Genomic DNA, 72,089 nt, shown 5'->3' with positions numbered 1-72,089 from the left:
CAGCGAAACAACAAACCCAAAATAGAACCAACACATACGCCTGTGTGACCTCTATCCGTAAACCCAATCCTGTTATTCAATGAAACTCCCTCATTGCGTAACCACTACAAATCCTTATTTGAAACAACCCAACGGTTTGTAAGAGAAAGAGGATGCTGGCTGTAATGTTGTGCCACAGCTTAGCTCTTCCTCTATTGTGCCCTCTGCATAGTTCACCCCCTTAGTACAGCCTTGATTGAGTTATCCAAGGCATCATTCCCATCAAGAGCCACTTAAGCCATGCTCTCATTAACAGGATTGGACAAAGTATGTTTAGCCATATTTAGTAAGGGATGAACTACAGCTGCTATTGGCTGATGTCGTTAACCTTTCCCCCAATTAGAATCTTAGCAGTGGTGAATGTGAAACTATGGCTGTCTCAATGAATTTGAGCTAAATCCTCTCATGATCCACCTCTGCACTAGATGCCTTGATTATTCCTAATGACCATAGCATTTTCTTCTCTCTGGCCTGATGTTCTCTCTGGCATTTTTGTTCATGTATTCTTGCCCCAATATACAGAGTGTTAATCAGTGATAACTCTACTTCAATGGACCCAGATTGTCAATAAATGGGTGTGAGCGTAATCTGTGTGTAATCTCGCTCTCTTTCTCTCTCTTTTTAGGTGATGGATAGGGGTGGTGGTGTCCCCTTAAGAAAGATTGAGACACTATTCAGCTACATGTACTCCACAGCTCCCAGACCCGACTTCGGTGACAATCAGCGGGCCCCACTGGTGCGTGATACATACACATCTACTTATATAAACTCTCAGAACCTAAAAACGCACAGAAGCCATACTTGTTTTTTGTTGCAGTATTTCTGTACCTTGAGACCGAAGATCCTATTTTTTTTAACCGTGCTAATAGTTCCAACTATATCAATGTATTTTCATTAGCCGTAACATTTCCCCTGTTGTGTGTCCCTCCAGGCTGGTTTTGGCTATGGGCTTCCCATTTCACGCCTCTATGCGCGTTACTTCCAGGGAGACCTGCAGTTATACTCAATGGAGGGTCATGGTACCGACGCTGTCATTCACATGAAGGTAAGATGCAACGACCTACTACCTCCGTATACAGCTCAGATACTAATAACCTGTCAAGTTGTCACATTCCTAGACATGCTAATCGCTAACTCTATCTTCTATCCCCCCTCTCTCCCTCAGGCATTGTCCACAGATTCAGTGGAGAGGCTTCCTGTGTTCAACAAGACAGCTCTGAAACACTACAAAGTCAACTTGGAGGCAGATGACTGGTGTGTTCCCAGTAAAGAACCGCTGGACCTGGCCATATACAGAGTCGCCAAGTGAACTCTGACCTTTCAATTACCTTAAGCCCTAAGGAGAGAGAAAAAGGGCCAAATCTCAATGGGACCTAATGTTGACGTGGTGGTGGGGGGAAAGACGTCGCTGCCAATCCTGGAGGAGATCTAGAAGAGAAGAAGCTTCTGATTGCACAGCTTTAAAACCCCTAGTGGTTTCCTGTTTCAGGAAGTGGGTAAACCCACTCACTTCCTGTCCCCACTAATGTTGTGTTCCTAGGAAGGGGGGGTTCAGGGAGAGGGGACCGAACCAGTTGCCTTAGAAAGGCCATCTTCCAAAGTGCAAGTGATTGTCGATCTCAAATTAAACTGCTCCCCAAATACGAGTAGTCTGATCTGTATGCTCCATCCCACACCAAGGCCCTTAGCGGGAGCCTCCTGCCTCACTTACAAATGCCTGGATTTGGGGTTGACAGTGGAGGGGAGCATGAAAGTGAAGGAGGGGTGGCGGAGAAGGAGAAAAACCAAGGCGGAAGTGGGAGATCTTGTCATTCCGGTAGAACATGGGATCGACCATTTCAGAGTTGAGAAGGTTTAGGTGAAGTACGTGGTCATGACGGTATTCACTGTGAAGAATAGCCACTTCATTTGAGTGTCGTTTCAGTGGAGGTCGCATCATTTCAAATCCTTATCAGAGTATGGAGAACACACAAAAAGGGGGTGTTACTTATCAGTTATCAGTGTTGTAAAGCACGGTGACAGCCAGCGACTGGTTAGCCTTGTTGGCACCTCCCTTTGTTAGTCAGATCAGCCATGTCCGGTTATAACCTGTTATGAAGGTTGAAGTTGTAGCAACATAACTACTCGACTGTATCACATAGTATGTGAAACGTGTGTTGTTTCATGAGTGCCTATTGCCAAGTGGTCCACATTTCAAACATCAAACATTCTAATGTCCTTGATAAGTGCCTATGAATGCAGACAGAACAGATTGTGCACAAATATTGGTCATTGTTTTCCTGGTATAAAAATCCTTTATTGTATATGGACCTACTTTTGTTTGGATTGGTCAGTGAGAAAATGTATACGCAACATTGTTTCCATTAGCTTGAACAAAATGTCCAAAACGCGAGCAAGTGCAGACAATTCCTTGCCTGTGTGAATAGCTTGAGGTAGAAGGAAAATGTGGAGATGTATTTCCTAAGATGGACGACTGCACTATAGAAGTTTGTTAATGGTACCACCGTAGTGACAGTTTGTCCTGCTTTGCAATAGCATGAACACTATTGGTCCAGGTGTCTGCGCATCCCTAATTGTAGTTGACCCAGTCCACTGAGTATCTTCTAATCAAGCCAGAACACCAGTTTGGTTTGCATAATACTTGAATTGAACAAAATGTACAATTCAAATGTCTTATTTTTAGGAATAAAGTGATTATGTAAAATAAAAGATGTCAAATAATGAAGTTATTTTTCTTTGTTGTCTTGATTAAATAACAAACACATGAATGAACAACAACTGTGGCAATAGTTTGATGCTGTACTTCACAGCTAAGGTCAAAGGTCAGTCATATCTGCTAAATAAGCAGCCTTTAGGCCAGCGTAAGCATTTATGACTGAGTTAAGGTCAACGCTGTGACTTGCTGTGCTGATCCAGAGTCAGTCTCAGCATTTCAGCTCTACTGCCTGATCTTCCTCGAACAGTTAAACATATGCATGCTATCAGAGAACAAGGGGCCGGTATGGAGAGAGCCTGCTGCAGGAAGCAATCAATCTTAACCCGTCAGGCGGCGCCCTTGGAACCAATCAGAGAGGAGAGCACAGCCCAGCTTTATGTAACTGTCTCTTCAAGAGAGAACAACAAGTGTAGGAGCCAGGAGCCAACCATTCATGGAGATATAGACCTGAGTTATGCCAAGTACTGTTTCTCTGAGGCGGCCACTGCCTTCAAAGGCACCTTTGTGGGACTCACTACAAATCTACAGAATTTGAATTTTGGGCCTTCAGTTGTTGCTGATACCTTATACAGTTATGTATATAGTATGTACAGTACAACATGAAATCGCCGTATCATATTTTTTTTATATCTTCCGTTGCTTCATGCGAGATTTATATTTCAACACCGGGTAACTTGGGATGGTTTCATAATGCGTTTCTTCTGCAGGTGTTTATTCCATCACTGTCAAACCGATTTCCCCTTCTTGGAAAGAGTACATTCCTGGAAAGTGTGTATGGGTGTGCCTTTGTCCGTGTGTGCGAGTCTGCGCACTGAATCCAACTGCTGTGCTCCTCTCATTTTAGAACATTTTGTACAGCAGCCGTTTGTGGACGTGGTTGGTCAGGCCTATATGTTATTTTGAGGCGGCGGTGAACACAATGCCTGTGCCAGTCATGACGCTCGATCAGAGAAGTGATTCAAAATATGATGAACCTCTGCAGTCTTCTTTGGAAACCTTTTTCTACGAGTGTGGGGGACTATCGTGTCCCACAGATGGTCGTCAGAGTAAGATCGATGAGTTGACGTTCAATTCGGACTACAATCCCTTTTCTATGCTTTTATAGCACAATGGTTCTCAATTTTCGAATGACAACGATACAAGAAATCCAAACTAAAAAGATGGGTCAAAACAACTTATTATAGCAACTGTAACAAACTTAGTTAAAAAAAACAAAAAAACAGTTGTACATAGGAACCTATACTCATGCATAGTATAACTAGGCTAATGTGTTCTAACCTAGCTAAAAACAAGCATATACAACCAAATTATCTTCCACATTACCCAGTTGTCATACTTGAGTAAAAGTAAAGATACCTTAATGGAAAATTACTCAAGTAAAAGTGAAAGTCACCCAGTAAAATACTATTTGAGTGACAATAGAAAAGTATTTAGTTTTAAATATACTTAAGTATCAAAGGTAAATGTAATTTCCAAAATATTCGTGAATAGGACAGTTTTCCTGTCCTGCTAAGCATTCAAAATGTAACAAGTACTTTTGGGTGTCAGTGAAAATGCATTGAAGTAAAAGTTGTCAAAAATATTAATAGTAAAGTACAGATACCCCCCAAAAAACTACCTCAGTAGTACTTTAAATATTTTTCCTTAAGTACTTTACACCACTGTTTACGACCTGCTATAGGAAAATGAGGTAGCAGACTAGAGAGAGGTGGGGTGCATAGGGGACTTCCTGGAGACTTTGCCCACCATGCAGGGTGTTTGTGGGGACTTTGGCAGCATTAGGTCTTTATGACTGCAAACATCCACCCGTGTCCATGTCTGGTACACTGACACACCTCAGTGAGATAAGAGCTGAGTGGGCAGACTGGAAACGAGGGAAGAACGAACAGACGGGTAGAGGTAGAGGAACTCTGACGCACAGACAGACAGGTTACATAAAGCCCTGGTGAATCTAGTGTGGGCAGACTGGTTGGGGTGAAGGTTGGGTATGCGAAGCACCCGAGTCTTTGCCAATGGCTCATAGCACCGCTGTGTTAATGTCATTTCCCCCGGCTCCTGTTCATCAGTACTGTATGCCTGTCTTGACAATGACTGAGTGGTGGGTGTCCCAAAGTAGTAAACCATATCTGGACAGTAAAGTCACCACACTTAAATGATTGAGTTTTATAAGGCTATTTCAATGGGTTGACCAAGTTTCCATAACATCTTGACTAACTTCTGATCACAAAACGCCTAAATGACATGTATGTCCTTTCAGCTGTATGCCATGTAAAATCTCAATGATGGCTTTATATAAATATACAATCCATACGGCAATAGGACTCGTGAGGACATAGCCACGGGAAGTAGAGGTGCTAAGGGTAATGCACCCCCTGATTAAAAAAAATACATATATACAGTGCATTCGGAAAGTATTCAGACCCCTTGACTTTTTCCACCCGGCCAAACTGAGCAATCGGGGGAGAAGGGCCTTGGTCAGGGAGGTGACCAAGGACATTCCAGAAGGACAACCATCTCTGCAGGACTCCACCAATCAGGCCTTTATGGTACATTGGTCAAACAGAACCACTCCTAAGTAAAAGGCACATGACAGCACGCTTGGAGTTTGCCAAAAGGCACCTAAAGGACACTCAGACCATGAGAAACGAGATTCACTGATCTGATGAAACCAAGATTAAACACTTTAGCCTGAATGCCAAGTGTCACGTCTGGAGGAAACCTGGCACCAACCCTATGGTGAAGCATGGTGGTGGCAGCATCATGCTGTGGGGATGTTTTTCAGCGGCAGGGACTGGGAGACTAGTCAGGATTGAGGGAAAGATAAACAGAGCAAAGTACAGAGAGATACTTGATGAAAACCTGCTCCAGAGTGCTCAGGACCTCAGACTGTGGCGAAGGTTCATCTGCCAACAGGACAATGACCCTAAGCACACAGCCAAGACAACGCAGGAGTGGCTTCGGGACAAGTCTCTGAATGTCCTTGAGTGGCCCTGCCGAAGAACTCTGGAGAGCTGAAAGTAGCTGTACAGCAATGCTCCCCATCCAAACTGACAGAGCTTGAAAGGGAGAAACTCCCCAAATACAGAAGTGCCAAGCTTGTAGCGTCATACCCAATAAGATTTGAGGCTGTAATCGCTGCCAAAGGTGCTTCAACAAAGTACAGAGTAAAAGGTCTGAATACTTATCTAGATGTGATATTTCAGGTTTTATGTTTCATAAATTAACAAGAATGTCTTAAAACCTGTTTTTGTTTTGTCATTATGGGGTATTGTGTGTAGATTGATGAGGGGGGAAAAAAACAATTTTATCCATTTTAGAATAAGGCTGTAGTGTAACAAAATGTGGAAAAAGTGAAGAGGTCTGAAAACCTTCCGAATGCACTGTATATAGGCCTAATCATTTATTCATGTATTGTTTTTCTCCACAAAATGTGTGAACTAGGCCTTTATTACTCCTGTATTAGCAGAGAAAAATGCTCCTCAGCACCCGTTACGGTTAGGGTTAGTCATTAGGGTTAGCAGTGTGGTTAAGGTGAGGTTTAAAATAAGATTTGAGGACTTTGTGGCTGTGCCAACTAGCACCACTCTGAAAAGCTGCCTCCAAAACAAGATTCATGACAAAAAGCGCGAACATGCATCTGGGGCGTCGTGCAGCCTAGTGTCAGCTGCTGATGACTCGGCAAAGGCTATTTGCTGAGAACGCACACAAAAAGGGAAGGGAAGAGAGCTGCCTGTTCTCTGACTCCAGACAGTGTGTGTGTGTGTGTGTGTGTGTGTGTGTGCGCGCGTTCATGCGTGTCAGTGACCTCTTTTCCTCAACACTAAAGCACACCATGGCTTGCATCACAAACTGCCTCTCGTTGTTCATATACACTTGCGTTCTCTCTGCTTGAGTATCTCGGTTTTTAAAGATCAGTATCAGCGTTTTCTGATTGTGTCCCTGACTTCACGGAGCCTGACTATGTACCCAGGTGGTAACCAAGTCTGTATGTGTAAGAGACGTGCCATTTAATACACCGGGTGTGGTGGACATGATTGGGGCTAGCATCACTGTTTTAGTTCAAACCAAAGTTCAACAAGACTTCTATCTATAGTAGCCTATCACATCGAAAATTGCAAAAAAACACAACTTTCTGTGAGTAGTGACCTGGATGTGACATAACCTGTTTTGGAGACTGGTTTTTGTTCGGAATTTCGGATGACATGCCCAAAGTAAACTACCTGTTACTCAGGCCCAGAAGCTAGGATATGCATATATTTGATAGCATTGGATAGAAAACACTTTGTTCCAAAACTATTAAAATAATGTCTGTGTATAGCAGAACTGATATGGCAGGCGAAAACCCGAGGAAAATCTATCCGTAAATTGCAAAAAACACAACTTCCTGTGAGTAATTACCTGAATGGGACATAGCTAAAACACATACCGTACACATAAGATTAGATGAGTTTATTAGTCATGTGCACAGGGTCGCAGATGTAATCGCAGAGTACAGTAAAAATCCTTATGCTCCAAGCTCCAACAGTGCAGGTTAAAAAGGAGGAAAATAATACAATTATATATACAAATGTACAATTGTAGCAGTGTAGAATGTCCATAGGGGAAGCAGGGTGAATGAAAAGTGAGAAGTGAATAAAAATAATAATTAAAAAATACCAAATATATTTACAGCTGTAACAATAATAAATGGCCATTGGGGTGTGGGGCAATGTAAATGTGGGTGGGGGGGTGGAATATCCATATGGGGAGCAGCAAGTGGGGGGAGGGCAGTCTGACAATTTTTGCCGTGATGTAGCCAGGTATGGAAACTCAGTATGCTCCTGTAGAACACTGTGAGGGTCCTTGGGAACAGGCCACATTTCTTCAGCCTCCTGAGGTTGAAGAGTCGTTGCCGTGCCTTCTTCACCAAGGTGTCCGGCCCACTTGATGAGGATACGCCCAACCGGGTTCATTCTGAAGTCCACAATCAGCTCATTTGTTTTGCTGACGTTGAGGGAGAGCTTGCTTACCTGGCACCACGCAGTCAGAGTCCCTACCTCCTCTCTGTAGGCCGTCTCGTCGGTAATCAGGCCTACTACTCTCGGCCTACTATGCCAATTTATGCTGCAATGATACATCTACCTCTCACTTTTCAGGATGATCGGGCTTCTGATCTCTATCAAAAGATAACAGCTATGTCAGAGATGGGAGGAGGAATCCTTTTTTGTCTGTAAAGAGATAGTGTAGCTTCATTGGAAGGTGCAGTCCTCCGACCCACTAACAGTAACAGAGCCCATATTGATTAAGGGATTGATTGGATGAATCTTTGCACTAGACTAGAACAACATTGAATTATTATCCAATGGTATTCATTGCAAGCTCAGTGGAAGAAAGGAGGGCTGCTTTGGTGACATCTGTTGAGTGTAATGGCATGTCTCACATGCCTATTATTTAGCTTTAAAGTGACGATTTTAGTTAAAAGACTGTCCGTACCAAATGAGGCTAACACTTCCCTTTGGGACATGTGCCAAAAAGGACAGCTGTAACAGTTTAATTACACAGGCTGTCACAGTTTTACATGTCAATTAAAGGAAAAGCATCTACTGAAGTATCTATTCCTGCCAGCTTGATGTTAAAGTCACTATCGTAGTATTTAGGGTGGATTCAAAAGATACAGTGCCATAAATATCACTTCCTTGATGGGTTGACAGGAAAGGGCAAAGGGATTCCAGGAATACAGCGTTAGGTCCCGTACTTGCCTCTCGACATAAGACAATCTCTGGAAACTACCAGGTCTGTGCTGTCAATTAGGGGACATTCTATGCAGTATCTTTCCATTGCTACTGGGAGGACACGGTGCAGTGAAAATAGATGTTCCCTGATTATTTCCACCACTCTACATAAGGCTTGTCGGGCAAGTGTTTACTGCAACGCTGGACCAACTTGTCAAGGGAATTTTTCGGAAGGCCCCACTAGGTGTGCCAACGGTGTACCCAGAGCATGTGTCCCTTTCATCCAGTTGGCTGGGACACTGATGACCTCAAAGACGCACGTCACTTTGTCACTATGCCGACAGCTACACTGAAACAGAATACCGGGACCGGATCACTCCACGTGGTGTCATGTGCAGGTTGGGTTGGGTGCTAAAAGTAGCATCTGAGCCTTGTAGCCTATCGTGGTTAGCCAGGCAAAGAAAACCCACCAGATTTAGATTCAGATCAACTTTATTATCCCACCAGGGGGAAATTCATGTGGTCATGTGCTTATACCAACAGGGATAGGAAAAACTATGTACTAACAAGCCTACTCTTCATATGACATCATTGCATAATTGTTCCTTTGCCAACCCGTTGCAGGGAGAGACAAGGGCAGGTTGTTAGTAGGTGGGAACACTTAGTCCTGTTGACTTGATTTGGGGTGCTAATAAAAATTCAGATTAAATTAAAATCAATCTTCACCATTCGTGGGAATGCAGTATGAACAGCACCCATAATTAAATCCAATACCTTCAACACATATACGCTTCATACTTATTTATCACTAAGTAAGTTTTGAAATGTTTCTAGTGATTTACACGTAATTGACAGCAAAAGTAAATCGGAGCATGAGTATTGCAAGAGTTGATTATCAAAAGTGTTTATTACTTGTTGTTGTTACTCAAAGTTAATCAACTCATCCCTGGTCATGCAAAGAGTAAATCCTGTTTAGTCTTACCTTTTAAAGTAAGAGGGAAAGAGTCAACTTTCATAATACTGTATTATAGAGGTTCCCATTGACCCTCAGTCACCAACTGGGTGAAAGAACTAGATATTCTATTCATCTGCAATGCAGGGACCCTGGCAATTATGAGGGGGTGGCACACTCATGTGGCTGTGATCTATAATTGCAGAAACATTTTCTGATTGGCACGTAACATTACTATCCAGGGGCCATGGCTAAGGCATTATATTAAGAAACAGTAAGTGAGGGGATGGAAATATTGTGGGGACATTATGGGAATATTAGAGGGGTGTTATGGAGACGATATGGGGATGTTATGGTGATATTGGGGGACCTTGTATGGATATTAGGGCGATGTTATACTGATATTAAGGGGAGGTCATTCCCAAGCTTAAAAGCCACATGAATGTTCCACCATGCATTTATGAGAGTGTTGACTTATTACATTTGAGAGACACGTTGTTGAGTCCATGCCTAAGATATTAGAAAGACACACGATAAAATGGAATGCAATAAAATGACCTTTAGTTAAAGAGTCGAGTGAATTAGATGGTCTTGTTGGAGAACTGTTTGCATGTGTTCTGCAGGCCTTAGTTGGTGGCGGAAAGCATCCTCACAAAGCGGGTGAATTTGTGTGGTTTCGTCTGTGGTTGAGGTAGATGGGAAATCCTCCTCTAGCGGAGACGTGGCAGATGGCGAAACGACGCGGGGTGCTGAAGACAGAACAGTGAGATTGACATGAACGCGATTTTGTGTCGATCAAAGTTTTTCACTTCTACTTTTCCATTTACTGTATTGAGTATCCACGTTGAGGCATTGGATATACACAGTGACGTGCGGTCAGGGTAGACAGTGCACACCCTTGTAATAATCTAATACAATAAAATGACATTGTCAATGATTCTGGTGGTTTTTATGCTCAAAATCAAAAAAAGTGTGCTAAAACTGCATCAAAGACCTCAGGAAAGGCGCCAGGGTATGCATGCCCATCCATTCAAATCATTGACCTGCGCAACCGTTTATGAATCCAGTCACAATCTATGGACAAGGTCAGTATAAGCTTTGCCTAACATAATTCGTTGCATTGAGACAATTTCATATTTTGCGCATGCGTATTGCCTAAACATATTGTGTGGATAAGCCTGGGTTAACTCTGCACATTTGGACGTGTCGACAAATACTGAGCCGAAATATAAACGCAACATGTAAAGTGTTGGTCCCATGTTTCATGAGCTGAAACAAAATATCAAAGACATGTTCCATACGCACAAAAAGATTATTTCTCTCAAACTTTGTGCACAAATGAGTTTACATCCCTTTTAGTGAGCATTTCTCCTTTGCGATAATAATCCGTCCACCCGACAGGTGTGGCATATCAAGAAGCTGATTAAACAGCATGGTTATTACACAGGTGTACCTTGTGCTGTGGACAATAAAAGGTCACTAAAATGTGTAGTTTTGACACACATCACACTGCCACAGATGCCTCATGTTTTGAGGGAGCATGCAATTGACATGCTGAATGCAGGAATGTCCACCAGAGCTGTTGCCACATAATTTAATGTTCATTTAGCTACCATAAGCCGCTTCCAATGTTGTTTTAGAGAATTTGCAGTACGTCAAACCAGCATCACAACCACGGCCCACGTGTAACCATGCCAGCCCAGGAACTCCACATCTGGCTTCTTCACGTTCGGGATTGTCTGATTGGCTGGGCATGGTTCCCCAGTGGATTGTCCTGGTTCCCAAGTGGATAGGCTTATGCCGTCCCAGCCCCACCCATGGCTGTGCCCCTGCCCAGTCATGTGGAATCCATAGATTAGGGCCTAGTGTATTTATTTCAATTGATTGATTTCCTTATATAAACTAACTCAGTCACATCTTTGAAATTGTTGCAGGTTGTGTTTATATTTTTGTTCAGTATAATTTGGCGCTCACATCCCTGGAACTGAATTGAACTAGCTAGCTAGAAAAAACAACCTGACAAATGGACTGCACCTCAAACAATATTCCAAGAAAACTTGGTATAATTCAGAGAGGGAGACCAACACCTGCCCTTCCTGACCTTCATCAGAAGAAGGAACAGAAAATCATCTGATCGGGACAACGACACGCTGCTGATGGCCTCCGGATATGATACCTGACTGTCAGATCCTTTTGACCAGCTTTCTGCTGATGGTCTATGGGAAGATTTTCAGAGAAAATTATGTACTCTTTTGTGTTCTCCAGAATAAAATAAATGGACATGGGGTTCCTCTGTTTACGTATCAGCAAAACAATAATGGCATGAGACGAGACTGACACTTTCTATGATCAGTTTGAGGAGAAATGCACCACACTCGGACTGTCAGACAGAGTAACCCGAGGGAGACAGCCAATGAGAGGAATGTTTTTCAACATTTTGGACAATCTCAGTGATCAAATGAAAGCCAGGCTTGATTATTTTGCCATCCTTGCCCCTCATGTCAATCGAGACAGACTTTTCAAACTCAAAAGGAATAAAGAAGACCTGTACAACATTGTCACCGAGAGGTTCACCCTGAAGGACAGATGAATGGACTTCATTTACAAGTAAAGGTTGGCCTAAATGCATTTTTCTTTGCAATTTTCAGCTTATGCTACTGTTGAATGAACAAGAGAATATACATCATCTCTTTGGAGCATTTGAATTATCAAGCTCGAATTTTGTTTTGATGAGGCACTTTTATGACGTTTTGAACTGCATTTTCCAGTCATTTCAATTCTTGATATGGACATTTCAACCTAATTTATTATTTACACTGAGTATACCAAACATTAGGAACACCTTCCCCCCATTTGCCTTCATAACAGTCTCAATTCGTTGGGGCATGGACTCTACAAGGTGTGAAAGGCACTCGACAGGGATGCTGGCTCATGTTGACTCCAATGCTTCCCACAGTTGTGTCAAGTTGGCTGTATGTTCTCTGAGTGGTGGACCATTCTTGATACACAAAGGAAACTGTTGAGCATGAAAAACCCAGCAGCGTTGTGGTTCCGACACAAACCGTTGTGCATGGCACCTACTACCATATCCCGTTCAAAGGCACTTCAATCTTTTGTCTTGCCCATTCACCCTCTGAACGGCACACATAACACAATCTGTGTCTTTTTTATTTTTTATATTTCACCTTTATTTAACCAGGTAGGCCAGTTCCGAACAAGTTCTCATTTACAACTGCGACCTGGCCAAGATAAAAAAAAAAAACTGTGTGACACAAACAACAACACAGAGTTACACATAGGATAAATAAAAGTACAGTCAATAACTCAATAGAAAAAATCTATATACAGTGTGTGCAAATGGAATAAGGAGGTAAGGCAGTAAATAGGCCATAGTAGCAAAGTAACTACAATTTAGCAAATTAACACTGAAGTGATAGATGTGCAGATGATGATGTGCAAGTAGAAATACTGGTGGGCAAAAGAGCAAAAAAAAACAAAAAAACAATATGGGGATGAGGTAGGTAGTTGGTAGGTAGGTAGTTGTGCACAAGCATTTCACTACACTCGCATTAACATCTGCTAACCATGTGTATGTGACAAATACAATTAGATTTGATTTGGGCTATTTACAGATGGGCTATGTACAGACAGCTGCAGCGATCAGTAAGCTGCTCAGATAGCTGATGCTTAAAGTTAGTGAGGGAGATATAAGTCTCCAGTGTCAGCGATTTTTGCAATTCGTTCCAGTCATTGGCAGCAGAGAACTGGAAGGAAAGGCGGCCAAAGTGGGTGTTGGCTTTGGGGATGACCAGTGAGATATACCTGCTGGAGCGCGTGCTACGGGTGGATGTTATGGTGACCAATGAGCTGAGATAAGGCGGCGCTTTACCTAGCAAAGACACACAGTGGGGAGAACAAGTATTTGATACACTGCCGATTTTGCAGGTTTTCTTACTTACAAAGAATATAGAGGTCTGTCATTTTTATCATAGGTACACTTCAACTGTGAGAGACGGAATCTAGATTTTTAAGTAATTAATTTGTATTTTATTGCATGACATACAGTGCCTTGCGAAAGTATTCGGCCCCCTTGAACTTTGCGACCTTTTGCCACATTTCAGGCTTCAAACATAAAGATATAAAACTGTATTTTTTTGTGAAGAATCAACAACAAGTGGGACACAATCATGAAGTGGAATGACATTTATTGGATATTTCAAACTTTTTTAACAAATCAAAAACTGAAAAATTGGGTGTGTAAAATTATTCAGCCCCTTTACTTTCAGTGCAGCAAACTCTCTCCAGAAGTTCAGTGAGGATCTCTGAATGATCCAATGTTGACCTAAATGACTAATGATGATAAATACAATCCACCTGTGTGTAATCAAGTCTCCGTATAAATGCACCTGCACTGTGATAGTCTCAGAGGTCCGTTAAAAGCCCAGAGAGCATCATGAAGAACAAGGAACACACCAGGCAGGTCCGAGATACTGTTGTGAAGAAGTTTAAAGCCGGATTTGGATACAAACAGATTTCCCAAGCTTTAAACATCCCAAGGAGCACTGTGCAAGCGATAATATTGAAATGGAAGGAGTATCAGACCACTGCAAATCTACCAAGACCTGGCCGTCCATGATCACTCTGGATGAACTGCAGAGATCTACAGCTGAGGTGGGAGACTCTGTCCATAGGACAACAATCAGTCGTATATTGCACAAATCTGGCCTTTATGGAAGAGTGGCAAGAAGAAAGCCATTTCTTAAAGATATCCATAAAAAGTATTGTTTAAAGTTTGCCACAAGCCACCTGGGAGACACACCAAACATGTGGAAGAAGGTGCTCTGGTCAGATGAAACCAAAATTGAACTTTTTGGCAACAATGCAAAACGTTATGTTTGGTGTAAAAGCAACACAGCTCATCACCTGAACACACCATCCCCACTGTCAAACATGGTGGTGGCAGCATCATGGTTTGGGCCTGCTTTTCTTCAGCAGGGACAGGGAAGATGGTTAAAATTGATGGGAAGATGGATGGAGCCAAATACAGGACCATTCTGGAAGAAAACCTGATGGAGTCTGCAAAAGACCTGAGACTGGGACGGAGATTTGTCTTCCAACAAGACAATGATCCAAAACATAAAGCAAAATCTACAATGGAATTTGGAACTCAGTAATTCGTTTAAGTGCACAATTCAATATGTATTGCTGAAGCGTTACATACAGCGCGCTGGAAATGTAAAGGTAATGTCCTATTGAGTGAAAATCTGCAGCATTTACCGTGAATGCAGACTCCACTAACGGGGAACATTGCCTTTAAATTTCAATCACAAGTTTCTAAACACAGTTTTTATGCAAGTAAAGTCATATCATATCTGTTTTTAAATCACAACAGCTGTGATGGAAACAGGAAGTTTCGGTGTAATTTTTGACATGCCAACAGATAATTTGTTCGTTCAACATGGTAGGATATTTTGTGTCGGTAAAATAAATTATGCAGTTAACCGCGGTGGAAACGACTTTATGCGCAAATATTGATATACAGTGCATTCGGAAAGTATTCAGACCCCTAGACTTTTTACTAATTTTGTTACCTTACAGCCTTATTCTAAAATGTATTTTTTCCCCTTCGTCAATCTACACACAATATCCCATAATGACTAAGCAAAAGCAGGTTTTTAGATTTTTGTTGTTGTTGAAATATGTAAATAAGGTATTTGTTGTATTTTTTATTATCTAAAGACGTGTTTTCGCTTTGTCATTATGGGGTAGTGTGTAGATTGATGCGGGGAAACAATAATTGTATCCATTTTAGAATAAGGCTGTAACTTAACAAAATGTGGAAAAGGAGAAGAGGTCTGAATACTTTCCGAATGCACTGTAAAAAACTAATAAAATTGTATTGGTCACATACAGTTAGCAGATATTGCGACTGTGGCGAAATGCTTGTGCTTCTTGTTCTGACAGTGCAGCAATATCTAACATGTAATCTAACAATTCCACAACAACCACCTAAAACACAGTATATACATGTGAGATAAGTAATGCAAGATATGTAAACGTTATTAAAGTGGCATTATTAAAGTGACTAGTGATCAATTTATTAAAGTGGCCAATAATTTCAAGTCTGTATGTAGGCAGTAAGGGCCTGGTCTTTGTTCTTAAATCTGTGCTTGAAATTCAATACTTGACTGAGGGACCTTACAGATGTTGTATGTATGGGGGAAAGAGGAAGGTGTAGACATTCAAAAATCATGTCAACCACTATTATTTCACACGGACTGAGTCTATATAACGCATTATGTGATTTGTATTACAATTAAATCTATTTCAATCCAACGTTGTAAATAACAAACATGAGCTGGCACACACCCAGAAAAATATATTTTATGTAGAGGTGCTGACTAACGGCGAATAAACTATAAGCTATGAAATAAAGAGAGTCGCACAGTCCATATATAAAATCCCAGTCATTCACTGGGAAAAACGTTGTAACACAACAAAATGTGAAAGGCACTGTATCTGAATGACTCCAGTTGTGTTGGCAGGGCAGAGGTGTAGGAGCTTGATGCTATCTCTGCAACTGCTTGGAGACGACGGAAAGGAATTGGGGATCTGGAACCCAAGATGACTGCCCTATATCGGCTGACCCCAAGGTGTGTTAAGAAGGCATCTGGCAACCTGGTCCCTAGCAAACAATCTACAGAGTTTGTCTCTGAGAGGGGCTGTGAGATGGTGTGCCAAGAGTCACCGGCAGGTAATTCTGTAGCACCATTTGTACAGCCGAAATTTGTATTTTGGTGATGTCTTAGGTCAGTTCCATTGAGTGTCTTGTTTTAATCATATGGATTTAGTTTGATGTTTCTACGATAATCCATGGAAAAGCTATAGCATAGAGATTTAAATGCAATTTATGTGATCAATTATTTCTATAAAATGAATACTTCACTGTTTATGCAAATCAAAGGTTGTGGAAGTAGGCCAGATGTTTTTAGAACGTGCACTTGTTTTGATGTTTATAACGAGGTTTCCATCCAACCACTTCATGCGGATGAATTACCCTGATGACTGAAAAAAGTCACGACCCGGCTGATGGAAATAGGATATGCCGGTACAATTTGATAAATGCAGACTTGACAATTTGTTCTTTCGATAGGGTGGGATTTTTTTTGTGTCGTAAAATTAATTATGCGAACAAAAATTGCGGTGGAAACGCCTTTATGCGCACATATTGATATTAATAGCCATCATATCGAACTAAACTTGGATTCACGAGATGATATGTTGTGTGATCTTCCCACTACTACCCGGGAAACCATGCAGTTTAGGCTACAGTACATATGAAATACATTTGGATGAACTTCAGTTAAAAGGTTATGATAGTTTTAAAATACAAAATATAAACAATTTAATTGGTGGAATTAACCACGTCACTGGGAAACTCAAGGGCCCTAGCGATCGCACATTAACCCCAGTCAAAAAAAAAGATATATATCCTAAATAGGCTAACGGTGAATGTCTGAAATAAAACGTACTTTATCTTGGCGAATCACCGTCACAACTGGAGTTGGAGTGAACCTAGAACGGACCCTCTTTTTATGAAGCTGAGTGGTGTCTATGGCAACCACTTTGGCGAGAGTAACCACACCTTTTGAGTACCGTCCTTCCGTCGTCTACACTAGTTAAATCCCTCTGCCTGAATCCTGTCTGTCAGTTATAGTTTTAGGCGTGTTGGAGGTGTAGAACCAGTTTAGTTACTTAGCTAGTTATAAAACGACCTGTATTAGCCAGCAAACATGGCTAAAGTCAACAGTGGTACCTCCAGTTGCAGAGTCATGGTAATGGCTGGTAAATACTTGACGACCCCCTCACCGGGGCTTGTCCCGAGCACATGTCACCGGCGAATGTTAAAACTTCAGCGACGCTTGGCGAGTTCAAAGGCGGCCGGCCAGGGAGGCAAAACCCCGGCGTTGGCCCAGCAAGAGTTCCCTAACTCTTTCTCAGCCTCTGACCGCTACGTTCTGTCAAACCGCACGTTAATTTATCGGGATGTGAAAGCGTTTCTCAATGAAATTGGCGGAGACCCTCGAGAAGCTCGGTACTGGTTGACCCAATTTCAGAGAGCCAGTTTGGCACAAGCGCCAGCATTTGCAGTGCTCGAGGTAAGTGGCTAACAAGCTAGGCTAATGCCAGTGTAACTTGCAAAAAAATTATAGGGGAACAATGAATGAAAATAACTGTCAAACGGAATAGCGTGATTGAAGCGAACTAATAATTGTGTACAGCTGTCAGAATTTAACTAGTTACTGCCTGGCATCTGTCCAACAAGTTTAACTAAAAAGCTCATGATAACCTATCTAATTATGCTATAACTAGCTAACTGTAACTAGTAGCTCATACATAGGCAAATATCTCCTCCGTTTAACGTTCTGCGCAATGCTCATGTGCCACACACAAACCTTAGAAACAATAGTCGCTAGCAAAAATCGCTGGCGCTGCATAGCTTTATGGGCAGGAGGAGTGTACCTCTTCACATTGTGAGGTGACTGTAGCTCAAGAGCAGGATAGGTTCACCAGTTAGCCACTTTTAGAGCAGGCGTGGCCAACCCTCCTCCTGAAGAGTTACAGGGTGTACTGGCTGCAGGCTTTTGTTCTAGCCCTGCTTGGAACACCTTATTCTAATCAGCCACTCAGCAGGACCTTGATTACTGAATCAGGTGTGTTAGTGTATCTGGAATAAGACGTCACATCAGGGCCGTTACTGGACACTGCCGATAATAATCAAATTGCCTCCTCTACTAGAATAGTCCCAGTAAGCAAAATTATGTTTAAAATATGTATTTTCCAGATGTTGAAATTGGGATTATTTTCAGTTCTGAATGAAAGTTTTTCAGATATGTAATTTATATCAGCTACCCAACTTTATCAGGAGGAGTTATTCTGAGCCTATTTGCAATGTGTTTACACAGCGGGAAATGCAGAATAATTTTATTTTTCACTATGATCAGCTCGTAAAAAAATGTAAGGCTACAAACTTGAAGCCACTGATCATGACAATTTAGCCCGCTGGATGCAACTCCTGAACAGCAGTTGTGAGTAGCCGGGAGTTTTTCCTAACCACGTACTTCCACATCTGCATTGCTTGCTGTTTGGGGTTTTAGGCTGGGTTTCTGTATAGCACTTTGTGACGTCTGCTGATGTAAAAAGGGCTTTATAAAATCATTTGATTGTTGATTCCATAGTGTCCATTTTACTTTGACCTGTCCTGTTTTTAGGATATGTTTAACATGTCAGAGCATTGTTTTATTTGATTGGGTGCCATTTAGGTTAGGCTATTTGACCGGAGAAACCTGCATGATGTATAAAGTTTCCATCTCATTACATTGTCATACATTTTTATCTCCAGCCTGTAGGCTACAGAAAAGGCCACATACTCTTTCTACCACAGGCTATATCTGTTACATGATTTGTGTTAATTTTTTTGGGGGGGGACAGAATGTTGGTGGTGCGCCACAGCAATGCGTCTCTCCAACAGCACCCTGTAGAGGTGCGCTGGGAATGGACAGGATAAATATGTTGCATCCCTGCCTTTGACAAAGCGGACACTGCTTATCACAGGGTGGCATCAGCTCTCACCTAAAAAGCTAACATGCCACTTGAGAGAGATTGTCATTGTTTTTAGGCAGAATTATGTGATGTTTTATGTGTTGCTGGTCAGTTTAGCTCAGAAAATGCTGCCCTAGTCAATCTGCCGCGTTATCCTGCCTAATGAGCAGTCCGGCTCTGCTACACGCCCAGTAGCTCTCATCATGGAAGGTTTTAGGATAGTGCGAGAGCCTGATTATTATTATTATTATTATTATTATAAAAAATATTTTATAAAAGACAAGCAAACGCTTGGTTAGCCTTCTGTGGGAAGATGGCAGACAAAGAAGAAATGAAGAAAGTGGAGCATATTCTGAGTAAATATGGAGTGGGGGTATTGCACAAGCCTTCTGGAAGATCTGGTGAAGGAGAAGATGGTGGATTGGAGGAAATTGGATTATGTTTTGAGGGAATATGGAATTGAGGATCGCACAGAAGTTTTGCTATGGAAGGAAAGTGAAGGTGAAGAGAGTGAGGCTGAATTAATTGTGGTGGCAGGTGCAGTGATGACCACCGAGAAGGAGCTCAGTGTGGTGAGGAAAGGAGCTCAGTGTAGAGGGAAGCAGTGTGTAGAGGGAAGCAGTGTGGTGAGGAAAGGAGCTCAGTGTAGAGGGAAGCAGTGTGGTGAGGAAAGGAGCTCAGTGTAGAGGGAAGCAGTGTGGTGAGGAAAGGAGCTGAGTGTAGAGGGAAGCAGTGTGGTGAGGGAAAGGAGCTCAGTGTAGAGGGAAGCAGTGTGGTGAGGAAAGGAGCTCAGTGTAGAGGGAAGCAGTGTGGTGAGGAAAGGAGCTCAGTGTAGAGGGAAGCAGTGTGGTGAGGAAAGGAGCTCAGTGTAGAGGGAAGCAGTGTGGTGAAGAAAGGAGCTCAGTGTAGAGGGAAGCAGTGTGATGAGGAAAGGAGCTGAGTGTAGAGGGAAGCAGTGTGGTGAAGAAAGGAGCTCAGTGTAGAGGGAAGCAGTGTGATGAGGAAAGGAGCTCAGTGTAGAGGGAAGCAGTGTGGTGAGGGAGGTTGGCGTCAAGTGCAAAAAGAGGGATACATCCCATAGTAGCTCAGAGATGGAACCTGACGAGAGGAAGGCTGTAGTACCTGCAGTGAGGACTGCAGAATTTGTGCGAGGATGCAAAGGATGATTCTGGCCCAGTGGGAGTGAGATTCGTGGAGAGCATGGATCCTTGCATTTTGGCTGATCCATATGTGGTGTCAGGTTGGGTGGAGAAGAGGTTGGGGACTGTTGAGTTAATGAGATTAAGTGATTGGACTAGTGGTGATTTTGTGTTTCTTCAGGGAGCGGGTGCTCCGGGTCACGCGATTAGGAACAAGAAATGTGACTTGCTTTGCCTTCCAGAGCAGGGTGCCGTTGAAAGGAGTGATAACGGGGAGGCATTAAGTGTTAAGGGGGATCTTTGCCAGATAAGGTCAAGTTAGGGAGGGATTCTGTTCTGAAAATACTACAGTGTTTTAGGTGTCAAGTTTATGGGCATGTTACAGCAGTGTGTAGGAGGGAGATTCCTTGATGTGAGAAGTGTGCAGCAGGAATGTGAAGTATCGTTGGAGAATGTGGTTAGTTGTCGGGGTGCCCATAGGGTTGGAGATGGGAGGTGTGAGGTTGAGGTTGCCATGGTCATAGTAGTACAGAAAGTGTCGTATGCAGACGTAGTAGAGGAAGATGGTTACAGGGTGAGGGATACTGAGAGGATTCCTGTGAGTAACCAGAGACCAATAGAGAGGAATGGGAATAATGTGTTTCAGTAAGGTGGGTTTCTTAGCATTCATAGCCACGGTTGTCAACTGTACTGCGGAAATGGATTGTAATTCACAGAAAATAAAGATTGAGGCAGCAGAGAAGTACTTGGGATTGCAAAGATTTACCTTTTCCCATATTTTTTTTATTATCGTATCAAGAATGTAATGTAGATAGGCTGTGACTGGCCTCACACACCAGTACAGAAGGTGGCGGTGTATGCGCCTAAAAGTTGGATGCGATCCGCCACACCAAATCCGAAAGAAGAAGAAACTCTCATCATGGTTAGCCCTTTTATGAGTTTTGATAAATTATTGATATCTAGCACTTGTTCACTGACATTTGAAATCTATCTTCATGTCAGGTGGACAAATCTGTATTCGAGAGCCGAGAGATGCTGCAGAGTCTGGCGTTTGGGCTCTCGTTCCTGCAGCGGATGGACATGAAGCCAGTCGTGGTGATGGGACTGTCACGGCCTGAGGATGACGACGCTCCAGACGGGTTTACTTCCAACTCCAGGGCTGATATCGTTCAGCGGTGCCAGACCCTAACAGAGGTCCTACAGCACCACTCAGCCAGTGTCATACCTTTCTTCAGTGCAGAGGCCTTGCTGCTGGTGCAGGATCCACCCCAAGGAAGCAGGTCTCCCCTACCACACTTACCCTATCCTCCTTTGCAGTACGATATTACTTGTTTATTTTGACTTCTTTTTAAGAGGAATAACGGCCCTATGTGTTGTCAGTGCAGGGTCCTCCATTGCAGTGGACAAAGGTCTGCTCCAGTGGAGCCTGGACTGCGGGGCCATCCCCCTAGTGTGCCCTGTGGGGCGGGACACCATGGGCCGCTCGGTGGCCCTGGACTCGGTGAATGTCACGGCCTCCATCTCCAAGGTCCTGCAGCCACTCAAAGTCATGTTCCTCAACAGCTGGGGAGGCCTCTGCAATCAGAGTCACAAGGTGGGTTGATTTGGGGTTATTTTTTTTTTGGGGGGGTAGGTGGCAGATTGCTGGAGGTTAAGTATTTTCTCAATGCACGTGCGTTCATGGTACTTGATGACCTACAGCATGTAGTTAAGGAGCTTGTCGCTGTCTCTTTTGCTCTTTGAAGGTAGGCCCATCAGACTTTTCACAGCAGATAAGTCCGTACATTTCCTGTACATTAGAAGCAGTAGGCTATTACGCTGTTTCAGGTGCTGCTCCAGAATCTCCCATAAGTGTTGAATTGGGTTGAGATGTGGTGACTGAGATGGCCATGGCATATGGTTTACATCGTTTTCATGCTCATCAAACCATTCAGTGACCTCGTGCCCTGTGGATGGGGGCATTGTCATCTTGGAAGAGGCCACTCCCATCAGGATAGAAGTGCTTCACCATAGGTTGAAGGTGATCAGACAGAAGGGCTGTGTATTTATTGGTGTTTACCTTTCCCTCCAAGGGCATGAGAGGACCTAAACCATGTCAGGAAAATGCACCCCACTCTATAACCGAGCTGCCTTTATTTTGTTCACCTTGATGTGTTTCTGTCCCACTCTCCTGTCCAAATACCAGGTGCTGGATCTAGTGTCTCTGCCCGGTGATCTTCCCAGTCTGTCGGGGGCGCCGTGGCTGAGCTTGGCCGAGCGTCGGAGGGTGGGCACCATCGCCCAGCTCCTGAACCAGCTTCCCTGCGAGTCCTCTGCAGTTATCACCTCTGCCAGCACAATGCTCACAGAGCTGTTCAGCCACAAGGGTGAGGGAGATCTGTATGTGTGTGACCCCCCCCCACTGACTAACCCCTATGTCTAACCGATGCTCTCTTCACTCACACTCTGCACCTGTCACTGCTGCTGTTGATGGCACGTGGGGCTCACCTCTCATGTTGCTGAGTGGAGTTTGGGGCCCCTTAAGGCAGGTGTTCCGCAACTTCAGTCCTCTGGAGTCAGTCCCTGCTCTCTCCCTTTCTGCTGCTTCCCTTTTATCTCCCAGGGGCTTTTATGTATCAAGCATCTCAGAATAGGAGTGCTGATCTAGGATCAGGTCCTTCCTGTCCATATAATCGTATTCATTATGCTCCGAGACACTTCATACATACGGCCGCCGGTGTCCCAGTTCTTAATCACTCGCTGAATAGAAGTAAAGAACAGACCCCAGCAGACACTCTGGCCCTCGAGGTGTAGTAGACCTCAGGAGGTTGGTGGCACCTTAATTGGGGAGGACGGAAACGCGGTAATGGCTGGAGCGGAATGAGAGGAATAGTTAAAAAAATACATAGTTTGATGCCATTCCAATCGCTCCGTTCCGGCCATTTATGAGCCGTCCTCCCCTCAGCAGCCTCCACTGTAGTAGACTGTATGTCCATGCATGCAGCTCATGTTGTGCACGGCATCTATGTGTATCTGTGACACCTGAAATCCAACCAAGGGTCATGTTAAGGTCCTAGGATGTGTATTTTGAGAAGTGACCTTAGCACAGCAGAGGTTTTAAAGATGCACTCGTTGACCTGGGTGTCTCCATTTCTTTATCATACAGCACAGATATGTACAGTGCCTTGCGAAAGTATTCGGCCCCCTTGAACTTTGTGACCTTTTGCCACATTTCAGGCTTCAAACATAAAGATATAAAACTGTATTTTTTTGTGAAGAATCAACAACAAGTGGGACACAATCATGAAGTGGAACGACATTTATTGGATATTTCAAACTTTTTTAACAAATCAAAAACTGAAAAATTGGGCGTGCAAAATTATTCAGCCCCTTTACTTTCAGTGCAGCAAACTCTCCAGAAGTTCAGTGAGGATCTCTGAATGATCCAATGTTGACCTAAATGACTAATGATGATAAATACAATCCACCTGTGTGTAATCAAGTCTCCGTATAAATGCACCTGCACTGTGATAGTCTCAGAGGTCCGTTAAAAGCGCAGAGAGCATCATGAAGAACAAGGAACACACCAGGCAGGTCCGAGATACTGTTGTGAAGAAGTTTAAAGCCGGATTTGGATACAAAAAGATTTCCCAAGCTTTAAACATCCCAAGGAGCACTGCGCAAGCGATAATATTGAAATGGAAGGAGTATCAGACCACTGCAAATCTACCAAGACCTGGCCGTCCCTCTAAACTTTCAGCTCATACAAGGAGAAGACTGATCAGAGATGCAGCCAAGAGGCCCATGATCACTCTGGATGAACTGCAGAGATCTACAGCTGAGGTGGGAGACTCTGTCCATAGGACAACAATCAGTCGTATATTGCACAAATCTGGCCTTTTATGGAAGAGTGGCAAGAAGAAAGCCATTTCTTAAAGATATCCATAAAAAGTGTTGTTTAAAGTTTGCCACAAGCCACCTGGGAGACACAGCAAACATGTGGAAGAAGGTGCTCTGGTCAGATGAAACCAAAATTGAACTTTTTGGCAACAATGCAAAACGTTATGTTTGGTGTAAAAGCAACACAGCTTATCACCTTGAACACACCATCCCCACTGTCAAACATGGTGGTGGCAGCATCATGGTTTGGGCCTGCTTTTCTTCAGCGGGGACAGGGAAGATGGTTAAAATTGATGGGAAGATGGATGGAGCCAAATACAGGACCATTCTGGAAGAGAACCTGATGGAGTCTGCAAAAGACCTGAGACTGGGACGGAGATTTGTCTTCCAACAAGACAATGATCCAAAACATAAAGCAAAATCTACAATGGAATGGTTCAAAAATAAACATATCCAGGTGTTAGAATGGCCAAGTCAAAGTCCAGACCTGAATCCAATCGAGAATCTGTGGAAAGAACTGAAAACTGCTGTTCACAAATGCTCTCCATCCAACCTCACTGAGCTCGAGCTGTTTTACAAGGAGGAATGGGAAAACATTTCAGTCTCTCGATGTGCAGAACTGATAGAGACATACCTCAAGCGACTTACAGCTGTAATCGCAGCAAAAGGTGGCGCTACAAAGTATTAACTTAAGGGGGCTGAATAATTTTGCACGCCCAATTTTTCAGTTTTTGATTTGTTAAAAAAGTTTGAAATATCCAATAAATGTCGTTCCACTTCATGATTGTGTCCCACTTGTTGTTGATTCTTCACAAAAAAATACAGTTTTATATCTTTATGTTTGAAGCCTGAAATGTGGCAAAAGGTCGCAAAGTTCAAGGGGGCCGAATACTTTCGCAAGGCACTGTAAATGTGAGTCACTGCATGCAAAGTCTACACGACAGGTGTATCCTTCACTGACCTAACTGGTTAGATTTATCCCATTCCGTACACTCAAAGTACTGACACAAGGAAGTGGCAGACTCCTCAACAGTCCTTGGGTAATTCACTTTTCAAGCTAGTTCACCTTGTCCTCAACATTGTATCGTGGCATGTGTGCTTCCTGATTTGACATGCTTTGTGTACACAATTGTTTATTTTCACCCCTGCTTTTTTCATAGGTTCTGGTACACTGTTCAAGAATGGAGACCCCATTCACAAGTGAGTTTTTCAGTCTCTTGTTGTGGAAATTCAGTACTGCGAGAGACTTGGTCATTTCTTCAAACGATCATCTTTATTTAATATCGATTTAATTATTGCAATGAGGCTGGTCGACCAAGTAACCTAACCTTTACACAAATGCAGAGTACTATATATAGCTGACACTAGCAATGCTCAGCCATGGTTGGTTCAATCCCCTCTCATGCAGACCAAGGAGCATCATAAGCCACTCTGGGTTCATCCTGTCGTTATCTGCACTTGGGTTGTTGTCTTAACCCCTCCCTGGCTTAGTTTCCCAGATGCAAGGATGATTTAGAGACAATGAGGAATTGTTCTAAACTCCTCCTGGATATCTCGGTTACACCCACCACATCTTGTCTATGTAATGCAGTCTTTAACTAATTTGTCAGCTCAAGCCGTCTCTAGTGACCATACGTCCAGATTAGCTGCAGGGAACTAGTGGAGCACATGAAAACACAGACACTAACAGGACAGTGTTACTATTAGTTAAATATGAATTGTTAACCATTCATATCAAATAAACCAGCTAAATATGTAAGTTCTCTATCATACTCTCTTCTCTGTTAGCTTGCAATTATGCTTTCAAACTTGGATGTGTTCACTGTGGGCGGAGCCTCCTATCTTGAGTCGTGCATGTTTAACCTGACTATTATGGAAACTCTTCCATTGACGTCAGTGCAAGATTTTTGTGTGAAATTTAGGAACAGTTAGGCTACTTGCTCATGCCATTTACTTCTGACATTATATCGCTTAGTTTCCTCACTAAGCCTTTCGTATCGGCACCATAACAATAATTTCACCTGTCACAGTGATAGCTCTGGAACCATAAGTCTAGGGAGACAAGTGTCTGTTCACACACCACAGGTGGTATTTTCCACTTCTAATCGCACACAGACTGTGCACAGAGTACTCCCTCATGACAAGCCCGTGCAGATGGCCGTTGTGCTATCTGATGTGAAACAAGGACATTGGAATAAATACTATCCTACAACCACAACTCCTTAACTAGATGTAGAGTTAGCAAGTTAAGGTTTGCGCAGGAAGAAAAATATCAACTACAGATTTATAGTGTTTGATAAGATCAATTCTGACTTCAGTCTTTTGTGCACTGCATGTGTGCAATTAGGCATGGGGAAAGGTGACTTTTCCCCCGTCAGCCAATGAATTCATTCTGACTTTGAGATGGATGATGCCTGTCATCCCAAGGGTCTTGTCCTAGATAGTTGAGCTTGTCAGGTGTCTGTTAAAAGTGATGCAAAGTTAATCACAACTACAATTACTGTGTGCAACTACCATCTCTCTCTCTCTATCATTTTGTTTGGCCAGGTACAGCACTCTGGATGACATAGACCTAGACCGCCTACTGGCCCTGATAAACAAGTCTTTCGAAAAGAACCTGAGGGAGGACTACATTGAGTCACTCAAAGGCCGCCTCCACTCCATCTACCTCTCTGAAGGGTAGGCCCCCCACACACACACACACACACACACACACACACACACACGTCTTCATGTGTGGCATCCTTTTTTCCTTTGCCTTTTCCTGATCTGTGGCTACATATCGATTCTCTACCCTTCTCCAGATGTGTAAACTTGTACAATCTGCTCTCATAGATGAACAAAAAAAATGTTATGAGGAATATGGCAGTGGAAGGAAACTTCCTCCAGCCATGCTTACACCAACCCAATGATTTTCAATGCATGAGGAGGAGTGAACGAGTCCACGCTACTGGAGAAGGGTAGGGAAAGAACGGGAACCTTGCCCGTGTCTCAAAGAAACCATAACATGGAATGTTCTATCACCTGCAGGTACAGTGCAGCAGCCATCATCACCAGGGAGCCTCTGAGCAGCGATACGCCCTATCTGGACAAGTTTGTGGTGAGCAGCAGCAAGCAGGGTGAGGGCACCAGCCAGATCCTGTGGGAGTGTATCAGGCAGGACCTGGGCAAGCTCTTCTGGAGGTCCCGCGCCACCAACCGCATCAACCCCTGGTGAGGAGAACATGACACTGCACAATGGACACAAGAAACATGACTTATGGCTGTTTTGGCCCCACATAATGGCTGAAGTATCAGAGTCAAGTTGAGAGTATCTAGAAGATTTTCTCTCCAATTCTGCGGGGCAATTTGTCAAAAATTTCACTACCAAAAAATTCATTTATTTATTTTTTAACTGTGAATTAAAAATGTAAGTCAAGCTCTGTCTTTCTAATGTAGATGTTTTGGATACTAGTTGTCCCTGCCTGAACCAACACCTAGACTCACTGCTGTGTACAGGGTTGTCTCTTTTTTTTTAAATGTATTTTTCCTTCCTTTTCTCCACCTATCCTCAGGTACTTCAAGCATTGCGACGGAAGCTTTGTCAACGGCAGCTGGATTGTATTTTGGTTCGGTCTCTCAGACATCAGGGAGTCGTACCAGCTAGTAGAGTATGCCAAACGCGTTCCAGACTCCTTCCACGATCCGATAATGGGGGGAGCCCCCCAGCAGCCACCCCCAGGATCCTGAATGAACTCTCCCAACATTCCTCTTCCAAGCCTAAATAAATGGTTGCAGAACACCATGCTAAAATAAGCAGTTCCTCCCATTGAGAAAAACTGTTTTGTGGTAAATTTGATGTGGTATTGCTTGGTGGCTTGGTGCAGTAGGTCATTGTTTTGAGTGCCAGAGAGCATCTTGGGTTAGACTGCGGTGGTTATATTTGGATCTGGCAGAATTGCAGTAAGCTTGCCTTCAGCACTCTGGCTGCTGAAGGTTTGTTTGGTGGAAAAGGTTGTACATTTAGTCTGGATTCACCCCCCCTCATGTAGTTGATTTCACTACTGTGCTTGGGCCAAATCCCAAATTGAGGTACATGCTCAAAACTCACACTCTGTGCACCTTGCATTGATGTCATTGGGGGATATGTGAGTGTTGAAGGCAGATCTCAAGTTATGATTTGGCCCTTAGAAAGCCCTGAAGCAAAATCTAATTTAAGAAATACATGATGAGAGATTAATGTCTTCTGGAGTTTATAGAGTGGCTTCCCTTTTTCGTCTTGGAGCTTTTTAAAAACATTTTTTTTTTACATTTCAGAAATATGTTTCAAATACAAACATTTCAAGATCGTGCTATAAGAGACTTGTGCCAATGTTTACATTTCAAAGGGTATTTCTTCAGTGTATATCCAGAATCCGGTCACTTTCATGCTGGATTAACCACAGTGGTCAATGCCAGTATCATTTTTTTTTTTACACTTTTGTCTTAACTCTACAACAAATGTGAAGTTTACATTTTTGTGACATTTTTTTTACTTGAATCTCAAGAATTTCAAATAGACTCAATGCTGGTTTTGGAGTTACGGTAGTCCATTCAAGGACCAAGGTAATCTAAAAAATGCAGCTAGCCTTTTACATGGCTGACCTCCACTGTTAAATGCACAAAAGATTGCCAATCAAATTAACTGACTTAAAATGGGCATGATTTTAGTCATCTGGGGGACAAAAAACAGTAATTGACTTCATACATTCTGGAGGTTTACAACATGCATATTTTGAACAATAGTTGAAATGTATAAAAATGATCAGCCATTAGTTCAACATGTAATTTTACATGGAATTAAAGTTTACATTTTGAAACACACAGACCTACTGTGGATTTTGTCTGGAATTCCAATGAATGCCTTAAATTAACTGCAACAATCCAAGGGATGCAAACTAGTCACCTTTCGGGGGGGGGTTGGTTGAAGAGGCAACCAATTTACTAGTTAAAACCAATTTACTAGTTAAAACCAATTTTACTCGTTAAAACATCAGCGCACGCTCTGGAAAGGCTTTACAGCAGCGCGTCCCCTGAACAGTGTTGCCATCTTAGTGACTTGGTCGCTGTATTTAGTGAGTATTCAGACCCCTCTAGCGACACAACATGAAACGTTACATAATACAGAACATTAGTAGACAAGGACAGAACTACATCACTTAGTTTTTTTTAAGGCACACACAGCCTACATATCAATAGGTACTCACAAACTACCTAGGTCAAATAGGAGAGAGGCATTGTGCCGTGAGGTGTTGCTTTATCTGTTTTTTGAAACCAGGTTTGCTGTTGATTTGAGCAGTATGAGTTGGCTCTACATAATACTATACGCTTTCTTGAATATTTTCTGGATTTGAGGACTGTGAAAAAGAACCCGGAGGAATGTCTGGTGGGGTACGTGTGTGTCAGAGCTGTGTGTAAGTTGACTGTGCAAACAATTTGGGATTTTCAACACAATGTTACTTATAAGAAGTGATGCCAAGAGAGACTGGCATGCATAGTATTTATCTCAGCCACCTGAATACAATGAAGAGAACGACGTGCCGCTCTGTTCTGGGCCAGCTGCAGCTTAACTTGGTCTTTCCTTGCAGTACTCGACCACACAACTGGACAATAATTAAGATTAGACAAATCTAGAGCCCGCAGGACTTGCTTTTTGGAGTGTGGTGTCTAAAAAGCAGAGCATCTCTTTATTATGGACAGACCTCTCCCCATCTTTACAACCAATTAATCTATGTGTTTTGACCATGACAGTTTACAGTCTCTAGGGTAACGCCTAGTAATTTAGTCTCCTCAACTTCTTCAACAGCCACACCATTCATTACCAGATTCAGCCGAGGTCTATAACTTAGGGAATGATTTGTACCAAATACAATGCACTTAGTTTTAGAGATGTTCGGGACCAGTTTATTACTGGCCATCCATTCCAAAACAGATTGCAACTCTTTGTTAAGGGTTTCAGTGACTTCATTAGCTGTGGTTGCTGATGCGTGTCTGGTTGAATCATCAGCATACATGGACACACATGCTTTGTTTAATGCCAGTGGCAGGTCATTGGTACGCCATACTTTACATGTTTGACATTAGAGAAGCTTCCATTAAAGAAAGAGAGATCTGAATCCACGATATGGTAGAGTTTGAAAAGCCATTACACAAATACGTATTTTTTAACAACAGGTTATGGTCAATAATATCAAAGGCTGCACTGAAATCTTGCAGTGCAGCTCCCTCAATCTTCTTATTATCAATTTATTTCAACCAATCATCAGTTATTTGTGTCAGTGCAGTACATGTTGAGTGACCTTCTCTATAAGCATGCTGATAGTCTTGTTAATTTGTTTACAGATAAATAGCATTGTATTTGGTGAAACACCATTTTTTCCAACAGTTTGCTAAGAGCTGGTAGCAAGCTTATAAATATGCTGTTAGAACCAATAAAAGCCGCTTTACAACTCTTGGGTAGTGGAATTACTTTGGCTTCCTTCCAGGCCTGAGGTGAAATACTTCCTTCTAGGCTCAGATTAAAGATACAACAAAATAGGAGTGGCTATGGAGTCAGCTACCATCCTCAGCAGCTTTCCATCTAGGTTGTCAATGCCAGGAGGTTTGTCATTATTGATCGATAACAATACATTTTCCACCTCTCCCACACTAACTTTACAAAGTTTAAAGTTGCAATGCTTTTCTATGGTTATTAGTTTTTTATGCATGAATACGATGGCTCACTGTTCCTTGTTGGCATTTCCTGCCTAAGTTTGCTCACTTTGCCAATGAAGTAACCATTAAAATAATTGACAAAATCAAATAGTTGTGTGATGAATAAGCCATCTGATTCGATGAAATATGAAGTTGAATATGTCTTTCTGGAAGCGAAAGAAACGCACACCAATTTAGGCGAGGTGTTGGCTAGCGGAGTGGAACACTTGAAAAAAATAAAGGATTGCCGCACACTCTAGGGGCTCAGATGCATCAATATGTATATAGGTTTCGCCAGACAAGCTGTCTTCATCAGGGTATAACGACAAACACTGCGGGATGACTAATTGATATAGTGTCAAAAGACACACATAGCCAACTCCTCAGTAAGGAAAGTAGCTATTTATTTTTATTTAAAAAATAAATAAAATTGTTGGCAGATTCATTTTATTTTTAAAGTATTTTATTTTATTCAAAATACAGATCAACAATTTACATTCTTACATCAAAACATTACATCAAAACAGAACGCAGGTATTAATGAGAAAATACTGGAACAAACAACAAATATTTAAACAAAATAAACAATTCTAGTGCAATTGTAATTACTCTGAGAAAATCTTATTGTAATGATTTAGGAAGATGTTATTCTTGCTATTGTTTACTAGGGTTAATGTTTTAATAAAATAGTTAAATTCAATCCAAAAAAATGTGTAATTTTGGTATAGAATTTTGGAATATTTGTTTGTGTATGAAGTATTTGGCAACAAGAATTTTAAAAAATCACAATCATTTCAGTGGTCTTGTTATCATTGCAATAGTAACATATATCTTTCATGTCAAAAACATAGGTAGTGTTCATAATGGTAAATAAGTATTTTGCAAGGTTTTCCCAAAATGACACAAATTTACATTCAAAGAACAAATGAGACAGATTCTCACCTTGTTTTTCACAGAAAACGCAGATAAATGAGACAGATTCTCACCTTGTTTTTCACAGAAAACGCAGATATCATCAATAGCCACAAATTTGAATATTATAGAATTACATAGATATATCTTATGTAACATTTTGAAGTGCACTTCCTTAACTTTGTTTGGTATACAATGTTTTTAAGGCCTTAACAATGCATTTTTCCAGGCAATGTCAGGAATAAGCATGTTCCAGAAAAACTTTCGTCTCGGTGTGAGTTGGTTTTGTGAATGAAGAATTTGTCTTATATATTTATTACCTCAAGATCTCTCAAGTAAGCCGACACTTTCCAATCTGAGTTCTGGATAAACTTTGTGATCATTACCAAAACTAAGATGAGTTTTCTTTAGTGTAGTTGGACCACTGGGAACAGCTTTGATCACAGAAATAAACTTTCTGAAAGGTATTGGAAACTCTTTCAATGTTATAAATAACATATGTGAGGATATTACCCTTGTTGTCGAAAACATCAAGAACAAAGTCAATATTCCTCTCATGCCAGCTGGGGTAGAACAATGACTTATTCCTAACAGTTATGTCTGAATTATTCCAAAAGGAGCTTTATGTGGGAAAAAAATGTGCAGGAAACATATTTTCCAGGTCATTAAAGCTTGTTGGTGAAACCTAGCCAATTTAGCAGGTATGGAAAGTAGCTATTGGCTGTCCTAAAATTCGCTAAATGACGTCATCGGCCAATTTGCATAATTTACCATGTGAATGTAATTGTGATGGACGCTGCAGGAGAGAAGAATAACGTCTTGGGAGAGACAAAAAGTGAGTAAAAAAACACCCTAAATATATTTAGAATTACAAATGAACTTTCTTCTGTCGAGTCTTGTTTTTTTAATGTCACAATTCCAACCCTCCTCTTTTATCCGGGCTTGGGACCGGCAAAAGTTACCCAAAATAGACACTCTGCCGGAGTTACTTCGGTTTTTATTTTCATTTTTTGGTTTATTTTTCTTAATTTGTTTTGGTTTTGAACCTTATGGTCCACTTAGGAGCCTACAACAAGTCACAGTAAAACATGAACATTTTTAACCATAACATTTTTTTTTTACATATACAATCTAAAAAGACAATAGAAACAAACTGTCAATGGCAATGTGAGAAAATGATGGTAACTAGTCTGGCCCTAATCAGGTTAATTGTAAAAAATAAATAATAATGTAATGTAAGCCAGGGCGGGATCAGCCAGCGGCGGCTTCCCGCATGCGCGATTCATTTCCAGTCTGGACGCGGAGGGGTGAACATCTCCTGCTCTGCCTGCAGCGCGAATACGGGCGGCTGAGAGTGCTTTGGGACGGGGGTAGGCACCCGCTGCTCGTTGAGATGAGTAAGAACGATACGTGTTTTCACGTCAGAGTCTCCAATAACACCAGAAAAAGTAGCTAGATTTGTCGCTAGTCGCTTTGTTCTGTTTTTTTTTTTGTCGCTAGAGGGGTCTGAATACTCGCTAAATATAGCGACTAAGTCGCTAAATTGGCAACACTGCACACCGATGCCTGTAATCATGGCCGGGTGTGGCCTGATATCCTTGTTTAATTATCATATTAAAACAGCATACAAATAACATTAAATGGATAGCGTACGAACATAGATACCATTTGGCTGCATAGGCCTACAAACATTTACAATAGCAAAATCACAAGAATGGCTTCAGATCAAAGTCTACGTTGAGACCGAAGGGAGCAAGGGCAGTCTCTCGTTTAAACAATACATTGTCGAGGTCACCCCCTCTCCTGGGGAGGGTGATATGTTCGAGGCCAATATAACGTAGAGACGAAATCGAGTCGTTTTCTTCCAAAAAGTGGGCCGCAACTGTGTGTCGAGTTTTTGCACTTAATGATGCTCCCAGATACGTACTTTTAATTCGCGCTTTGTATAACCCAGATAAATTTTTACCACAAGTTATAAGACAAATAACTGTCTAAGTGGAGCCCGTGATAACTCCTTTTGATTGGGATCTGTTTCCCTGTTTGGGGGTGTTTTTAAAGGATCTACATTTATAAGTGCCATTGCATTGAGCACAGCCATTACATTTGTAGTTTCCATCCAGTAGGGGAGTAAATAGACGTTGTGCAGGGATATCTTGGTGGTAAATCAGAGTTTACCAATTGATTTCTGAGGTGTCTGCCCCGCGAGAATACGACCAAGGGGAAAGTATCGGAAATGTGTTTTCGAACCATCATCGGTTCTTTGAATGTGCCAATGTTTGAACAATTCCCTTAATTTGTTCAGAGCACTTTGAATAGCGGGTAGTTAGAACGCAAGAATGCTTATTTTTGCTAGAATCACCTTGAAAAGGTCATGTTTTTAATTTTCTCAATGGCAGTATTTATCTGACCATTTTTGTACCCCTTCTACTTGAATTTTCTTTGCATCTCAGCCATATTTCTGTCGAAATCCTTTTCTTTTTTACCAATTCTTTTGACTGGACAGAAGTCTGTAGGGCACACTATTTTTCAAGGGAAGTGGGTGACAACTGTCAGCCCTCAACAAACTGTTAGGATCAGTAGGTTTCCTGTAAAGATCAGTGTATAGAACATTATCTTCACACACGTCAGAAGATCAAGGAAACTGATTATTTATGATGTGTATCAGATTGCATAGTAAATCTCAGATGCTCAGGACAGGAGTTAAGAAAAGCATGGAACACCTGGAGCTGTTTTGTATCACCCCTCCATAGAGCAAAAATATCATCAATATACCGATCCAAATAATAATGTTAGGCTAGAAAACATTTTTGAGAGGATTGAAAATTGACTGTTTCTCTATGTAACCCACATACAAATTAGCGTAGTTAAAAGCCATTGGGGGATACCATAGCAGTACCCTTCGTCTGAATAAAGAAATAATTTAGAAACATTAAGTAGTTGTGTGTGTGTGAGTACTATTTAGACCAATGTTATAATGGATGCACTGGAAGGTAGTTCATTAGGATCACGTTGCAGAAGAAAATGTTCCATAGCTTCAATACCGCCCTCGTGTAGAATATTTGTGTAACGACTCAACATCATAAGCAACTAACAAAGTATTCTCAGGACACTTCTGGTGTCCTTTACAAAGGAGTGGAGCTGTTTTGCGAGTGGTCTCATAAAAAAAGTCAATAGAGGGGCTGTTAATGCATCAATGCCTGCTACAATAGTGCACCCTGGAGGTTTTATAACACTCTCCCCATCTTTACAACCAATTAATCTATAAATTTTGAACATGACAGTTTCCAGTCTAGGGTAACGCCTAGTAATTTAGTCTCCTCAACTTGTTCAACAGCCACACCATTGTTTACCATATTCAGCCGAAGTCTAGAACTTAGGGAATTATTTGTACCAAATACAATGCACTTAGTTTTAGAGATGTTCAGGACCAGTTTATTACTCGCCACCCATTCCAAAACAGATTGCAACTTTTTGTTAAGGGTTTCAGTGACTTCATTAGCTGTGGTTGCTGATGCGTGTCTGGTTGAATCATCAGCATACATGGACACACATGCTTTGTTTAATGCCAGTGGCAGGTCATTGGTACGCCATACTTTACATGTTTGACATTAGAGAAGCTTCCATTAAAGAAAGATAGATCTGAATCCACAATATGGTAGAGGTTGAAAAGCCATAAAAAAAATATAAAAAATATATATTTTAACAACAGGTTATGGTCAATAATATCAAAGGCTGCACGGAAATCTTGCAGTACAGCTCCCTCAATCTTATAAATTTGTTTTAACAGTTGGAATTGGCTACATTTTGATCGTTGAGGTAGTAAATGAATGATAGAACCGAGTCCCTTTCATTTCCTATGTCGGAAGTTAATGGTTCCCTGAAGAAAGACTGATTGCTTCGGAATATGTTGTTGTTGGGGGGGGATGAGAGGAGAGCAACGTGTCCATCTGTTTCCCGATTCACATCTGTGTATTAGATGGAGGAGGTGAAGGTGAGGACAGATTCTCTTAAGGAAGTAATAAAGGTTTATTATCCTGTTACATTTTATGGCTCTACGTGAAGATGATAAAGAGGGCAAGGTTTGGAGAGGAGTGTTTTTAAGTAGGATTTGTATATAACTGTGATGTGAGATTATATATATTTTTTGCTGTCTGATTACAGCTGTACAGAACCTTTGGGAAGACTTAAACTTGGTTAAAGCTTCTCTAGTGTCCGTGAGTCATTTACTCTGAAAAATAAGAACCGAACACAACAAATTGTCATTTGTGTCAGTGCAGTACATGTTTAGTACCCTTCTCTTTAAGCATGCTGAATGTCTGTTGTTAATTTGTTTACAGATAAATAGCATTGTATTTGGTGAAACACCATTTTTTTCCAACAGTTTGCTAAGAGCTTATAAATATGCTGTTAGAATCAATAAAAGCTGCTTTACAAATCTTGGGTAATGGAATTACTTTGGCTTCCTTCCAGGCCTGAGGCGAAATACTTCCGTCTAGGCTCAGATTAAAGATATGACAAATAGGAGTGGCTATGGAGTCAGCTACCATCCTCAGCAGCTTTCCATCTAAGTTGTCAATGCCAGGAGGTTTGTCATTATTGATCGATAACAATACATTTTCCACCTCTCCCACACTAACTTTACAAAGTTTAAAGTTGCAATGCTTTTCTATGGTTATTAGTTTTTTATGCATGAATACGATGGCTCACTGTTCCTTGTTGGCATTTCCTGCCTAAGTTTGCCCACTTTGCCAATGAAGTAACCATTAAAATAATTGACAAAATCAAATAGTTTTGTAATGATTCGATGACATATGGAGTTGAATTTGTCTCTCTGCCCATAATTTCATTTGAAGTACTCTGTTTTTTTCCCATCATTCTTTATATCATTGATTTTGGCTTCATAATTCAGGTTCTTCGTCTTGTTGAGTTTAGTCACATCATTTCACAAGTCAGCCACTCTTATTATCCACTCCTTTTGCAACATCTCTTTCAACCATACAGTTTTTAAATTCCTCATCAAGCCACGAAGCCTTAACAGTTCTAACAGTCAGTTTCTTAACGGGTTGCATGTTTATCACTAATTGGAAGAAGCAATTTCATAAATTCATCAAGTGCAGGATATTAATCACATCAGACCAACAAACATTTTGAATGTATGGTGGGGAAATTACTATATTGTTATTGCATCAAATGGTTGTTTTATGCAACAGAATGCAGTGGTTCTCAATCCTGGTCCTGGGGACCCAAAAGGTTGCACGTTTTTGCCCTAGCACTAGACACCTGAGTCAAATCATCAGAGCTTTTTGATGAGATGATCATTTGAATCAGCTGTGTACAGTCGTGGCCAAAAGTTTTGAGAATGACACAAATATTAATTAATTTGCGCTACCATCAGTCCTGTGTCATGCCAACAGTAAAGCATCCTGAGACCATTCATGTGTGGCGTTGCTTCTCAGCCAAGGGAGTGGGCTCAATCACATTTTTGCCTAAGAACACAGCCATAAATAAAGAATGGTACCAACACATTCTCAGAGAGCAACTTCTCCCAACCACCCAGGAACAGTTTGGTGACGAACAATACCTTTTCCAGCATGATGGAGCACCTTGTCATAAGGCAAAAGTGATAACTAAGTGGCTCGGGGAACAAAACATCGATATTTTGGTTCCATGGCCAGGAAACTCCCCAGACCTTAATCCCATTGAGAACTTGTGGTCAATCCTCAAGAGGCGGGTGGACAAACAAAACCCCACAAATTCTGCCAAACTCCAAGCATTGATTATGCAAGAATGGGCTGCCATCAGTCAGGATGTGGCCCAGTTAGTTGACAGCATGCCAGGGCGGATTGCAGAGGTCTTGAAAAAGAAGGGTAAACTCTGCAAGTATTGACTCTTTGCATCAACTTCATGTAATTGAAAAAGCCTTTCATAAGTGTCAAATGCTTGTAATTATACTTTAGTAACATCTGACGAAAATATCTAAAGACGGGGAACAGCAAACTTTGTGGAAATTAATATTTGTATCATTCTCAAAACTTTTGGTCATGACTGTAGTGCTAGGGCAAAAACAAAAATGTGCACTCCTTTGGGTCCCTGGGACCAGGATCGAGAACCAGTGGAATAGGGTTCTTAGAACTCTATTGTGTCTGTGTGAACTGAGAGAAGCTTCTGAGCTTTGAACTCTAGCAACTTATTTATGATGGTCTTATCCTCTCTGAGCTCACATTCCATAGACAGTTGGTGTTTGTGTAATGGGAGGTACCAGGGTGTAGATAATGTGTTCCCATTGTGTGGAAACATGTCTTTACAGCAGATCCTGTCTGCTATGAATGATTCATTTCTTTCATATGAATCCTAACCTTTTTGACCCATTCCACACATCTGTCATGTAGACTAAGGTGGTGTATCTTTGCTATAAAATATATTTGTATTCTTTGTGTCAGGGCTCTCAACCCAACAGTCAAGTGTTGTGTCGACCAGCCATCGTTATTGCAGAGCACTCACATCATTCACGTGTGTGATGGGACCTGCTTTCCTTTTAATACGTTTTGAATAAAGTAATATCCTGATTGGTGATATCTTGTGTCTCCTCATTATCGATTAGAATTTCCACAACAAACATCATCCACATAGGAGTTACAGCAAAATCTTTTGTATGTTATCTTATACACTATTTTAGGCCCAGCTTTTGGAACTTCGGCTTTCCTGGATATAGCCACTATATTGTGATCACTGCATCCAATGGGTATGGATACAGCTTTAGTTCAACAGTATTAGGAAAAAATGTGATCAATACATGTGGATAATCTTGTTCCCATATCGTGGATTCAGAGCTGTCTATCTAATGGAACTCAAAGGTGTTCTTTAATGGAAGCTTCTCTAATGCTCAGTCCCCTCCTGTACTCCCTGTTCACCCACGACTGCATGGCCAGGCACGACTGACACCAAGTTTGCAGATGACACAACACCTGATCAACGACGAGACAGCCTATAATGAGGAGGTCAGAGACCTGGCCGGGTGGTGCCAGAGTAACAACCTAAAAATGGTCAAAGACCCCAGTCAGACTGTTCTCTCTTCTACCGCATGGCAAGCGGTACCGGAGTGCCAAGTCGAGGACAAAAAGGCTTCTCAACAGTTTTTACCCCCTAGCCACAAGACTCCTGAACAGGTAATCAAATGGCTACCCAGACTATTTGCATTTTGTCCCCCCCAAACCCCTCTTTTACGCTGCTGCCACTCTCCTCATATGCATAGTCACTTTAACTATACATTCATGTACATACTACCTCAATTGGGCTGACCAACCAGTGCTACTGCACATTGGCTAACCGGGCTATCTGCATTGTGTCCCACACGCCAACCCCTCTCTTATGCTCTCTGTTCATCACATATGCGTAGTCACTTTAACCATATGTAAATACTACCTCAATCAGCCTGACTAACCGGTGTCTGTATGTAGCCTCGCTACTTTTATAGCCTCGCTACTGTATATAGCCTGTCTTTTTACTGTTTTATTTCTTTACCTACCTATTGTTCACCTAATACCCTTTTTGCACTATTGGTTAGAGCCTGTAAGTAAGCATATCATAAGGTCTACACCTATTGTATTCAGCGCACGTGACAAACTTTGATTTGATTTAATGTAAAGTATGGTGTACTGCAGGGCAGCTCTCTAGGCCATCTACTCTTTTCTTTTTTTGACAATGACCTGCCACTGGCTTTAAACAAAGCATGTGTCATGTATGCTGATGATTTGACCATCTACGCAACAGCAACCAAAGCCAATGCAGTCACTGAAACCCTTAACAAAGAGTTGAAGTCTGTTTTGGAATGGGTGGCCAGTAATAACCTGGTCCTGAACATCTCTAAAACTAAGTGTTGTATTTGCTACAAATTATTTCCTATGTTCTAGACCTCAGCTGAATCTGGTAATGAACGGTGTGGCTGTTGAACAATTTGAGGAGACTAAATTACTTGGCATTACCTTAGATTGTAAACTGTCATTTTCAAAACCTATAGATAGATTCAATGGTTGTAAAGATGGGGGAGAGGTCTGTCCGTAATAAAGAGATGCTCTGCTTTTTTGACACCACACTCTAAAAAGCAAGTTCTGCAGGCTCTAGTCTCATTTTATCTTGATTCTTGTCCAGTTGTGTGGTCCAGTGCTGCAAGGAAAGCTGCACCTCTTGCTCTTCATTGTAATCAGTGGGGCTAGAAATAGGGGGCTGATAGAAATACTATGCATGCCAGTTTCTCTTGGCTAAGAGTTGAGGAGAGACTGACTGCATCACTTCTTTTTATAAGAAACATTAATCTGATAAATCCCAAATTGTTTACATAGTCAATTTACACACAACTCTGACACACACACTTACCCCACCAGACATGCCACCAGGGGTCTTTTCACATTCTCCAAATCCAGAATAAATTCAAGAAGTTGTACAGTATTATATAGAGCCATTATTGCATGGAACTCCGTTCCATCTCATATTGCTTAAATAAACAGCAAACTTGGTTTAAAAAAACAGTAACACCTCATGGCACAATGCCTCTCCCTTATTTTACCAAGATAGTTTGTGTATATGAATTGATATGTAGGATACGTGTGCCTTTAAAAAATGTTTTGTGTGGACCCCAGGAGTAGCTGATGCTTTTGCAACAGCTAATGGGGATCCTAATAAAATATAAACCAAGTTTCTCTGGTCTGATGAAACCAAGATTGAACTCTTTGGCCTGAATGGCAAGCGTCACATATGGAGGAAACATGGCACCATCCCTAAAGTGAAGCATGGTGGGAGCATCAATCTGTGGGGACGTTTTTAAGTGGCCAGGACAGGAAGACTAGGCAGGTTTGAGGGAAAGATCAATGGTGCAAAGTACAGAGAGATCCTTGTTGAAAACCTGCTCAGGACCTCAGACTGGTGTGAAGGTACACCTTCCAACAGGACAACGACCTTAAGCACACATCCAAGACAGTGCAGGAGTGGCTTCGGGATAAGTCTCAATGTCCTTGAGTGGCCTAGCCAGAGCCTAGGACTTGAACCCAATCTAAGATCTCTGGAGAGACCTGAAAATAGCTGTGCAGAGCATCTGCAGAGAAATGTAAGAAACTCCCCAAATACAGGTGTGCCAAGCTTGTAGCGTAATACCCAAGAAGACTTGAGGCTGTAATCGCTGCCAAAGGGGCTTTAACAAAGTACAGAGTAAAGGGTCTGAATACTTATCTAAATGTGATATTTCTGTTTATTTTCATAAATTTGCTAAAAAAATCTAAACCTGTTTTTGCTTTGTCACGATGGGGTATTGTGTGGAGATTTGATGGGGGGGGAAAAAACAATTTAATACATTTTAGAATAAGGCTTAACAAAATGTGGAACAAGTCAAGGGGTCTGAATACTTTCCGAATGCACTGTAAATACTAACATATTTTCACTAATCACTTTCACACCATTTAACCATGAAACTACGTTATATTAAGTGCATATAAATCAATATAAAACAGCTCACAGAAGTATTGCTTACCTAATGTGACGTTTTTGATCCACAGTAGTGTACGATGAGCATGGATGCCACTACGTGTCTCCGCAGCATTCCTAAAACACGTACACATCTAATTTTAATAGCCTAGGTACATTTAATATCAGGGGGCGGAAGGATATGGACTGTACCGCTCAAAGCACCAACATAAGGGTTCCAATAGTTTCTATCTTCATTTGAATAGAGGCGGTTGACGTTAACAACCTTATCGAATATTCAAAAAAGGGTTACAATAATGACCTCTACAGCCGTTGTGCTGCTTTGCTGACAACGACTCATTGTTAGGGACGAGAGACATGTCTTGTCAATATATCCATAAATCTTTGGTTTACCCTCTGATCAGATCTGCTGTAGATTTTTTTTACATTTTTTAAGTTAAATGACTGGACCATCGTAGAATTGTGTGCAAAAAGGTTTGTATTTTAGCCTTTTCACTAAGCAGTTTTAAAATGTAGTTCGCATAATTGATATATGCTTTCCGTTTGTGTAGTCTAGTATGCGTCAAGGCATATATTTAGCCCTATAGTAGACCTACGGAACTGTCATTAAATGAATAGTAAACATTTGCATATTGTCTTTTCCAAATGTAAATGTTTATTATTAATATCATGAATTTGGCGTAGCCTACTATTTACAGGGCTATGGCTATATTATAACATATTTTTTTGTATTTACATTAGGCTATACAATTTGGGGTTTATCCATCCAATAATTATCTGCAAACCAGTCTTCAAAATCGGTAGATTAAAAAAATAATCTATCTCCACAAACCTAAAATAAGATTGTAGCCTACCACTAGAAATGCGCGGAGCTTCACTAACTACTTTTCCATCCAACCTTTTTATGTGAGTAGCCTGTGTCGGATAAAAAAATGTTGACAGGCAAATTTGCCGGTAGACTTTCCAAATTTCGACAAAAACAAAATACACTAGACAAGGCAGGATCTTTTTGTCTCGGTAATTTTGCGAGAAATGGCGGTGAAACTCCTTTATGCGGCAATTATTGATATATTAAACATGGGGTCACGCGATGGTGTTGTGTTGTACCCCTACTATGACTCATGAAAGCATGCAGTTTAATAGCTTAAAATATGTTATGAACTTCACAGGGTGGTGAAAATGTTGTGATGGAGTTGTATACTCTAATAAATATCGAGGGTCTTATTCTGGTGAAATTATGATCGATCCTTGGTTGCCGTTTGACAAATAAAAATATCGGCTTCCATTTTGTTACTTTGTAACTATTACATTGATAAGATTCCTGCAAAATTATCTGCTTTTCATTGGCTAGCATGGTCATTATATATATTTGTGTGTGTGTGTGTGTGTGTGTGTGTGTACTCTCTCCCCCGCCCACCGCATAGGTATTTAATTTGGAACAGTAAGGATATTTTGAATATAAACGAGTCTTTTAATTTTTCATATCCTCCTGGTGAGTCAACTTTTTAATGCAGAAGGTATGTTATTCAATTATGAGGAATGTTTTATCTCGTTACAATATAACTCACGCCTAGAGAGTTCGCCATAGTCTTTGACGCTATTCCATCTGGAACTCATGTTGTTTAGAGGTGGAACCAGACCTCACCTTCGTGAGCTACCCTCACTTAAACCAGTTGACTCTCCAATAGGAAAAAAATGTTTCTCATTACTTCCTCAGAACAACCGATCTACACATGCTTTATTTCAAATGGATACTGTATATATTCCTTATGTTACAATTTACTAGAATACATTTGTCAATCATTTCTGTTGGGAAAAAGTATGGTTATTACCACCACATAAGAACCTGCTTGTTAACAAGGTCAAAGGAGTCTCTCAGAATGATCCATAAGTATTACCCTGCGAATCATTACCTGAAGAAACTCAAAAAATACATTAACATTAACAACACATTGTTGAGCATCCAGAAACTGTTTTGACATTATGGCAAGATATTTATAATTGTTAATATTCTTGATGACTTGTTTATTATGGGCGAATGTGCTGCTCGGTTTCCTTATCTATAATAAGGATGAAGGAAAAACAATTTTCCCTCCATAAATCTAATTGTGCTAATGGTAAAATGTAATATTCGTAAATGTTTTTTATGAGCGAACTCTTCCATGTTTTCTATAAGGAATTCGAGCAGTATATGAAGACCAGTCTTCCAATAAGAAAGCTGTTAAAACAGTCAATACGTGTGTATCTTTTAAGGTCTTTGTATAATCTGTAATGTGTTGTGCCCCCTAGCATATGTTATCATTGTCTGTTTGTATACTTATTGTATGTATACTAATGTTTCTGCAATAACATCTGCAAAATATGTGGATGTGACCAATAACATTTGATATGAGGAGGAAAATGATATTCATCAAACCACTTTCCAGTTTCAATGACTCACCCAATGATGTGCAGCTCACTCACTGACGATAGCCGATGGGCTCCTGCCAAAAGCCTATCTCTCTCAAGATAGGCTTTTAATCATTTTTGTTTCAGCAGGAGCCATTTGCTTTCCAACCTGTGTTTTCCCACAATTGCATTTGAAATATTGCAAAAGGCCTGTTTTGGCTGCATGCTGTTCACTGACAGATTTGCCATGCGTTCCCGACTGTAAGCAATGCATTGTGATTGGGTTATACACAACCCACAGCTAGGCTATACTTGATTTATTTTGTAATCTATTGATCCTCTGTGGCTAAATTACAGGCAAATGTATTTCAAAGTATCCGGGGTGCTGCTGCAGCACCACCAATGCCCTTCCCATGGCTATGATTCTATAATTAAATAAATGATGAAGTTCAACTCTGGAGAGATGGTAGTTGCAGGCTCGTGTCTCAGAGCAGAGAGAGGGAAAGATCATAGAAATTCTGGTTCTGTGAGAGATAGACAATCTACGTTTTCACATTAGAGTACTTTTTTTTTAAGTGGCAGGGTAATTACAGAGGCAACTAAAATACATTTTGATCGTTTTGAGTAAAATGTTTACATTGCAAACAGTCAAAATTATTATTCATGCCACGAGAGGTACCGGATCCTGGCAAATAGATTCCGGAACGAAACAGTCCTAAACTGAGGGGTGCATCGGGCTCAAATTTAAGCACCGAACGGCAGTCAAGCATCGATCGTCGTGTCACCAGAATAAAACCCTCAGTATTTATTGGAAAGGCGCATCAAGCTGATCTCAGTGTACTTTCACTGCCCTGTGAAGATAATTTATTTAATCTGTATCCTAATAAACTGCCTGGTTTCCCGAGTCGTTGTGGGAGGACAACACACCATATCCTCGCGTGACTGTAAGATTACTTTTGATATGATGGTTATTATATCAATATTTCCGCATAAAGACGTTTCCACCGCCATTTCTTGCTTAATTAATAAAATTGTATCAATCTCCTGCTTTCATCCCATCTGGCATTTTACTATATATATATATATATATATAATGGTATGACTGTATTTGCATAACTTGCATGGTGATTGAAACTTTTGGCAAAAAAATAATAAGCTGCCCTGTGAAGTCTTAGTAGCAGAGCTGTAATTTATGAGTGAGAAAGCATATTACCCATGGGGCCCAGATGTCTAGTTTTGATGTACATGTGATTGAGTTTGTCAACAAGCAATTTTAAAAGTGAAATCAACAAAACGTGGAACCATGTCATTGGATTTAGGTTAAGAAATCCACGAAATGTCTTTCTTTAGCTTGATGACTTTTTGAAAATCCTATATGTATGATGATCATAACGTTTGTTTCCAGTGGGTAGCCACTTCAAGATTTTACATTGCTTCCCTGGTCAGAATATGATGCTCTTGTCTTCTACAGATGGACAGTCTTCTACAGATGGGTAGGTGCAAGCAGGTACTTGTCCTAGCTATTTTCTGTCTGTCTGCATCCGTGATGTACTCCTTCATATACCACTATAGCACAACAGAAGAACACACCGATCAATTAGTTCCTCAGCAAATAAGGTACCTTTTTTCTTTATCAGCAACTGTTTGTTTGAACTTGTAGTTGGAAGACTTTCACCGGTTATGGTGAAGCCTGAAAACACACTTTTTTTTAAGATGGTTCTGCCATCGTGAAAATCAAAGTACTGTACCAGTTTTAAAATTGTATATTGGTCCTCTGTCTTCAGCAATGGAACCTTCTCAGTTCTTGCAGATTGTGTTCTATTTGTCCCTGCGAATCAATAGAGCCGTACCATCCATCAGTCTCAGACAACCCAATTGCACTTGTCAGGGAAGCGGAGTGTTGGTACTGAAAGATCACCTTCCAAAAGACCGGTATGATGACATAGTCAAACGAAGAGCTGAGGAGTACAGGAAGCATCATATCAGGTGGGTGAAAAAACTACAGATGTAACCTGGTGTTACGGAAATCACGTAGCTTAGCGAGTACTCCCCCCGGCACAAACACGAGACCTGTGCTTCGCAATACTCGTGACCGCCATCCATTAACATTTCAAGCCAACTGTGGAGTTAGTTTATTGTAATTCCGTTACACTGGCAAGCAGGTCATTTCTGGACATGATATTCTTCCATTTCAAGAATGGTAGAATACTCACCAAATGGATTGGTATGCCTTAGATATGCACATGCGCACGGCCAACTGTACGTGCTGTACTCAGGAAACATTAATGGGACCATTTGATCATCCCCTTAGGACAAGCTCCAGTCTGAACAGGCTTATTTTAGCTCCATCCAACATCCCTCTTCAATATCCAATCCAGGGGTTCACTGTTGTCCCTCTTCAGAAGACTTTGATACCAGGTAGCCTATGCAATAGCCATTTGTTTATGTACTGTCCATCAATATAGACTAACTGTGTGTATATATAGTATGTTCTTTGCAAAGCAGTTACACAATAGATTTAGTAATTCAATATTTAAATTGTGCAATAAAAATATAATTTCAGGTTTAGCTCTCCATGCAGCAAAAAGACAAAGTTACAAGGTTGGTTCGAAACGCTTTGAATGTATACTGGGGTTATTGGTCTTCTGTTCTCCATGTTGTAATGAACACCTCTTTGTTGGTGTTTGATTGGACTCTCTGGTAAGACTTTACATTTAAGGATATTTATTGACTTATGCAGTGTATGTTATGGCTAAAGCCATTGTTCAGACAAACGCAGGATACAAACAAAGTCAATTTTACCCTTAATGTTAAGAGTTACCTGCTCTTTTTGGTGGTGGTTCTTTACATCCGGTGTCATATCTACCATTTTCTGCTTAGCTTTTACTTCATGTAGGGGAGAACGGGGATGAAAGTAACACTTTATTTTTTTGCTATTTACGCAGATCGATAGTGCTAGAAAAAACATTTTATGATAAACAACTTACAGTATATATGACCTATACCATTATAAACTCTAATTAAATGTCTAGCATACATTATTTTAAAATATAAAGACCGAGAACGAAACTAACACTACTACTTGTGTACCTGCCAGGCGGGTCTAAACTAAAACAGGCTTGGGGCAAAATTAACAGCTGGCCGAAAGTGCACAACATCTATCTTATTTACATTTTTTTTGGTTTGTTGTTTCAATAAATATATTGGTTCGAAATTCATTAAAATTAACCATGCGTCAGAATCGCAATTTCGCACAACCACTATTTTTTTAAAACTTATTTTGCTTATTAATCGGACTAAAATGATCACATAATAGCTATATTAACCAACATTTATTTAATTAAAATGTTAAATGACTATTCATGTTTAGCCCTACAAATCAGATGTGCGCCAGTTGTCTTTGTCATGCGTACTCCTCGTGACTTAATAGAATAAACATATTCTCTTCACAAATGGCAAACTCATCATGCTTGAGGTAATTGACCCCCAGAATCATAGCTATAATAATGCCTTAATTTATTTTATTATTTTAAAGCTGTCATATCATTTTTAAACATTTAGATAACATTATGAAAGCAATATGAATTATAAGAGTGGCCAGTGCTTAAACGTGTTTATTTTATTCCAGGTCATCAGTTGAAATTTCGTCTCACCCAAGACTAGCTAACATGATACTTAAAAGCTATGCTGTCGTTTAGTCACTAGATGGGTTAAGAAAATGACATATGTAAGCACATCTCTACAACCAAAAAAACCCCATTTCTGGGTCCGATGGTCGCGCTGACTTCACTACATCATTCTAGCTTCTGAGTGATCTGAGAAAATGGGTATGTTACTTTCACCCTGTGTAACTTTCGTCCCATTGTTGTGATACTTATGATTTGTCCCACAGATGGTTTGTTTATGCTTCTACCGTTGTGACTGGATGGAGTAGGCCTACAACCGCTTCATTTAGTGGACCCATGACAACTGTAGCAAACCCTAAACCATTCTAACTTGCTCCGTTTATTCACCTAACCTGCCGCGTTAGTTATCCTAACCTGCTATGTAAACAAATCATCCGGGTTTTTTTTTCTCCCCCCACACTGGTTCATTCCTCGTTACGGTATGTCTTTTTGAGACCGCATTGAAATGAACAGGATTGACGAGTTTTTTTCCCCCAAATGTTTTCCTAGCTAACTGCCTATCCGCAGACCGTTTCACAAATATTAAAGGCACATGTTTTACCATGTAGAACAAATTTTCCACATTTGTCTACAATGACAGTAATGCTTACACGTTTTGTGCTCCAAAAGATGCAAATCATTTTTGAACTGTGTATCTAAACGCTAAATCTCAATTCAGTGTTTTTCTGCTTCAATCTAACTTTTATCAGCAAAATGTAATTTTAATACACCCCTGGGGATCTTAATTGATTAGAGAAAGAAGTATGCAGATGCTAACAGGAACCACATTGATTCAACAACTGTACAATCACATAAGTTCCATAGAAGTGGAAAATGGTCCATCTGCTCAATCTTTGGCCAGAGTCTATGAAAACGCTATGGTGTTATGTACCTGCAGGTGACTCTGCGTGTGTCCAGTGGTGTCCTGGCCATCAAGGCCCTTGGAGAGGGAGACCAAGAGGGACAGGGAGAGAACGAGATCACTGTCCAGTCTACCAGCCTATCTGACCTCAACAATCTTCTGGGACGAATGACCTACACCAGCACTGTGTACCGGATGAGGACTGGAGACTTGGGTAAGGCCATAGATCCAGCTTTCCTACCATACCCATGTCTTCCTCTCCACATGTCCTGAGACCCTCATATGACACCACCCGTCCCTGCTCTTTCACCAGCTCACTTCACGTTTGAACACCATGAGGCTGTCTTCCCCATTGTCATCCAGCAGACATCAATGCCTGTTTTATATGACATAGGAAACGGTGAGATGCCCCCTTTTATTCCCTTGTATTGTAGACTGTATCTGAAAAGTGAAATTGGGGATAATGAATCAACCGTAGGGGGAGGATCAAGACTCGGGATCAGAGTGGTGGGATAGACATAAAGGGTACACTAAAGATAATGTGATTGTTAATTTGTTGTTTTTGGTCATGAAGCTTCTACAGATATGTGCAAATGGCTGCGTCTTTAAAACAGCAAAACTTAGGGCTATCGTCAGGTACCAAGATTAGGTCATCAGGAGGAATTATGACATCACTCCTCGTATATAATGAAAATATGAAAGCAGAGCAAACGTGCTGTCAGCTTGCCAAATTCAACATTCCATGACCCTACTTCCTCCATTCCTGAAAAGTGGAGCTTTTAAAGCATCATCATGAGCCCAAACTCTGCTGGCTTACCAACTTCAACCTGCCATCACCTAACTGCTATCAGCAATGTTGCTGTATTGACATAGCCAGGTCAAATTATTGGCACCTTTTTGATAAAGATGAGCTAAAAAGACTTTAAAAAAACATAGTTGCTGTATATTGTATGCAAGAAAATAGAGAAATTGTTATTTTATAGTAATACAACTGCTCAGAAATAGATTTAAGAAGTAAAAAAAGACTCGCGCATAATGACATGCTTTGTGAGTTTGGAGAACGCATTGGGAGGGATCTTAGATCATTCCTCCATACAGAATCTTTTACAGATCCTTGATATCCTGGTATTTGGTAAAGTTCATGATGCCATTGACCTTAAGGGCATGGAAGCAACAACAAAAAAAACATAATATATAACAGTCCGTAGGAACAGTGTGTGGAAGCCAGATGTTAAATTAAATTGAAGTTGTGCGTCGCCCCACGGACCTCCCGGTTGCGGCCGGTTACGAGCTGGCGCTGCAGTACAGCACCCTTAACCACTGCGCCACCTGGGAGGCCTTGGGGCTGTACATGATCAAACATGAGGTGATGGCGGTGAGTGGCACGACAATGGGCCTCAGGATCTCGTCACGGTATCTCTGTCCATTTCAAATTGCCATAGATAAAATGCAATTGTGTTCGTAGCTTATGCCTGCCCATACCATAACCCCGCCGCCACCATGTGGCACTTTGTTCACAACGTTGACATCAGCAAACCGCTCGTCCACACAAGGCTGTCTGCCCAGTACAGTTGAAACCAGGATTAATCCATGAAGAGCATACTTCTCCAGCACTCCAGCATGCCAGTGGCCATGGAAGGTGAGCATTTGCCCACAGAAGTTGGTGACGACGCCAAACTGCAGTCAGGTCGAGACCCTGGTGAGGACAGCGAGCATGCAGATGAGCTTCCCTGAGGCGGTTTCTGACAGTTTGTGTAGAAATTCTTTGGTTGTGTAAACCCACAGTTTCATCAGCTGTCTGGGTGGCTGGTCTCAGACGATCCTGCAGGTGAAGAAGCCAGATGTGGAGAGCCTGGAATGGCATGGTTACATGTGGTCTGCTGTTGTGAGGCCGGTTGGATGTACTGCCAAATTCTGTAGAATGACGGAGGCGGCTTATGGTAGAGAAATGAACATTCAATTATCTGGCAACAGCTCTGGTGGACATTCCTGCGGTCAGCATGCCAATTGTACGCTCCCTCAACTTGAGACATCTGTGGCATTGTGATGTGTGACACAACTGCACATTTTAGTGGCCTGTTATTGTCCCAAGCACAAGGTGCACCTGTGTAATAATCATGCTGTTTAATCAGCTTCTTGATATGCCACACCTGTCAGATGGATGGATTATCTTGGAAAAGGAGAAATGCTCTATCAGGGATGTAAACAAATTTGTGCACAACATTTGAGAGAAATACACTTTTGTGTGTATGGAAAACTTATGGGATCTTTTATTTCAGCGCATGAAACATGGGACCAGCACTTACATGTTCCGTTTTATATTTTTTTCATTATACAAATCAAACACATATCCACCTCCAATTGCAGTAGGATCTCGGATGTCGCTGCATTAAACCAGAGATTCTCTCATTGCAGATATCAACTACCGGGTGACCATCGTCACCAAGACGTTTCTGAGATACACCGAGCTGCAAGTCCTCATCAGTAGCATAAGGACCTATTACAAGGACATCAAAATCATCATCGCCGACGACAGCCTGGAGCCACAGAAAGTGAACGGCTCCAACATTGAGCAGTACATCATGCCCCCAGCACAGGTACAAGCTGGTTTTGGTCAAATTGAAAACCTCAAAGTGGACATTCAACGTGAATTGATGATGGACATAAAATGCATGTGTGATTGAATTTCTGAGTTGAAAGGAATAGAAATAACATTTTATTGAAATGTTATTGTCAGTTATTAATTAACCCAGGTGTATGTATTTGTCTCCAGGAGCTGATCAGTGCAATAAGGGCAACCTGCCATAGACTTACACTTACAGATGTAGGATCTTAATTTGAGCCAGTTTGCTACAGCAGGAAAATAATCCTGCAGCAACAGGAAATGTGGATTATAATTAATGAACATTTTTGTAGGGGGTTGATGCTTTTTTTCTTCCATTGGGGCAAGTTTTGAAGTGCAAATTACAAATGTTAGCTGTGCAGCAAAATTCTCAGCAACAAATGAGTAATCAAATTAAGATCCTACATCTGTAACGAACTCCAGTCGGCCACACTGGAATTGAATACAAATACATTTGAGAAGAACGCAGACAACCACCAAAGCCTTGAAGTTTGAATTGTCATTATCAGCAGCAGTCAGTCAAATGAGCAGGTTTAGAAAACAGCCTTCGTAAGCATGCACGTTTATTTAGATGAAGTCACATACGTTTTTCTCATTGACTGTCAATATATACTGAGCAGTGGAGGCTGGTGTGAGGAGCTATAGCAGGACAGGCTCATTGTAATGGCTGGAATGAAATTAATTAGTCCAATTCTAGCTATTACAATGAGCCCATCCTATAGCTCCTCCCACCAGCCTCCACTGACACTTAGCGTACAAAACATAAAGAACACCTTCCTAATATTGAGTTGCACTCCCCCCTTAATAGTTTGATTAAGACATTCACATGCTTTTGTAACAACGATTTCCATAACAATCCTGTTTACATGGACACACCTGAAATCAGGCTACCTAATGCTACTTTGATGAACGCAGACAAACGCCAGTCAAAGAAAAATGTTCTACCACAGCGAGAATCCTATTTTTGGGAAGCATGTTTTATTCTGAGTTCTGACATATAAAGTTTGTATGTGAACTACTTCCTAAGAGCCATACATTGTTGTTCCGAACACACTTCCCTCGCGCTAAAGAGGAAGGCTTGCTCGGCAGGTGGTATCACATGCGCAGATCCAATACCTCTGGTACGCTGATTTTAAGGTGTTTACATGTCCTAATCATTTGAAAGATTGCTCAGAAAACCAGGAGTCTTAATCGGCGTATGTTTACTACGATTTTGACCTGACGCTGATTTCAAGATTAACAGCGTACGGTGACTATTTTACATGACTATTGCATAATCTGCCTACTACCATAATCAGTTTAATATCCAATTATTAGTGTGCATGTAAACATACTCGTGGATTTAACAAGTGACCTCAATAAGGGATCATAGCTTTCACCTGGCCAACCATTGTGAAGCTTTTATGGAATTGTTAGTCTTTAAAAAAAATCATGTACATAAGAAATGTTAAATGTGAAGAAAAGCAATAGGACAATGTGGCATAAGCTAGAAATAATAGCTTCATGCCATTTGTTCTCCTACCGCTAATGGTTGTCGGCAGAACCCGTCCATTTGTTAGACATCTGCAGCTGCTAAAGAACATTCTGTTCCAGTAAGGGCAGGGTTTCCTTTCCTGTTATACAGGTGAAGGATCTTAATTTGATCACTGTTGCTGTGAATTTTCACGCACCGTAAGAAAATACAGATGAGCTTTGGGATTTGCCTAAATCCACTGAACCCGTACTATAACACATGGTTCTATTAACCGCGTTGCACTTCTTATGTAGTGTAATTTTAGCCAGCTAATAGCCTAACCATATATCAAGCAACATTTTATGTACTAAACGATCAACTCCCTTTGCTGCAGGACTATTTTGCGACGACAGTGCTGGTCAAATTAAGATCCTACATCTGTATGCCTTTAGAACCCTGCACCCACAGACTTTTGATGATGAACTGTTGTGTCGGGAACACATTCTGCTGTTAACAAGTTTACCATTCTTTTTATAGGATATTTTCATCACAGATTGCAAAGTAATTTTGAGGACATTTTCCTTCCCAAAAGGGCTGGTTTGCTGGCAGGAACCTGGCTGTCTCTCAGGTCACGACCAAATACTTCCTCTGGGTCGATGACGACTTCCTGTTCACAGACAAAACCAAGATCGAGAATCTGGTGGAGGTGATGGAGGCCACACCAGAACTAGACGTGGTGAGCAGCGTAACTGTAGCCTGATTCAGTGGTAGCACAGCTCTCAATCATCACTTTCTCTTCACAATATTGATGTTGTGAAAAAAAAAAAAATACTGCTTCAGACCAACTAAGCTATCCACAACTCTTGATCCAAGTACCTGTCTGACGTCATTCTACCCTCCTGCCCCACACGCACATTTCCCTCCTCCAGGTCCCTCTCCCTTCAGCAGCCCTTCAGCAGACTAATTACTATGTGACAGGGCTTTCAGTTGAGCGGCTCTGTGGCTGTATAACGTACTTCCATACACTGTCAGGGCTGCAGAGTCTCTCTCGCTGTCCTCATTTAAGGCACAGGTCAATAACCTGCTGTTCAGAAAAGCTTTCAAAGACCTCTGCTAAATCTATTTTCATGCCCTCTGGATCTGACAACACATGAATATAGCTTTGCTTGTTGTCTGTGTTCCACACTCTTGGGAGAAAAAAAGGGTTCTTCAGCTGTCCCCGTAGGATAACCCAATTTGGTTGCATGTAGACCCGTTTTGGGTTCCATGTAGAACCCTCTGTAAAACGGTTTCTACATAGAACCCGAAAATTATTCTACCAATAACTAAAAATAGTTACTCAAAGGGTTCTCCTATGGGTAAAGCAGAATAACTCTTTTAGGTTCTAGATACACTCTTAGCACTTTATTTTTATTTTTTCCTATGTTCTGTGTATTGGATTGTTTATATTCTATTTTTTTTCTATGCATTGGGTCTGAGATGTGCTTTACAAATGAAATGAAGAATAATAAATATTATTATTACATGTGGACCTGCTCTGTTCTCTGCCTCCTGTGATCAGGTCGGGGGCTCTGTGGCGGGCCACGGACAGTTCTACTTCTCTTTGGTGTACGAGGAGGGTAATGGGGAGGACGGGGGTTGTCTGAAGAGAGAGGGTGCAGTGAAATACCAACCTGTTCCAGGCTTCCCTACCTGCTCCTTCACCAGCGGTGTGATCAACTTATTCCTCGGTCGCACCGACGCCGTGCGCAAAGTGGGCTTTGACCCCCGGCTGAAGAGAGTGGCGCATTCAGGTTGGCTTTTATTTATTTATTTTTACATATATTTGACCTTTATTTATCCAGGAAGTCTCGCTGAGGTCTGAAGAGCTCCATTAGATGGGATACTTTTTTATTTTATTTTATATACATACAGTACCAGTCAAAGTTTGGACACACCTACTCATTCCAGGGTATTTCTTTATTTTTACAATTTTTTTTACAATGTACAATAATAGTGAAGATATCAAAAGAAAGTGTTAAATAAATCAATGTATTTTATATTCTTCAAAAGTAGTCACCCTTTGCCTTGACAGCTTTGCACACTCTTGGCCTTCCCTCAACCAGCTTCCTGGAATGCATTTCAATTAACAGGTGTGCTTTGTTTAAAAGTGAATTTGTGGAAATCAAATCCAACTTTATTTGTCACATGCGCAGAGTACAAACGGTGGAATGCTTACTTTACAAGCCCTTAACCAACAATGCAGTTCAAGAAGAGTTAAGAAAATATTTACCAAATAAACTATCACAATAAAATAACAATAACAAGCCTATATACAGGGGGTGCCGGTACCGAGTTAATGTGCGGGGGTACAGGTTTGTCGCGCAAATTTATACATGTAGTTAGGGGTAAAGTGACTATGCTGGTACTTACTGTTTAATATCTATGCAATGTCAAAACAAATGGGGGGGGGGGTCAATGTAAATAGTCCAGATGGCCATTTGATTTATTGTTCTTAACAGCTTCTACCCCCCAAGCCTTAAGTAGCCTTTTGGTCCCTGACTTGGTGCTCCGGTACAGCTTGCCTGGCGGTAACCGAGAGAACAGTCTGACTTGGGTGACTGGAGTCTGACAATTTTTGGGACTTTCCTCTGCCTAGTATATAGGTCTCGGTTGGCAGGAAGCTTGGCCCCAGTTATGTATTGAGCCATACACACTACCTTCTGTAGCACCTTACGGTCAGATACCGAGCAGTTGCCATACCAGGCGGTGATGTAACCGGTCAGGATACTCTCGATGGTGCAGATGTGGAACTGTTTGAGGATCTGGGTACCCATTACAAATCTTTTCGGTCTCCTGAGGGAGAAAAGGTGTTGTGCCCTCTTCACAACTGTCTTTGTGTGGTTGGACCATGATAGTTTGTTGGTGATGTGGACACCAAGGAACTTGAAGCTCTCGACCCGCTCCACTACAGCCCCGTCGATGTCCCTTTGTAGACTGAATTTCTTTCCTTAATGCGTTTGAGTCAATCAGTTGGGTTGTGACATGGTAGGATTGGTATACAGAAGATAGCCCTATTTGGTAAAAGACCAAGTCCATATTATGGCAAGAACAGCTGAAATAAGCAAAGAGAAATGGCAGTGCATCATTACTTTAAGATATGACTGCCAGTCAATATGGAAAATTTCAAGAACTTTGAAAGTTTCTTCAAGTGCAGTCGCAAAAACCATCAAGCACTATGACAACACTGGCTCTCATGAGGACCACCACAGGAAAGGAAGACCTTTAGTTACCTCTGCTGCAGAGAATAATTTAATTTCAGTTACCAGCCTTAGAATTTGCAGCCCAAATAAATGCTTCACAGAGTTGAAGTAACAGACACATCTCAACATCAACTGTTCAGGGGAGACTGTGTGAATCAGGCCTTCATGGTCAAATTGCTGAAAAGAAACCACTACTAAAGGACACCAATTAGAAAAAGATGTGGGACCAAGAAACACGAGCGATGAGTTGGACCGCAGAGTGAAGGAAAAGCAGCCAACAAGTGCACAGCATATGTGGGAACTCCTTCAAGACTGTTGGACAGGCATTCCAGGTGAAGCTGGTTAAGAGTGTGCAAAGCTGTCATCAAGGCAAAGGGTGGCTACTTTGAAAAATATATTTGGATTTGTTACTACATAATTCCATATGTGTTATTTCATATTTTTGTTGTCTTCGCTATTCTACAATATAGTAAAACCTAAAACTTGAATGAGTAGGTGTCTCCAAACTTTTGACTGGTACTGTATACATATTAGTTGTTTAGCTTCTTGATTATTTTAGGAGGGAGACTTGGCCAGTATGTGTTATGTACAGTTGAAGTCGGAAGTTTACATACACCTTACCCAAATACTTTTAAACTCAGTTTTTCACAATTCCTGACATTTAATCCTAGTAAAAATTCCCTGTCTTAGGTCAGTTAGGATCACCACTTTTATTTTAAGAATGTGAAATGTCAGAACAATAGTAGAGTGATTTTATTTCATCACATTCCCAGTGGGTCAGAAGTTTACATACACTCAATTAGCATTTCCTTTAAATTGTTTAACTTGGATCAAACGTTCCAGGTAGCCTTCCATAAGCTTCCCACAATAAGTTGGATGAATTTTGGCCCATTCCTCCTGATAGAGCTTGTGTAACTGAGTCAGGTTTGTAGGCCTCCTTGCTCGCACACGCTTTTTCAGTTCTGCCCACATATTTTCTATTGGATTTGAGGTCAGGGCTTTGATGGCCCCTCCAATACCTTGACATTGTTGTCCTTAAGCCATTTTGCAACAACTTTGGAGGTATGCTTGGGGTCATTGTCCATTTGGAAGACCCATTTGCGGCCAAGCTTTAACTTTCTGACTGATATCTTGATGTTGCTTCAATATATCCACATTTCCCCTCATGATGCCATCTATTTTGTGAAGTGCACCAGTCCCTCCTGCAGCAATGCACCCCCACACATGATGCTGACACCCCCGTGCTTCACGGTTGGGATGGTGTTCTTCGACTTGGAAGCCTCCCCCTTTTTCCTCCAAACATAACGATGGTCATTATGACAGTTCTATGTTTGTTTCATCAGACCAGAAGACATTTCTCCAAAAAGTGTGATCTTTGTCCCCATGTACAGTTGCAAACCGTAGTCTGGCTTTTTATGGCGGTTTTGGAGCAGTGGCTGCTTCTATATAGGACTTGTTTTTACTGTGGATATAGTTCTTTTTGTACCTGTTTCCTCCAGCATCTTCACAAGGTCCTTTGCTGTTGTTCTGGGATTGATTTACACTTTTCGCACCAAAGTATGTTCATCTCTAGGAGACAGAACGCTTCTTCTTCCTGAGCGGTATGACGGCTGCGTGGTCCCATGGTGTTTGTACTTGCGTACTATTGTTTGTACAGATGAACGTGGTACCTACAGGCGTTTGGAAATTTCTCCCAAGGATGAACCAGACTTGTGGAGGTCTACAAATTTTTTTCCTGAGGTCTTTGCTGATTTATTTGGACTTTCCCATGATGTCAAGCAAAGAGGCACTGACTCAGAAGCTTCTAAAGCCATGACATCATTTTCTGGAATTTTCCAAGCTATTTAAAGGCAGTCAACTTCGTTCATGTAAACTTCTGGCCCACTGGAATTGTGATACAGTGAAATAATCTGTCAGTAAACAATTTTTGGAAAAATGACTTGTCATGCACAAAGTAGATGTCTTAACCGACTTGCCAAAACTATAGTTTGTTAACAAGAAATTTGTGGAGTGGTTGAAAAACGAGTTTTAATGACTCCAACCTAAGTGTATGTGAACTTCCTACCTCATCTGTATGTAGATATACAGTATGAGAAGTGAACAAAGTGTATGGTGGCGGTATTGTATAATGTGTGAATTTTTCAGTCTGTTTGTACTGTATATAGCAGTACTGTGTGTCTAAGACAATTTTTCCCACCAGTGACATTAAAGTTCATCCTATGCTAAGAGGGCCGGTAAATTCCCGTATAAACCTTTGCACATATTTTACATTTGAGTAATTTAGTCGACACTCTTATCCAGAGTAACTTGCAGGAGCAGTTAGAGTTAGGTGCTTTGCTCAACGGCACATCGACAGATTGCAGCAAGTCTGTAAACTATGTCAGTAGGAAATCTGGAAAGCTGTGTCAAGACAAATTCAGTTACGTGTGGTAAGTTTTGAAAAAGTCAATTGTTTCTATAGATGTTGCTGTTCTTACGCTTAAGGCACTGCTGTCTTTGGTAATTAATCTTTTCTCCATTCCATTTTCCCTGTCCGTCCATATGTCTGTTTTAGAGTTCTTCATGGATGGGTTGGGCAGTTTGCTGGTTGCCAGCTGTAGTCATGTCAGCATCGGCCACCAACCCAAAATTGCAAACGCAAAGTACTCGTCGTTCCGACGTCAAAAATCAAAAGATTTTGAAGACAAACTAGCCCACCACTTCTTCAAGAACCACCTGAAATGTATCCGTTATGGATAGTTTACAAAGAATTACAGTGAAAATAGTGGCGCAATAGTGAGGTGCACGATTACAAATGTGTAATCGCGGCATCCCGTCTGTAGTGTTGCAGTTCTCTTCAAAAAATGTACAGGAAGCAAATGAGTTTGAGGCGACGAAACCAGTATCTTTTTTTTTTGTTGGACCGTTTGTGAAAAAATAAAGGTTTTACAGAGTCACATTTAGAACGGTCTGAAACTGTTGCTCTAGGTACTTTCTCCTCTACTGAGTTCTGTGCTCACAGGAGTGATAAAGAGTATATAGTAAACAGTTGTGGTCAAAAAGTGATTTCTGAGTTATTCCTGTGTCCTGTGTTTATGCCCTTTTTTTAAAGATATCCTGTCTGGATGTTCTCGCTATTTCTGGTGTGCTTGTGTAAATTGATAGGGCACCTGTTTCTTTGAAGTAAAGCATATGTTTGAAATAAAAAGTAATGGACTGGTGATTTGATGTGTGGTGAAGTAACCTTGTTGAAATTAAAGAATGTGTTTGAACATTTGAAATGGCTGGGCATTTTGTAGTGAATGAGGGAGGCCTGAGTTTCAACGGTTTGACATTTTTGAAACTGTTTGGAATTTATGTAGTGAGCTTGTGACCCTTTGTAGAGTGGAAAAAGTCCTTTCTAGGTAGGTATGCGACAGAGGGGATCAAACTGATTCTATCCTATTTTACAGAGGCCAGTTCATGAAGGAAGGCTTGCTCATGAAAGTCTTTTTAGCAAGCGTCTATGACAAATCAGGACAGGTCGTTTCAATGAGCATCTGTTACGAACACAGTGATCACTCCGATCATTACAGAAGATACCAGACTGATACCTATCAGGATTATTTGTGAGGATAACATTGAGGAGAGGAGCCTTTCAGGTGGTTTAAGCATGTCCCAGTTTAGGTCACTTAGCAGGACAAATTCAGGCATAGTGTAAGGGGCCAGGAGAGGGCTTAGGGCAGGTAGGGTACAGGCCAGTGCTGATGGAGGATGATAGCAATCAGCAACAGTCAACAAAGAGCTATTTGAATGTGTAATGCTTAACTTCTTGGATATAGGGGGCGCTCTTTTAATTTATGGATAAAAAAAAACATGCCCGTTTTAAACGCAATATTTTGTCAGGAAAAGATGCTCGACTATGCATATAATTGGCAGCTTTGGAAAGAAAACACTCTGGTTCCAAAACTGCAAAGATATTATCTGTGAGTGCCACAGAACTCATGCTACAGGCGAAACCAAGATGAAACTTCAACCAGGAAATGGGTAGAATTTTTGAAGCTCTGTTTTCCAATGTCTCCTTATATGGCTGTGAATGCACCAGGAACGAGCCTGCGCTTTCTGTCGTTTCTTCAAGATGTCTGCAGCATTGTGACGTATTTGTAGGCATATCATTGGAAGATTGGCCATAAGAGACTACATTTTCCAGGGGTCCGCCCGGTGTCCTTTGTCTAAATTGGTGCGTAATCGTCAGTTGCGGGCATTTTCTCCTGGGATTCAGGACAGAAAGCACACTTCCACGAACGATGTATCATCGAAGAGATATGTGAAAAACACCTTGAGGATTGGTTCTAAACAACGTTTGCCATGTTTCAGTCGATATTATGGAGTTAATTTGGAAAAAAGTTAGGCGTTTTTATGACTGGATTTTCGTTTTTTTTTTGGGTAGCCAAACGTGACGCACCAAACGGAGCGATTTCTCCTAAACAAATAACCTTTCAGGAAAAACTGAACATTTGCTATCTAACAGAGTCTCCTCATTGAAAACATCTGAAGTTCTTCAAAGGTAAATGATTTTATTTGAATGCTTTTCTGGTTTTTGTGAAAATGTTGTCTGCTAAATGCCACGCTAGCTAGCTACTGTTACACAAATGATTGTTTTCCTATGGTTGAGAAGCATATTTTGAAAATCTGAGATGACAGTGTTAACAAAAGGCTAAGCTTGAGAGCTAGCATATTTATTTCATTTCATTTGCGATTTTCATGAATAGTTAACGTTGCATTATGGTAATGAGCTTGAGGCTGTATTCACGATCCCGGATCCGGGATGGCTAAGTGCAAGAGGTTAAAACCAGCAAATCAAATTGTTTCGGGACCAACTTGGTGGAGACAACCTGAGCACTGAAGGTGATCCTTGGTAAAGATTGCCACTCCCCCACCTTTTGGAAGATCTGTCTTGCCAATAAAGGTTATAACCAGAAAGGGTAACATCAGTATTCAAAACACTCTTCCTTAACCATGTCTCAGTAATGATCAACACATCTGGATTAGAGTTGTGAACCCACACTTTCAATTGAACCATTTTAGGTAATACTCTTCTAGTGTTAACGTGCAGAAAACCCAGGCTTTTACGAGAGCAGAAATCAGTGAAGTAGATATCAGAGCGCAGAATTGGGGCTATCAACAGTAGCTGGGACAGGGTGTACATGCACATTTGACAGATATCATCAGCGGTAATACAATCAAGGCACGCAGAGGACGGGGAGAGCATTAGATGGCAATTAGTTGGCAACAAGATCATACTGTACAGCAATTTCATCAGGTAACATAAATACAAAGCCGGTGGAGGTGGTTAGAATAGGAGGGGAGGCCAAAAGTCAGTGTAACCAATAGTCAGAGTCCCGACTCTGGTTATAGACCGGTTATCTGTATAACAATTTGACAACTGCTGATGCAAAAAGGGGTTTTAAGAAATACATTTGGTTGATTGACAGATTTGTATTATAATATAACAATATTGTTATTATAATGTTACAGGTGAGACATATCCAGATATGTCAATATCTTGTCAAGTGCTCAAACCAGGCCTTATGGATTAACCCCCAAAAAGACTATATGAGCTTGGAGAAGCTGACCATGAGTGATAAAAAAAATAGATGCTCTATGATTTCTCTGTACAGCAGCCCCAGACAATCATGTACAGTAGCTCCAACTTACAAGAATTGGTTTACAGGACAGTAATGAAAACAGTTTATATGAGCACTAATTCAAACATACAATGATATATATTTGATGCAATTACTCATTCAAAACTGTTGTTACAAAATCACTTCCCATTGTGTACATTTCAAGGTTTCACAGTCATAAAACTACTATCTAATTCATGTTTCTCAGACTAACACACTGTTGAGTTTCCTATTTACTAAAGAACAATAATTAATACAAAACACAAAGTTGTAAAATAATCTGCATATGTTCTCTACTGAAAACAGGTACATCCTAAAAGATTTTGTTGTTGTGGATAAAAATTGTGTTCTCACAACATCTTAATTTAGGATACTGTTTTATTTTAAATGGACTTAAATTGTATTATTTATGTTTCATACCATGCTAATACACTACCAAGCAATGCAAGCAGATGTGGAATTAACCCCAAAACAGTGGTGTGTCTTTTTGAATCGAGAATTGATCAGGAATTCCAGTAGGCTTGATCCTATTCAGGCATCACATGCAAATCAATAAACTCCACCAATAAAACATTGAAAACCTTAACATGACTACTGGCAATATCATTACTTTCGTCACCATCCATCAATGGTTGACTTGCATTATTTTTATTGGTACATGCTACCAATTATGCACCTGGGGACGGGTGGGACCACATGCACTTCTAAGTAATTGAGGCGAGAACATTATTGCTATATTGTCATTTAAAATCATTGATCCATTAGAGAACATATGACCAAAGCAAGGCGTGACCCTTTTATAGAATTAAAACAACATTATTCTTCATGAGAAATATAATCTTATGTTTCAGGTAAGACCCAAGTGCAGACTGTGCTGAAGTAATAATGATTAGAACCCCAAAGTAATAGGATTCTGAAAGAGGGGGATTAGAACCCCAAAGTAATAGGATTCTGAAAGAGGGGGATTAGAACCCCAAAGTAATAGTATTCTGAAAGATGGGGGATTAGAACCCCAAAGTAATAGTATTCTGAAAGATGGGGATTAGAAACCTAAAGTAATAGGATTCTGAAAGAGGGGGATTAGAACCCCAAAGTAATAGTGGTAAGAAAGATCATTAAAGGTAATTTCAGGTTCAGGTTTAGGGGGGTAATAACTTTATGGAAACCACTATTCACACTGTGGATTATAAACATAGAGAACCATCACATCAAGGAGGTGTAACAATGATGAATGGCTATTCAATGTACAACCGTAGTCTTCTGTAACAAGCAATATGTGTTACGTATGTTTACATACAGTACATCCATGACTGAATGGTTTCATGAACTCCTTTAAAGGTTTTGTAAGTTGTAACAGGTCCTCATTCAGCAGTCTGTATTAACCTAGAGTCACCAAAACATCAACGTTTAGAGAAGCTTGGAGATTGTTCCACAAGTAAGCTGCAAAGAGCTAATTGATCTAACTCTGTACAGACCAAAGGAATTTCCAGAGCTAGCAATCCCTGAGACTGTGTATGATAACTCCGACTAGTATGTCTAATGGTTATTATAGATGCTAGCTACAAAGGAAGTTTACAGTATGTCAAATTAATTTATGATATATTTTTTTAACTTAACGTCTATACTGATACACCATACTAGGTACATACACTTCAATCATTAGAATCATTTTTTTGTGCACTCTAGAAAACAACATATACGTAGTTTTGCACGTATTCAATAATAATTTAAGGTCCAATAAAGGTTTTCTGTCAAAATAATGAAATCATACTGTAGTTCAGATAGATCATGATCAGCGGGGCGGGGCAATATAATACACAACTGTATCGTCTGCATAAAGGTGCAGGTAAAACGTTATTATGTTTATTTTTCTGACCAGACAATATTGTCAATGTATACAATGTAGTTGTTTATCAGACATTCTAACATGTAACGTAATGCCTATGTACTTAAAGATGTATATGCAACATTTAAACAACAATTTCGACCTCCCTTGGGTTATGATGTATATGACATGACAAGATACATTGGCTATTTTAGTCATCTTTTTTTAATTTACGTGTTTATAATCCAATAGTATGTTTTTAGAGGGGAGGGAAATATTGTTCATGTTAAACTGTAGAGAGCGAGAACCTTCGGTGAATCAAGGAGTCACTGATGTTTTTTATACAGTACCAGACATATCGAGAAGGCTCGTTCTGACAATAGACAATGAGCTTTATTAAAGTTTCAAACGAGACTGTCAAGACAGGACCGTACTGCACTATTACACTGTTACGTACTACTAATGTACTAGAATCTAAGATGCTATGGAATATCTACAGGGGGAACATGTGCACACTATAACACATTCCCCACATCATCTAAGGATGAATACACTGACGCTGACGTTGCATTTTGTTATGTGAAATTAGCGTAAGTATGGGTAAAGGGTTTACAATTTTGTTTAGAATGTCTCTTGTGAATATTGAGATGTGGTACATGTATATATTATGTATTTCAATTTGTTACACATTTTTAATAGCACTTGTGAGTTGTAGACATGTTTTTCAGAGGTTATAACACATACATATTTGGATTTAGTTATGTGTTGAGTTTTTTTTTACATGTAAACTATGATCTTATCAACCTAATACATATACAACCTTTTTCATTCACCTCATTGTTATTTAAACTGAACTCTAGGTTTCATAGTTTTTATAATAATGATTTACACATTTTTAAAAAAGTAAATAGTTAATTGCATATTATGTCATTGCTGATTCAATACTTTTTGTTGATTTGATACGTCACATTTTTGGGTATGTCTCACCTGTAACATTATGATAATAATAAGATCTGTCAATCAACCAAATGTATTTCTTAACTATTTTTTGCATCAGCAGTTGTCACAAAGTGTTTTACAGATAACCAGTCTAAAAACCTAAGCCCAATCAATGCATATGTCGAAGCACAGCATCTAGGAAACACTCCCTAGAAGTCATAAACCTAGGACTGAAATGAGAGAGAAACCATGCTCCGAGGCCTGTGCTGAGTACATGTGTCCCTTGTTTTTTTTATTCAGGATGTTCCTACGTTCGTAATGACCAGAAGGGTCAGATAATTGCCAAGGGTGGCTATAGAGTGGGCATAAGTTCAACACTCAGGAATCAACAGATGGACACTAACACTTGTCATGACTGTCCTGTGAGGATCACAATGGGTCAGTTGCGCTTGGCAATTGCTGACAATAACCAGACCTTCTCCCACCCGCAGAGGGGAGGATAGAACTGGTGTTGGGGCTTTGACACCACACACACGAGGTGAAGAAAGAAACTCACCTTCCTTTAGACCAGAGAGACAAAGAGTTGCAGCTCATGTCCATCGCGGTTTGAATCCTGAAGACCAACATGAGGAGGAAGAGGCGAGATGCTCACCTCAGACAATCACTGGTACAGCTGATTAGCTGTCCTAAGTACGGTATCTAGGAAAGTGAATTCAAGTAGGACCATCCTATTACTCTCATCACCCCACAGGGGATCATCGACACGGCTGATTAGCCTGTCTTCAGAGGACCACTCTTCCAGAACGAGAGGAAGGGAACACCATCTTTTAGTTCTGCTCCAGACTACATGACATGTCATTGAAGCCACAGACAACTAAGAAGAAGGACATCTTGACCTCTTGTGGCCAATCAGAGCCTTTACACTCAAGTCCGAGAGAAGGCAAACCAAACCCCTTTCCGAGAAGGCTTGGCTCCGTGTGTGTGTGTTGGGGGGTCTTTGTTGCATGAGGAGGTGTCAGGTTACAAGCCACACACACACACCCATAGGGGGGAGAGACAAGGTCGAGAGGAATAACTATTTAATTTATTTTCTTTCAAACATTTTCTTTTCTTCGAAAGCTTTAGTACAGAAATGCATACATATTAAAATAATTTTTATTAAATTAAGTTTACCAGGCAATATTAAACTATAACCCTAATGTTTTTTTAAAACCTTTGTCTAAATCATACATATTACTATTATTATATAAAACTACAATTTAAAACCAAAATAAATGTTTATATGTATAATTTATTATTTTAGGTGTAAAGACTGTTTTTGTAAATGTATTTCTTAGAAGTATTTTCCTCTGTTCGTAAACCCACAGCTTTTAACCTGACACCTCCCCATGCAACCAAGACCCACACAGTTTAAGGTTAGGGTAAGGGTTAGGTTAAGGTATAGTCCCATACACCTTCAAACATTCAACCTCCAGCTGTGTACTCCCTCTAGCACCAGGGTCAGCACACTCTCAAATGTTTTTTTTTTTGCCATCATTGTAAGCCTGCCACACACACACTATACGATACATATATTAAACATAAGAATGAGTGTGAGTTTTTTGTCACAACCCGGCTCGGTTAGAGGACCAAGGCACAAATAATAATATAATAATTAGCAATAATGTTGCTCTTTATTTAGCCATCTTACATGTTAAACCTTATTTGTTCATCAAAAATTGTGAATAACTCAAAACAGGTTAATGAGAAGGGTGTGCTTGAAAGGATGCACATAACTCTGCAATGTTGGGTTGTAATGGAGAGTCTCAGTCTTAAATCCTTTTCCGCACACAGTCTGTGTCTGTATTCATGCTAGTGAGGGCCGAGAATCCACTCTCACATAGGTACGTGGATGCAAAGGGCATCAGTGTCTTAACAGCCGATTTGCCAAGGCAGGATAGCCTGTTTTGTGGGTGGTTGTTTCCTGACTTTGTGTTTCCTGTGTCAGTGTTTGTGCCACACGGGACTGTTTTCGGTTTTTCACGTTTCTTGTTTTGTAGTTGTGTTCATGTTGAGTTTTCCTATTAAAACCATGGACACTTACCACGCTGCATTTTGGTCCGATCCTTGTTTCACCTCTTCAGAGGATGAGGAGGAAATCTGCCGTGACAACTTGCCTGTCCAAGCTACTCAGTAGCTCACCATATCAGATGCTTCTAGTCCCTTCTTATTACAGTACTACCAGTAGAGCTGGTATGTGTCTCTATGGATGAGGGTCTTACTTTTTTTAACCATTTATCCATTTTCAAGCAAATTGAATGGGCAGCAGATACATTTGGCTACATACAGAATTAGTGTCTTTTTGTGTGTGTGTGTCAGCTGCAATGTGCATTGTAACACTTTGGTCACACAGGGTTTAGTCATTAATCTAATGGATTAAGACAGACAAGACTCTGAAATGGGATTGGGAGGATTTGACTCAGGAAGCAATTTGTCTTTAGGCTAAAGGGGTTGGTCATTCAGGATGTGGCCTTTTAAAGGGACAATCTGGGATTGATTCATAATTTTGGATTGATGATATATAGCTATTGATTTTTGAAGAATGTCAATTATAAATGCCTCATGAAATGAGTTCAGTGGTCTTTCTCCATCACAATCCAAAATATTAGATTGTTGAACTAAATTATCTGTAATGTGATTGCAAAACATCAGTGTAACCCTTCAAAACATGGTTAAAACTATAATTTTGATCACATAGATAGGCTATGGATTCAAGAACTGACCGTCCATACATATGACAGTGTTTCATTTCTCCAGCCCTACACATGGAGGATCTTAATTTGAGCCAGTTTACTACAGCAGGAACATAAGAGGGGTTGATACACTTTTCATTAGGGCAAATCAAGTCTGACATTTTAATGTGAAAATTACAAACATTAGAAGCCTTTTTAAACATTGAATACACTATAAGTTTGCATTTCCGGCTGTGCAGGAAAATTCTCAACAATAAAAGACTGATCAAATTAAGACTCTACACCTGTGTCTGTCTGAGATTTCTCCTTTAATAAGAGGTGACATGGGGCCAGATACCAAATGTGCCAGGCCTCAGGTTCAGATGGGACAGAAGCAGACAACCAGGAAGGTCACTCTTAAGAGGCAAAACAGGGATGAGGGATTGGAATTGTTCGTGCAAGTGAAGTCCAGAAGGATCTATAGTGTATTCAATGTTTAAAAAGGCTTCTAATGTTTGTAATTTTCACATTAAAATGTCAGTTCTTGCATCCATACTCATAACATGCCTGACAATCCTCTTAAGGATCCACCCCTTTAAAAAAAAAATATAATCTGAAATGACATACCCAAATCTAACTGCCTGTAGCTCAGGTCCTGAAGCAAGGTTATGCATATTCTTGGTACCATTTGAAATGAAACACTTTGACGTTTGTGGAGATGTGAAAGGAATCAAATCAAATTTTATTGGTCACATACACATGGTTAGCAGATGTTAATGCGAGTGTAGCAAAATGCTTGTGCTTCTAGTTCCAACAGTGCAGTAATATCTAACAAATAATGGCATTATTTAAAGTGGCATTGTTTAAAGTGACTAGTGATCCATTTATTAAAGTGTCCAGTGATTGGGTTTCAATACAATATATACAAGTGATGTGAGTAATGTAAGATATGTAGACATTACTAAAGTGGCATTATTTAGAGTGGCATAGTTAAAAGTGACTGATGCATTTAAGAATTTAAGCTTTCTGCCAATATCAGATATGTCTATGTCTTGGGAAATGTTCTTGTTACTTAGGCTAATGAGATTAGCATGAGGTTCTATGTTAGCTCAACCGTCCTGTGGAAGGGACACAGATCCCGAAGAATATTTATTAAACAGTATGCCTATGATATAGTGTATAGGTCTTATACTGTACATGTTCTTATTATCATCTCTTCTCTAATTTTATCTTAACTCTAACCCCTCCCCCCAATTAAATCCATCACAATCCTCACCTGTCCTTACAATACAGAGTTAACATTCTGAGTGAGCCCAGTGCAGTTTACCTTTCCAAATCAATGGACCGAATTGGGGGCCTGAGTTTGGGGCTGAGACCGTATGGGAATGAAGGTCTGTCGGTGGGCCTGGCTGTTTTAAAATAATTTCCTGGTCATTCAGAATGCTCATATTTCTCCCGTTTTTGACCTCTGAGAGTGACCCAGGTGAGATTGGAAGTTTCTTATAAAAAGCACAGATCTGTGGCCAGGATTGGCACTGTGAGCATTTGTCTGAAGCTGATACTCTCTCTCTGTCCTCCTGTGACACTCAAAGGTCATATGTGATTTGAGGTTGACATTTGGCGCAGCTAATTATTATAGACTAATCTGATTAGGAACCGGGGGGGGTTGTGCAATAGTCTCCTCCCAATCTGCCATCGTGCCATCTGGAGAACGCCCTGAAGAGGGGAGGTGAGGGACAGGGTAAGCCAGTTGAACTCAGGAGGGAGACAACCCAATCGCAGCGGTTCCATAGAGGGGGAGAGACGACAATTTCCCTGCATCGACTGTCCCCACAACCAATAGGTGAGTGTCGGCCTGAAGAGAGGATGTAGCGACTAACTACAGTCTTGGCCATTAGCCTGGACCGGTGTTCAGGGAGATTCTAGCTCATCTGAGCAATTAATTGAATTAAATAGTATGCATATAGAACAACTTTTAGATTTTTTATTGAGGGATGGATTTTTAAAAATTGTCAACAAGCCACACTACTACATTTGATGTAGTATCACATTTTCTAATACGATCAATTATTTGTTTAATTGACCCCCTTCGAGTTGTTTTCAATGTTGTTAGACATAACTCAGAGGTCCCTTTTTTTTTTTTTTTTAGATTGAGTGATGTCTGAGGTCTTTTTTTTGGGGGGCTGAATTTCTGTCTGTGCTCTTCTATTTCTGTCCCAAACAATGGCCTTGTTTGGGACAGAAATGAATGGATGAATGCAGTGTGTGTTTGCTCAGCGTGGCTAGAAGTCACAATGTAATAAAGCTGTTGTCTGCACCACCCAGTGTCACAGTGGCTCCCTTATCTGCTATGATTGTTCATGTGACATGTAATTGCTCGTTTTGGGTTTGGTTGGTTGCCTGATTATGTTGGCACAGTGTGTTGGTAGAGGCTAGGGTTGAAGTAGGACCCAACAAAGAACACCAACCACATAGCCTTCATGTATTTCAAAAGTTCAGTTGTATGATAGATTCTTTCAGGATAGGGAAGAGTCAACAAGGACTACAGATATGTCAAAAGTTCATTGGTTTGTTCATACAGTCAGATATCTAAGGTTTCCCTTTTGTAGGCCAGCGGATGAATTTCCCTCCCTCAAAAATATAGTGTAAACTGTATATATTTTAGAACTCAAACGGTGTATTCTCAATTCCTGGCAACTAGCCATACAAAGTTAGACAATGTATAGGGTGCGTTCTTATTGGATAATCCTGTTCTGCAACCTTCTTTAGCTTGTTGTGACATCATAGGTTTATTTTACCACACATGCAATAGAAAACAGGCCAGGGTGCCTTGGACCGGTCATCCCAGCATGAGATTCCTAAGAAAGAGGAATTACATGGATTTGAAAGGTGAAGATTAAGACCTGGGTTCATGGGCTTACCCATTGAAGCGCTTTGTTGAAGACAGATATAAGAATTTCAAACGAGTATATGCCAACCTGTTCAATTAGTGAAGTCATTCACAAATCCCAAAGACCCTCACGTGGATTTGGATGAATTATGATCAATATTGACAAGCAACAAGATAAGAGGTACTTGTTATAGCATGGTGAATGTTTGTTGTTTATTCAGTGTGCCCTCTCTCATGGGTCCTCTCCCCTCCTTCCTTCTCAGGGAAAGATGGCTCGGGATATGTCAGACATTGACATCCTTAAGATGGAGCTGGAACAGCTGAAGAAAGAGGTCTCAACGCCCAGGGAGCCTGTAAGCACCATCAAAGGGTCCATGTAGAGAAGCTCTGTAGTATAACAAAGGCATCCCTGCAAACTGACACAGTCCCATTGAACTGAATTAGAATGCTGCATTGAAAGAATCCAAACTTCTATTGACCCCTCTCCGTTTCTCTTAGGTGTCCAAGACATCCAAGGACATCATGGACTGGTGTGAGGCTGCGTCTGGTACCGACCTCCTGATAACAGGAGTACCAGATGATAAGAACCCCTACAAGCCTGAGAAGGGAGGCTGCATAATCACCTAGCACACAGGGACACAGGGAAAAACATCAGATGTATTTGTCAGTTTCAGCCTTTTCAGCACTGTAAAGAGTGGTACATAGCTGCAGTAAGTTAGCCATGTGTTCCCATGTGACTACCCACACGAGAGACTTCCGCTAGGTTAGCCGGTTTTGGACAACACAACATTGCACACTGACTGGGCTACGCAAAGGTCACCTCAGGAGGAGGAGATTTATCCAGGGACAGTTCAGGGGACAGGAGGGATCATTTGGTTACGATGGTGTCCTTCCTTTCTCTTTGACGATCTATGACCCTAACCTCCTCACCTGTCAGTTATCTCTGCCGGTTCTAGAGCTTCCAAACAGGCTCCGGAATGTTCCAAGTGCACCCACTGACCTGGTTTTGTTTGGCTTGTAAATAAAGTGTATCCGTTACAGCAGTGTCTTCGACGTCTCTTGGTTCTCTCTGTGACTTCTCCTTTGTTTTGCACCTCATATGAACATGGATCGTCTCATGCTGCACGTATCCCTTGATTCAATCAAGTTGTAATGTATGTTTTAGGAATCAACATTTTGATCAGAAGGTGGGTTGATCTATGATGTATGTCACTTAGAATGGATACAGTCCCATTGAACTAGAACGTTGAATTGTAAGAATTCAAACTCGCCTTTCGTTTTCAGTCAGACTTTATTCGGATAGTCCCATACAGATGGGCAAACTAACTCTTGATATCCAACAGCTTGCTGAGTTAGAATAAGGGTAAGGGTTGAGGTTAGGGTAACAGTTACCTTTAGGGTTAAGGTAAGGGTTAAGGTTAGTAGATAGTTAGTTGAATTGATGTTGAAAGTTATTTTTGTTGAAAGTTAACTACAAACCATCTACTTGGGACTATCGTTCTCTCGCTCTCTCTCTCGTTCGCTCGCTCTCTCTCTCTCTCTCGTTCGCTCGCTCTCTCTCTCTCTCGTTCGCTCGCTCTCTCTCTCTCTCTCGCTCGCTCTCTCTCTCTCTCTCTCTCGTTCGCTCGCTCTCTCTCTCTCTGCATGAATGGCAAAACTACTGTTGCTAAATCAAAGTGAGATAATGACAACAATAACAGTAAAAAAATTAATAATAGTCATGGTGATTAGTCAAAGGAAACATATACAGGTAAAAATAAAATAAACACCATAAAGTGTCTTAATTAATAGGGTGCTGGGTCACCCTCCCTCTATCGGAGGGATGCGACACCACTCTTCCACAATAAATTCCGTAATTTGGTGTTTTGTTGATGGCGGTGGAAAACGCTGTTTCAGGTGCTGCTCCAGAATCTCCCATAAGTGTTGAATTGGGTTGAGATGTGGTGACTGAGATGGCCATGGCATATGGTTTACACCATTTTCATGCTCATCAAACCATTCAGTGACCTCGTGCCCTGTGGATGGGGGCATTGTCATCCTGGAAGAGGCCACTCCCATCAGGATAGAAGTGCTTCACCATAGGTTGAAGGTGATCACACAGAATGGTGTTAATTGGTGTTTAACTTGCCCTCTAAACCATGCCAGGAAAATATTTTTTTTATATGAATACAAATTTAAATAAATAAAAATTGTAATAATAATGTGATAATATAAAAAGCATTTTGCTTTGATAAGTAAACAAAAATGAGGAAGATATGAAAGGTTTATTTCCAAAACGATATACAGTATACACCAATTTTTCACATTTGTGTTTTTTTCATCAGATATTATTGCTTTTGGGTACCTTCATATGTGTGTAAAATATTACTGTTCTCAGATTTGTTTTGTGTGCAAAAAGCTACATATCCATTGTTTAGCTGTAATGGAATGTTCATACCCTGTATATTTGACTGTGATATGTGATTGTCTCACCTAGCTATCTTAAGATGAATGAACTTGCTGTAAGGCACTCAGGATAAGCGCTGCTGAATGAAAAAAAAACGTGATTATTTGTCTATCTGAAATTAAACCATCAAGTGATAGATTTTAAACAAACACATGGCTGTCATTGAACAACCCCATGCCATGATTAGGTAGTGAGAAAAACACTCATCTCTTTCCTAGTTTCTTTCAACAATAAAAAGCTAATTTAGCAACATTTTTAAAAAAT

The 72,089-nt window shown here is 40.9% G+C and overlaps 4 protein-coding genes across 8 annotated transcripts in view; all 4 read left to right on the top strand.

Annotated features, from left to right (window-relative positions):
• Positions 1-2,764, top strand: part of LOC112225914 (pyruvate dehydrogenase (acetyl-transferring) kinase isozyme 2, mitochondrial) — an 8,267-nt gene extending 5,503 nt beyond the window's left edge. For both annotated transcript variants that reach the window (XM_024390048.2, XM_024390049.2), the window contains 3 exons: positions 665-775; positions 971-1,084; positions 1,205-2,764. In XM_024390048.2, coding sequence (XP_024245816.1) covers positions 665-775; positions 971-1,084; positions 1,205-1,348 — 369 coding nt within the window. In that variant the 3' untranslated portion in view covers positions 1,349-2,764. The remainder of the gene's footprint in view (positions 1-664; positions 776-970; positions 1,085-1,204) is intronic.
• Positions 2,765-16,967: 14,203 nt separating this feature from the next.
• On the top strand, positions 16,968-28,881 carry nags (N-acetylglutamate synthase). The gene is made up of 8 exons (XM_024390046.2): positions 16,968-17,577; positions 21,163-21,440; positions 21,541-21,754; positions 22,346-22,526; positions 25,200-25,239; positions 26,587-26,718; positions 27,070-27,252; positions 27,594-28,881. The coding sequence occupies exons 1-8, from the start codon at positions 17,212-17,214 to the stop codon at positions 27,766-27,768; spliced, it is 1,569 nt and encodes a 522-aa protein (XP_024245814.2). The 5' UTR covers positions 16,968-17,211; the 3' UTR covers positions 27,769-28,881.
• Positions 28,882-32,395: 3,514 nt separating this feature from the next.
• LOC112225910 (beta-1,4 N-acetylgalactosaminyltransferase 2-like) lies at positions 32,396-58,624 on the top strand. Of its 4 annotated transcripts, none has more exons than XM_024390043.2 (11): positions 32,396-32,497; positions 44,996-45,141; positions 45,367-45,510; positions 45,836-45,942; positions 46,088-46,125; positions 48,088-48,265; positions 48,365-48,451; positions 50,467-50,648; positions 52,720-52,863; positions 53,689-53,920; positions 57,924-58,624. In XM_024390043.2, the coding sequence occupies exons 2-11, from the start codon at positions 44,996-44,998 to the stop codon at positions 58,106-58,108; spliced, it is 1,443 nt and encodes a 480-aa protein (XP_024245811.1). In that variant the 5' UTR covers positions 32,396-32,497; the 3' UTR covers positions 58,109-58,624. The 4 variants fall into 4 exon arrangements, with proteins under 4 accessions (XP_024245811.1, XP_024245812.1, XP_024245810.1 ...); XM_024390044.2 differs by lacking the exon at positions 32,396-32,497 and adding an exon at positions 32,975-33,059; XM_024390042.2 differs by lacking the exon at positions 32,396-32,497 and adding an exon at positions 41,385-41,610.
• A 9,554-nt stretch (positions 58,625-68,178) lies between these two features.
• On the top strand, positions 68,179-70,427 carry gngt2a (guanine nucleotide binding protein (G protein), gamma transducing activity polypeptide 2a). The gene is made up of 3 exons (XM_024389914.2): positions 68,179-68,332; positions 69,643-69,732; positions 69,878-70,427. The coding sequence occupies exons 2-3, from the start codon at positions 69,649-69,651 to the stop codon at positions 70,004-70,006; spliced, it is 213 nt and encodes a 70-aa protein (XP_024245682.1). The 5' UTR covers positions 68,179-68,332; positions 69,643-69,648; the 3' UTR covers positions 70,007-70,427.
• The last annotated feature ends 1,662 nt before the right edge of the window (positions 70,428-72,089 follow it).

This window comes from Oncorhynchus tshawytscha, linkage group LG27 (assembly GCF_018296145.1).
Source record: "Oncorhynchus tshawytscha isolate Ot180627B linkage group LG27, Otsh_v2.0, whole genome shotgun sequence".
Taxonomy (NCBI): Eukaryota; Metazoa; Chordata; class Actinopteri; order Salmoniformes; family Salmonidae; genus Oncorhynchus; species Oncorhynchus tshawytscha.
This window is presented reverse-complemented; position numbering and strand designations above follow the sequence as displayed.

Coding starts and splice junctions, on each gene's coding strand:
- nags (XM_024390046.2), top strand. CDS start 17,212: ATGGCTAAAGTCAACAGTGGTACCTCCAGTTGCAGAGTCATGGTAATG. Junction 21,755..22,345: donor TCTGCAATCAGAGTCACAAG/GTGGGTTGATTT, acceptor TCCAAATACCAG/GTGCTGGATCTAGTGTCTCT. Junction 25,240..26,586: donor AATGGAGACCCCATTCACAA/GTGAGTTTTTCA, acceptor TTGTTTGGCCAG/GTACAGCACTCTGGATGACA.
- gngt2a (XM_024389914.2), top strand. CDS start 69,649: ATGGCTCGGGATATGTCAGACATTGACATCCTTAAGATGGAGCTGGAA. Junction 69,733..69,877: donor TCTCAACGCCCAGGGAGCCT/GTAAGCACCATC, acceptor CGTTTCTCTTAG/GTGTCCAAGACATCCAAGGA.
- LOC112225910 (XM_024390041.2), top strand. Junction 45,142..45,366: donor TTAGTTCCTCAGCAAATAAG/GTACCTTTTTTC, acceptor GCGAATCAATAG/AGCCGTACCATCCATCAGTC. Junction 48,452..50,466: donor TTTATATGACATAGGAAACG/GTGAGATGCCCC, acceptor CTCTCATTGCAG/ATATCAACTACCGGGTGACC.